Source organism: Chanodichthys erythropterus, chromosome 17, assembly GCF_024489055.1.
Source record: "Chanodichthys erythropterus isolate Z2021 chromosome 17, ASM2448905v1, whole genome shotgun sequence".
Classification (NCBI taxonomy): Eukaryota; Metazoa; Chordata; class Actinopteri; order Cypriniformes; family Xenocyprididae; genus Chanodichthys; species Chanodichthys erythropterus.
The window spans coordinates 1,602,366-1,674,454 of record NC_090237.1 but is presented as its reverse complement, the minus strand read 5'-3'; the positions used below and the strand labels follow the sequence as shown (position 1 = coordinate 1,674,454).

Genomic DNA, 72,089 nt, shown 5'->3' with positions numbered 1-72,089 from the left:
CCTGCGATGAAACATTAATGAGATTCCAGCACCTTTAACCCTACAATATTGAATCTCTATGTGGATCTCTGTTTGGGAGTGACTTACTAAAAATAGCCATTCCGATTTATTTCAGTGAGCCAGTTTAAAATCCAATTGAAAAACACAGCCATCCTGTACAGGGAATAAAATGAATCACTGAATATCTTTTTCATTCCCTGTACAGGACGGTACATTTACTTTATTATTCTTCCTCCTCCCCAATGGGAGTCTATGAACCGTAAGTAGGAAAATGATTAAATTTGGCACACTTGTAGTGATGGTGATAAATAGTAATCTGAACAACTTTGGCGTCTTTAGTACCAACTCTATAGCGCCAACATCAGTTCAAAATTCACTGTTGAAATGGTTGTAACTTTTCAACCCTCTGATCTAGAAAAAAGATCAAATTTAGTTCACTCTCTTTATGCTGATCACATTCTATATATTACATTAAGACTCCACCAATTGCAGTAGTTGCCATTTTGAAAAGTCTCCTTCAAATTTTGTCCAATTCTTATGAAAATTAATCTTTGGACCGACATAATTCTGATATTCATCTCTTTTCAAAAGTTACGATGTGGCAAACTAAACGATGTTGACCCAAAATTGGTTCAGAGACTGTATCATGGGAAAAATTTGGTCAATCGAAACAAAACTTGGTATGCTTCATTGGAGCCATGACCTGAATGTCCATGCCAAATTTGGGATCAGCACCACCTACAGTGGCTGGTTGCATAAACCTATTGTATATGTTAAGACTGTGACTTAAGATCTTGTTTGACCAACTAGCAGTTAGTTAGGGTTAATCAGTCTCCCTTTTCTTATTCAAATTAGACCAATCTACCTTTTTATGTAACTGACTTTAAGAAAAATTAAGAAAAAAATAGTCTTTAAGAAAAAATGAGTTGACTTTAGTTTTAAGACTAGTCTAAACAGTTTATGCAACTGACCTCAGGTCATGTGATCTAAAAAATTGTAAACTTTTGAGCAGATTGTCAGACAATCGTGATCTGGGTGTCTGTGGATTCCTCGTGCCAGTTTTGCCAGGATAGGATGAATCATTGGCCTGCCATTATCTTTTAAGCAATTGGACATGTTGGCACGAATCATTGAGCATGTCCTGAAGGTGCCTGAGAAGTTTAAACACTGTACCAACTTGTGTTCCAGAGAAAATAGGCTTTTTGCAAAAACACTGATAACTTTTGAAAACGTCAGAATTTTGATATCTCCATGTTTTGATTTCTCTATGTTTTGACTAATTTTTCATTTTCTATGATTTTGCTTGTCCGCCATTTTGAAGTAAAAGGCAGCTCCTTCTGCAAATTTGGTCCAATTTTGTCCTAAAATCATAATGCAAATAATATATTTGGTAACACTTTAGTATAGGGAACATGTATTCACTATTACCTATGACTTGTTCCTCAATAAACCCCTAATTTACTGCTTATTAATAGTTAGTAAGTAAGCTAGTTTTTAGGTTTATGTATTGGGTAGGATTAAGAACATAAATTAAGGTTATGCAGAATAAGGAATTAATATGTGCTTAATAATTACTAATAAACAGCCAATGTCCTAGTAATATGCATGCTAATAAGCAACTAGTTAAAAGAACCTAAAATTGTCATGATTGCAAGTTGGAGTGCCCTAGTTAGCCACTAGAGGGCACTCCAACTCGGACTATTGCTTCACCACTTTTGGACTTAATTTCCCATAAACCACTTCCCGGACTCATTATCCCGTCATTGCATTCAGCTGTTTTGTGTTTGATCATTTGTGTCTGTCTATTTATACCCTGTTTGTTTCTGCTTTTGTTATTGAGGTTTAATTTACGGTAACTGGCTTCTCTGTTTGTTTTTCCCTTGTTTTTGTATGGATTTTTTTGTGGATTTTGACCCTTGCATGTTGGATTACGTTTCTGGATTACCCCATTAAAGCTGCACATGGATCTTACCTTCTTGTCTCTGTGCAATCCGTGACAAAAATAAAGTGTTACCATATATTTATATATTGATATTTCATGTAAATGACATTGTTAATGTGCCAGATAAGTTTTCACGTAATTTCACAGGCTCTTTAAATGGGTGATTCACCAGCTGCAAAATTTCCAACTTTACTCTTTCGAATTTGACATCTGTCGGTCAAGGGTCAGACCACTAGATGGTCAGGTCTAGATGTCCTAGATATGTAAGTGAATGAATTAATGAATCAGGCATTTATATTGCGCATTACTTTTGTACTAATGTACACCCAAAGTGCTTTACAATAATATCAAGGGGTCTCTCCTCAACTACCACCAGTGTGCAGCATCCACAGAACAACGTCACCAGTGAGCTCACCGCACACCGGCTATAGGTGAAGAGGAGAGGGAGTGATAGAGCCAATTCAATGGATGGGGATTATTAGGAGGCCATGATTGATAAGGGCCAATGGAGGGAATTTGGCCAGGGTTACACCCCTACTCTATTACGAGAAGTGACATGGGGTTTTTAATGACCACAGAGAGTCAGGATCTCTGTTTAACATCTCATCCGAAGGATGTGCTTGTTACAGTATAGTGTCCCTGTCACTATATAGGGGCGTTAGAACCCACACAGACCACAGGGTGAGCGCCCCCTGCTGGCCTCACTAACATCTCTTCCAGCAGCTACCTTGTTTTTGCAGGAGGTCTCCCATCCAGGTACTGTTCAGGCTCAACTCTGCTTAGCTTTAGTGGGAAACTAGTCTTGGTCTACTGGGAGAAATGGCTGTGGCGCAAAGTCAGTTTGTTTTAATATCGCCATTCAGCATGAAGGAAAAGAGAGAGATGGCGTTGATGCTGAAATATTCCGACACAGATGTGAAAATAACAGCCGGTCACCTTCGTACAAATTGGCATCTGCCTAGATAATAAACTTTCATTTGAACGACACCCTGGCAGATCAGTGACCGATTATTCTGGCATTAATGTTACACGCTTTAGATCTGCTCCCTGCAAAATAAAACATTCATATGGGTCGTACTGTGGCGATCGGCCAGGAATATTAAAACCTGACTGATGCAGAGACGAGAGAAGAACAAAGAGCCGTTACGACATAAAGTCAGGCGTTGGAGGCGGACGTGTACCAACACTAATGAACCTGTTGTCCGTGGATGGAGTGTTTCTGTGTGAAGTGGCACTCAATGAATTATGAGGAATATGTATGTGAGCTCACGTCCGTGAGCTGTGATCTGCCTGCCAACTTCTAGAGCCATTACATCAACACAGAGACGATAAAACACACGTTAGACACGCTAGAGCTGCACATATGAGTGAGTGTATGTATGCGTCTCTAGTTCAGTACTCCAGGCACTGTGGTGGATAGTGGTGGATAAACTGTAAAAAATGATTTAGGCTTTTATTCACATATAAACATTGATCACCGAACATGTTTACAGCATCCAGTTTTGGTCACGGAAGCTCAAGCATGAGAACCAATGAGGTTCGTTCCCGCGTGTCAAGCAAATACAGTTGACTTTCTGTTTTTGTTCACTGATCAATGTAAATAAAAGCATTTGCATAATAAAAAATAATGTCAGATAGATATCAGTTTTTTTTTGTGTTCATAAATACCAGTAGTGACGACGTACAAAGATGTTGTCAGAATGTTCCAATGTGCGGTGATCCAGCGTCCCGAATTCATGTACGATAAACTGATTCACGACCTATGGTTCTGATTGAGACACACCCCATGTTCAATGCGCTGAGTGTGAAGAAAATAATTGTAGCTCTTTTTTGATGCCAGCTAAAGTGTTCATGGTGGGCGGAGCTTCTGAGTAATACACTGGCTATGCAGTATGAATACTGTGCATAGTGTGTGTACTTTCTGTATGCATAGAATGTGCGACATTTGATGTAACGTGTAGTATGCAGGAGAGATCGCTGCACTGGGTACTGTACACATTATGTTATCGGATGGCCAAAAGTTCAGACAAATTTGAATTAAAAAGATCCATGCATGCAATGTAAATGAGGTCATGCGACAACAATAGCATACACCGTTTGAAGCAAGTAATATCAAAATCCCTTTCAAGAAAAGTCTGTTCACTCGGCATATTTGCAAAGCCTCCCGGCAGCTATTTCGGGCATCCAAGACCCTATTTGCTTGAATGGGGCAATCCTGAAATTTCAAAAACTCTGTGCCATACTCACATTTAAATAACATATTTCAAATCAGCAAACAAATCTGACATTAACTGCCCCATAAAAGTTGTTTCTCATGCTGAAATAGCGTTTTAAAAAGCATACATTTCAGATTGGACCATCAGATGCACATGGACAGTCATAAGAACACTGATGATGCATACCAATTTGCATAATATCCACCCTAAATAGTATTCAAAATTAGAACGAGTGTGTCCCAAATCATAGTATGTTGAAATGAGAGTTCCAAAAATATCCAGATGGTCTACTGTTTCTGAAAAGGTATTTATTCAATGTTATCCACATTATATTTCATCTGCAACAGCACTGGGAATGTTTGGACATTAATTTTTAAATCCATCATCATGCAAACACACGAGGAAGGTCTCAGCATGAAAGACCCACGACTGGCAGATTACTACATTTCTTTCTGATGCAGTAGGAAAATAAATTAAACTGAATGTGGAGGATTTTAACTGTGACAAGATGATTGACAGGGCAGGATGCACATAACTTAAGTGACAGAGCAGTCCGTTAAAGATGCAATTATGACGATAATTATATTCAAATAAATGCATCCTTGGTGAGCAGAAGAGACATCTTATTGAAAGTCTTGCTGAAATTCAGGCTTCAATGAAAAGTACAGCAGCATCTAGTGGTGGATAAACTGTAAAAAATGATTTAATGTCATGCTTCTGCTCCATTTAGATCCATTTGTTCATTGTGAGTGCAGAGAAACCCATTGTTATAAGGTCAGTCATATTGCCCCGGACACACAAAGATGGCAAACAGGTCATCTCCATTTTGTCAGTGTTTTTTGGCTTTGCTTTGAAGCCGACCCTGAGGGTCCCGATGAGCTGTGCTGGTCAAAAGTTAAATCTGCTCCTAACCTTTGAAGCGATTATCCTAAAATCATATTTCTGCTGCCGTCTGGAAGCTTGCGATTGTGCCGGAGTTGCAGTGGGTCCTCCGATGGCCCCGTAATTGCTGCTCGCAGCTGTATCTTCACATTTCTGTATGGAAGGTCACGTTTTCCATTTTTACTTTCCAAATCACAGGGATCCTCACCCTAATCCTGCAGAAGGGGATTTGAAAGCGTCCTGACTGTAAAGTGCAGCTCTGGGGAGATTTTTAAACTGCAAACACAAGGGGAGATTTGGCCCTCATTATGAGAGCTGGATAAGAGAGAATAATGTGGTGGCTTGAAGTGATGAAGAGAGGAATAGAGAGCGACGTATTTGAGGAGGAGACGAGCACAAACAGCACAGGAGAGCGTGAAGAGCTCACTTTGATCATCACAGCAACAGCGTTTAGAGATAGAAAACGGCGTGTCCTGTTTGACTGCATGTTATCTTAGTGTCCCAGAGGAATGTGCGTGTGCGTGCGTGCGTTTCTGACACTAGACAGATTGATCATACAGTCAGTAAGAAAGAGTGATGTTAGCATTGACATTTATCATGATGGAAGCCTCGCAAGTTCTGAGCAAAGAAGTTTTTGAGTCAGTCACAGAGTAATTAGACTCTAAAAAGAAATTCAGGTGACTGCAAGTAATCAAATTAAAAATGTGTGATCATGCAACAAAACAAGTTCCTCTAACTCAATGTAGTTTGTTGGTTGAACATAATTTCATTAGAAGTTGTTATAACTCAAAACGAAACTTTTTTTTTTAAGCCAAAACATTTTTAGAGAGTATAGTTGACAGAGAAAACTTGGCATATAAGATGTATATAGCTCCCCTTGTGGAAATAATGAAAATGCACATGTAATTGCATCGCTTTATGAATTTCTATCTGCCATTTCAGAATGCAATGATGCATGAAATTTAATTGTTTGACTACTAGGGGTGCCACGAGATCTTACGAGGTGAAAAGCTGTCTCGTGATATTGCCATGACGGAGTATGAAGGTGAAATTAGGATAGAATATGCCACCGCTACATTTATATTATGCCTCCACTGTCGTTTTGCTTTTTATAGAAATAAAAATTTAATTTCTTCAATTTCATCCAGCTCATCTAACACGAGCAGCAGAGTCATATGTAGTGCAGCAGGAATCAGAGTTCACTGATCACGTGACGAGATGACTGACAAGACAATGGCGGAGGATTCGTTGCACAACATGCATGCACGCTCAACACCGCCACTCCCTATTCACACGATTGCGAATTAGAAAGCGAAAGTAAAACGCGAGTGCACATTCAAACATGATTCCCATCCGAATATCTCCCAATATGAAAGCTATCTTAAGATGGACTGTGTAGTTGTAAACATCTCTCAGCTCTGTATCATGTTTGAAAGAAAATTTGGTCTCTATTTGCACTTTGAATATTGAGAGAGTACTTTGATTATGGTTGCACTTAATATTTGCAGAAAATCAGAAATCGGTTGTTCATTTTTATTTATACTGTTTTTTGTGGAAAGGAGTTCAATTAGGAGGTCAAAAGTTGTAGAAGCTCATAAATCATGTACATTTCAAAGGTCTGAAAAGAGAAATGAAATCATACAGGAGAGAAGCCAGTCAGTTGAGTTTGTGGCGAAACCTTTTACAGTGTTTGAGTGTTGTTGCCTTTTACTGCACATGATAATTCATACTCTGAAAGTAGAACGGAAATGACATTCATTATAAGATGATTAGTTAAACATTTCGTATGCATCTGCAGATTATTTTTCTAGTCATGCATTTCATCATCAAGGATTTCTTAAAAATGCTGTGTAAAAATTCTCATGAACTCAGTCTCGTATCTCGGCTCATCTAATGAGCTTACTGTCTCATCAGTCCCCTAATGAATACATTCACGTGTTCTCACACAGATTCTTAAATAACGATATAATGAAGTGACTCGTTGTAAAGTACATACTGTGTTTGTGATGTATATATGCGTAGAGCATAAATTGTTTCGTTGGGAGAAATTATGCTTATTGTCGTAAAGTTGAATTTTCAGCATCATTACTCCAGTCTTCAGTGTCACATGATCCTTCAGAAATCAATCTAATATGATGATTTGCTGCTCATTGATTATTATTATCAAAGTTGAAAACAGTTCATATGTGTGTATATATATTATATATATATATATATATATATATATATATATATATATATATATATATATATATTGTGGAAACCTTGATACATTTACATGAAATAGAAATATTTTGCAACATTAAGCTTTTGGAACAGCATTTTTTCATGTTCATTTGAAAATTATTTTTAACATTATAAATGTCATTTTTTAAAATCAATTTTATCAAAAGTAAAACTATTGATTTAAAAAAAAATCGTACTTACCCCAAACTTTTGAACAGTAGTGTGTGTGTGTTTATCACTAACATTCTGTTCTACTTTCATGCTGACTTTAAGTGTCCTTCAGAAATGGCAGATGCTTTTCTGTCATTATTCCGTAAAGATACTTTATAGTCTATATAGTACTTGCATGTGAAATTTTATATTGCAGACGTGATGCTCAAGATTCTGAACTTTTGCTCTCAGAACAGACTCAGAAAAGATCCTCCCATCAAAAGACACATTCAGCACTCGGCTTGTGTAGAATCAAATCTCCTTCTCTTTCTCTGAGCATCTCATTCTTCTGCAGGGTCTGTTATTAAGGATTGAGATGAGTGATTCTAACACATTCAGGGTCGAGGGTAAATACACTAAACATATCACTTCAGAAGAACCACACTTATGCATTTTGCATGGGGTGGATGAATGGATGCTTTCAGCATATGTTCTGAATTACAAATGAGTGTCAGAGGAGAAAATAGAGAATGAGAGAAGCTGTTTGGATAAAACAGGGTCATTGCAAAGTGTCACGCGAGACACAGGCAGCTAAAGGACCATTGGATGGAACACTATACATTATTAGTGAAGCTCATGAGATACTTTCTACTTTAGTCCCTGTAGAGTTGACACACACACACACACACACCAGACTTTTTAAATGGTAGTATATCATATTTTCCACAAAAAATATAAAGCAGCACAACTGTTTTCAACATTGATATTGATCAGAAATGTTTCTTGAGCAGCAAATCATCATATCAGAATGATTTCTGAAGAATCATGTGACACTGAAGACTGGAGTAATGATGCTGAAAATTCAGCTTTGATCATAGGAATAAATTACATTTTACTATATATTCACATAGAAAACAGCTGATTTACACTGTAATTTGATAGCACTAATATACGTGTGTGTGTGTGTGTATAGAGTATACACATTTATGTGTGTCTACTGTATAAATGTATACTGTATAAATAGTGCATACTAAGCATGCAAAGAAAATGGGCCAAAACAAAGTATCCTAGAAGACGATAAAATTACTACCCACCTTTCAAATGCGCGTGAACTAGTATCAGAAAAAAACGTTATTGATTCTTACTGTGCTGTTGAGAGAAATCAGTCACGATTTGAATAATAACTAGATCTTTCTGAAGAAAATGTGAGAGTTTAGTGTGCTGTACGGGAGTGAAGTGGGTGTTTATTTACTTGACCGAGTCAAAATTGTTGCTAATTGCAACTAGTAGTAAAGTCGACTTAATAAACACAACTCATAATAATCCATGAAGATGTGTTCTCAACACAAGCAGTTCAAACCCACTGTCATAATGTTGTTCATTTTCCATGATATTCTCTTTGGTCTCTTCTGTGCTGATGAAATATGAATAGCATTGAGATGCCTGTTTCTCTGGAGCTCCAGTTGTTGCACATAGCATTATTTTTAGTTGTTATATAAACACTTCACAATGATGAATGTGTGTAAAAGCTCATAGTATAGTCATAACATGACTGCTTAATCATTACTGCTGATGTCTGCTGCTCTTCCAGTTCTCACTTATGTTTCAGCGAAGTATATGATATCTGTATTAAAATACCTTGGCAAAAATAAAAATAGACACGAATGAGACAATAGTACAATAATAGTATAGAGCTATACAGTTCTCTTCTCTCATGTTGATGATGAAATCTGCATTTCTATGTGTTATACATTTCCCTATGGATCATTAAGCAAGCATCATCTCTCTCTCTCTCTCTCTCTCTCTCGCTCTGTTGTCATGGCTACAGGTGGCATCACTGCAGTTTCCCAGAAGCCCTTGAAAAGACAAGCAATGCCCTTTTGAGATGACTGACACTGGAACAAACTTCATATCTGGTGAGTGTGTCAGTTCACAATCACACATTTCCTCTCTCGCTGCGTTTCTCAAAGCGCTGCAGATCATGGTGAACGGTAACATCTGCTGGCAGGTCCCCTGTCATTGGATTTCTGGGAAATAATGGATTGATACACGCAGACAGAAGGAACAACACTGTATGCTTTCTCACACACAGTTAGTGAAGACGGTCTCGTCCCCTGACAATCAAAACAGCAGAAAAACATAAAATAACATGGTCAAAACATTCACTTCCAGCCATCCTTTACTCTTCCTTATGTTGTTTTTAAACCTGTTTGTCCTCCATGCAACACAAATCAGACTGATTAGCAGAAGGTTCATGCTGCTCTTTCTGTGCAAGTGAATGAAGTCAGTCAAACATTAATATGCAAGAGACTGAAATCTAAGAAATTGAAGACATTCGCAGATCTTATCACATTCACTAATAGCTAATATTAGCAAAAGGGGGAAAACAACTAAACCCATCAGTCCATTCATCATACAAAGCTTTTGAATGCATACTGAATAATTTTTAACATAGTGCACAAGTCCTATGCACATTTTATTATACTTTTATGGTGATTATTGTCAATTATTGTATTGCTAATACAAGACATCCCAGCTTAATGGGTAAAAAAAATATGTAATAGACATCAGCATATTTCCCCAGTTGATTGATTACATTAAGAAGTGCAAACATTTTTTGCATTGTAAGTTTTCTGAAATGTTATGTTTAAATATGCAAATGAGGAATTATCGAATTAAATATGCATTAATTTGCATATAATTCTAGAACATAAATCTGAACATTAGATAAAGCCAGGTTCAGAATTCTTGCTTAATTTTGTTGACATATTAGATTTAAAGGTTTTTACAGAGGCGATTTAGAATTTCTCTTTTTATCACTCCATAAATCAGAAAACACTGTCAGCAGCCTGGAAAAGGGCGTTTTCACCATGTTTTTAGGAATAAAATGTTGAATAAATATCAGGCGAATGATATATGAACAAACCCCTCAGTAAAAACCTTCAGAATATAGATAGGAATAAAACTGTAAGTTTTAGTGTATGTAAGTGCTGCTGAAGTGGAGAAAAAAACTCACAGCCTTTAAATAAATGTACTGTAATTTAAATCTACAGATGCAAATTGAGAATAAAATAAACACTTAAAAGTGTATTTTGGATGTTTTCCATGCACTAGTATGAAGCAACATATTATGAAAGCCAAGTAGCCACATACCTCAAAATTAACCAGTGCATGAAAAAGCTGAAAAAATGTTTCTGCCTGTAGTGCTTTGCCTTAAAAGCCATTTTTTGAAGTAATCACTTTCATTGCATGCAAAAGTGCAGCATGGGCGTCTTGTTTTGTGTTCCATGGAAGAAAAGAAACATCAGGGTGAGTAAACGATGACCGATTGTTCATTTTTGGCTGCACTGAACCTGACAGCATGTACTATATGTACTACAACCGATCCTTCATCCACACTAATCACATTCCAGCAGTTGAGTGTGTCCGTGCAGAGAGGAGCGGCGGGCAGACGGCAGTCTGATGTTTTCCTGTAAGCTCTGAGCTGTGGTTTCTGTGGTCTGCAGAGGAGAGCAGTAGAGGCGGACAGATGGAGGTTGAGAGCTATGACATCATTTCTGACCACTGTATCATCTCTAATGTATTACACGCCTTAACTGCAGGACTAATCGCCCAACCGCAGGGTTGCTGCTATGAGTTCATGGGTCTGTAGTAAATATGAACAACAGGGTGCAGCTTGGTTATGTCACAAGATTGCTGAAAGAAGCAAGCGATGGCATGAAGCACCAGGTTTGCAGGTGAATTGTGCTTCTGTAACCCCTCTGGTTCTACTTGCCCCCGGATTCTAAACGGCATGGCAGGCATCTCTTGAGGCCAGGGGAGTGAGATTTACTCGCACTAGCTGGCCTCCATTACACTCATTGCCATCCGGGTCACGGCACCAACGTAGCCTCTCTGGTTCCACTACTTTGGGTAAAAGCATCTAACTTAGTCTACATTACTCATTCCTGGTATCAGCATGCAGGTTGCATGTCCTTTTTCAAGGCCTGCTGCATAGTCAACATGACATCAACATTTACTTGCTTAAAACATGTTCCTGGTTTTGATTGTGCACAATTCATTAATGCACATTTTATACAATTGTTAGTTTCATCAATATGTAAAAACAAATTTTCTTTTGTGCAAATTTTACGTTTACATCACCTAGGCTGAGTGGACTGTTGTTTAATTTTAATGCAAAGTCCCACACTCTGTTTTTCCCTGATTGAATATCCTGTTAAATTCTGAGATACACATGGCCATAAAATGGGCTGTGAATGTGGTTTTATGTAGGCTATAAAGGTCAGGCTGCTAATACAGTTCAACAGTGGATGCCCACTTTTTCAGCGATATTGGTTCTGGAAGTATTTTTCCTATTTAATTTTCTCATAGGGATTTTTCCCACAAGGATAAGCTAAAAAAAAAAAAAAAAATCCTATATGGAGAAAATGAATGGGATAGCCGCCTGCTCGCATTATTTCAGTTTATTTTTAAAATAATCATGTTTAACAGTGGAATTCCTGGTGAGAAACTACATTACCCATGATGCTGTAGAGAATATTACACCAATCAGAGAGTCACAAGTAAAACTCACTTTAGCTCCGCCCACTCCCATGAAGCACTGCGAATGACGTAACAGAGTCGATCTCACTACACTTTCAAAATATTTAAGTATTTGTGTCTGTGTAAATATATATTTACACAATTCTTCATGGGATTGTAGTTCTTTCGCCAATAAAGTCTTTAGATACACAAACTTGAATTTTTGTCTGATTTTTAAACACTTTTTGCTTCAAATCGAAGTTTGTAATGTTATGATTCACCTTGTAGAGGGTTGGCTTGGTTCACGGCTTACAGCGCTTTGACAAAGACTTATGTTAAACATGGAACCTCTGTGACTGGTTGATTGGTTGCTAAGAAACAACTCAGGTCGTTGATTAGTTTATCCAGCCACTGTGTTTGACCAATCAGAATTCCACTGAGGTCACTTCATCAGGATCCAATTAAAGCATATTTACAGCAGACGTGACGAAACTTGTCAAGTCCAGGCTGTTTCCCTGAGGATTTGTGATTCACTTTAAGGTGATGATTCATCCTCCTCCTCCAGCAGATATTACACTTCATCAAATAATCTTCATCAATAAAAATCTAGAGTTGCTTTTACTTTGGCAAAACAAGTTGCATTAGCTTTTTATAGATCGGCAGGGTGTCTTTAGCCTGTGATATCAGCGATCACTGCTAATGCCTTCAAAGCAACAGCAGCATAAAGCACTGCTGCCGGAGGATGATGTTTAAGCAGACAGACGTTTGTAACTTCCTGCACCAATCATGAAGTATTCATTACCTGCTTCAAGGCATAACAGCTTATTGTATTATTCATAGCAAAAGCTCATGGGTTCATTCTCTAGAATATTGCGGTTTACTCCCTCATCAAGGTGATGGAGACAATCGTGTATGTGCATTCATAATGAAATTCATTAATAGATGTCAGAGACATGCAAACTTCACAAACCAGAAGTCATTGTGACAAAAAAAAGAAAGAGGTTTTGGCACTGAAGTTTACTTCACAGGTCTAAAAATTTGCACAATTCACATTTTCAGTTCAAGGTGTACTGCTCTGGAATAGCCTGCCAGTTGAACTGAAAATGCAAACAGAGTTAAACATTTTTCAAAGAAATTTAAAAAAGTGGTTCAAACAACAGCAGGTTTGTGAACACTGATGGTCATGCACAGTCTCAGCTTTTTTATTATTGTTATATTTTTTATCTTTTGTTTAGTTTTTTTGTGTGATTTTTGTTTAACTGTTGTTAAAAAAAAAAGCCTAACCAGGGACTGGGGCTGCAAATTAGCCTTTGGCTAGAAGCCTGTATGTGGAGCATCGGCTGCTTGAAATTGTAGCAATGTTATACTGCATTGTCCCTGTTAAATAAACTAATAAAATAAAAATAAAATAAAAAGTAAAGATTACTGGTATGACATCTTTAAAGCTTACTTCTAGTTTAGCATGGGTAGTTCTCTGCAGCTTACTAGTAGTCTTTATTAGTAGTCTACTATAGTGTAGTATGTGTGAAGTTAACTGGAACAGTATCTGTCATTTGTTTAAATTTTTTGTTACGTTTAGTGGTATTTTTAAGGTTTACTGATAGCATTGGTTTACTATATAACAATACTAGTCAAATTTACTGGTATGATGCATCTTTTGAGTTCACTAATAGTCCTACTTTTGTACTAAGTTTACCGTTAGAGCATCTTCACTAGTTGGTCTATAACAGTATGTGTGACATTTACTAGTCAAGTGTCTGTCATATTCCTTCAACAACACTTTATGTGTTGAGTTTTTTTCTTTTAAGTTTACTATTAGTTTTCTCAAAATGTCTCAAGTTTACTATAATAGTATTGGCCAAATTTACTGGTACAATAGTATGATGTTTACTGGTCAATTATCTGTTAAGTTTAGTACAACATTATCTATCAGTTGTTTGATTAACGTGTCAGACGTGTGCATTAGTGAAGTTTTAGTAACGTGTGTTGCTTTGCTCTCGTGTATGCTGAGAGATGAGGTCATATCCAGAGACATGTGACTCTCTCAGAGTGAAGTGCTCAAATCCTCATAAATATGAGCGATCTGGGACTTGATTGATATTGTGGCTAAAAGCTTTCCTGCTGCGCTGCCAAGACTCGAAATCTGAGGGGCCATTTTCTTTGTGTCGGGTTTTGCTTGTTGTGTTCAGTCCTTTCACTGTGACACTGTGGACATTCAGCTCCATTTATATACTGTATACAGGATTATGCTGGACACAAGATTTTTTTATGCCTAAATTCAATATTTATGTATTTGAATTGCATATGTAATTTCCATTCACAGTTTTAACAAACATACTAATAAACTTAATATGATGCATATTTGCCCATCATACATAAATGAAATGGCTAAAATGTCTGTAATAGTACTAATAAATTGAATGTGTTAATATAAGTCTCTGGTGTCTCCAGAATGTGTGTGATACAAAATACCCCACAGATCATTTATTATAGCTTGTCAAATTTGCCCCTTTTTGGGTGTGAGAAAAAAACATGCCGTTTTTGTGTGTGTCCCTTTAAATGCAAATGAGCTGCTGCTCCCGCCCCCCTTTCCAGAAGTGGGCGGAGCCTTTGCAGCTCACACTTTGGATACTCCAGCAACAACAAAACTGGAGAATCTCATGTAGCCAAAATGTCAGAAATTGTAAGCAGTGGTATGAATGTAATTGTTTTCACATTGAACATGAGCAGAATAAATGTAATTATTGTCACAATTAACATATTTATGCTGATTCTAAGCAGTTTTAATAAATGCATTTTGAAAAATGATTATTTAAATAAAATCAAATAGACTATATAATAATAAACTATGCAACATTTTTTTTTTTTTTTTGAGTGCATCTTACCCTTTTTTTACCTCTTACCTGTTTCATTATGTAGGATGAACAAATATGCATCAAGTTTATTAGTTTATGTTGAAACTATAATCCAAATACATAAATCGTAAATGTATGCATCACATGTAGGAGCATTACTGCTTGTTGCTGGACGTATCTGACAGGATTATACAGCTAATCTTGTAAACACTGTTCTCTTGAATGCATTAAATAATTGCCATGAAAGTATACAGTCATGTGGTGTTTATCACTAAATAAATCCCCTCAGTATGAGAAAAAAAACTTCCACTTCCATATTATCCCTTAAATAGCAGGATATTAAAAAAATAATAATAAGAAAAAGAAAAAAAAAACACTAAAGAAAACTCAACAGACCTTTGAACAAAAATAAAGTCACTTAAAGTCACTTGATTGTAGATTTATGTCTCTCCTTGCACACTTTGTGTTGGTGACAGGGCAGCTGGGTGTTTTTATTCCTGCGTGCGGTGCTGTAGTTTATCTGTGGCTGCGTGTGTGTCCACACTCCTTATCTCTGAACCTGAACTGTTCCTATCAAATCTCAAGCGGCCCAGATCCGCTGCTGTATCCATAATCGACCCTTCACATCCTCACATCACCCCGAGAGCTCGAGCAGATAAAAGCTCAAGTCTCTCACAGCCATTCTGTGTGAGTATGAAGAGACCTCGAGGAGTAACAGATTATTTGGAACGGATCAGGGGTGTGCGAAACTGACAAAAATATCTCAGTATTTTCTGGGGTTTTATTGATTTTGATTCAGTTCGAATTGCACCATGACGAGTGGGATTCGAACCGGCATGGGAAGTGGGCACGCTAAAAAGGATGGAGCCTCTAGCGTCTGTCGCTAGCTCGCTTCTTGAGGTCAGGGGAGTGGGGTTTACCCACAGAGCTCTTACTAACTGGCCTCCGTTACACTCACCCTAACCCTAACCCTAAACCTCACTCCCATCCGGGTCACGGCACCACTGTAACCCCTCCGGTTCTACTCACATTGCTCCAATTCAGTCTTAAAAAGACTAAAACAGTATTAGCAAATAGTTGTAAAGAAAACTGCCCCTTCACATTGGTTAGTGAACATCACTCAACATGTTGTATGTTATATTTTGATGGACATTTTTTTACGCATTCTAAAGCATACACATACAACAGATTCTGACATTCCTGATTTTAATATTTTCAATCATTTTCTATTCTTGACTGCTCTTATATTATATACAGCTATGGAAAAAATTAAGAGACCACTCCAAGTTCAGAAATCAATATTAAGTTAATTTTTTCTTAATTTTTTCCATAGCTGTGCATGTATATATATATATATATATATATATATATATATATATATATATATATATATATATATATATATATATATATATATATATATATATAATTTTGGCATTATATAGGAACTGTTAAATAAATTAATGATCTTGAGATGAATCCCTGAAGTCCAATTTGACTTTCATTTGCTGATGTAATATATATTATAAACTTGACAGGTGATTTTTATAAAATGTAGTTTGATCACTATCTTCTTGGTTGTTTAAAAGATTAAGTCAATTTTATCATCAAAATTATTATCAAATGTTAATAAACCAATATCTCATTTGCAATAGTGCTGATAATGAGGGGAAATTGCACTCTTGCTCGTGTGATGTACATAAAGGGTTACTTCAGGATTTAGCATTAAGCTTTGTATTAGTAGAATACCACTATTATTTTCGAATTACTGTGCTTTCCCCCTTCATATAAGCCCGAGATGAGAGATTTATGCAGTTTTATTCAGTAAAAAGCCTCCGATGACGCAAAAATCGTCATTTTTCGTCATCGGAGGCTTTTTTGGCCAGAGGCTTAAAACTACAGCCAGTAATAGCAGGTAGTTCCGCATTTTTTCACCACGCCCATACATATGCGCGTTTGAGGTTACTCACGGACATACATCAAAGATTTTATCAAAAGTGGGTGTCAGTTATATTTTTAAGCTTACAGTAATTAACTTTATTTTGTCTGCACTACATCAGTGGTTCATCTTGCAAATTTATCGGTCTCTGCAGTCATCTCAACCAATACAGCAACAGGCTTTTGTGGTAACGTTAGCATAAATAGATAAATAAACTCAGTTTTACAGAACAAAGGCTTTACTTTGATAACAGTCAACTTATATGCAACTTATATGTAATTGCCTATCTAACGGTACTTTGCTAAGTTTGCGGTTTTACTGCTACCTACAGCACTACATATAGGCTACTGTGTTATCAGTCTAGTATCAGCGAGTCTTACCTCTCGGCAAATACGCTTAGTACCAGATGCCCAGGCTGTTCGTCCTCTGGGAAAGTGAAAATTGATGGTATTGCGGTGTCCTTCAGGATAGCGTTTCCCAAAAGCATCGTAAGCTTAAGTTGATCATAGCTCCATAGATCATAAACCAATGGAGCTACGATCAACTTAGGCTTACGATGCTTTTGGGAAACGCAGCCCAGAATGGTTCTCTTCATTGCAAAGATATTTGGTTCGTAGTTCTCGTGCTTGAAATGGAGACTACATATTCTGCGTTTTTTTAGGTTTTCTATAACGGTGTCATCTCTAAACTTCAGGTGTTTGATGGTCCGCAGCCACTGTTTACATCGCTCCAAATCTTTAACTTAATCGGAAAATGATGGAAACTTACTTGTCCTTTCCTGGTTTTGGGTGTACATCCAGGTACAAAGCAGTTTAGCACCATTTCGCTGTAAATGTATGAACTAACTCATGATTTATAGAATTAATATGTAACAAAGCAAGCCTAGTTGTTTGAATTTTCCTGGTAATGCCGCCTGTAACCGATAGGCGTGGTTTGTGCGTGGCCTCGCAAGGGAAGCAAAACAAGTGCATTCTGGGAGTTGTTGTCCTTCATCCACATCAGTCAAAAATACATGTTCTGCCTTTTCTCAGTCTAGAAAGCTCCAAATTCAAAAATAATTTCACAATTCTACTACATAAATGATCAATTTTAAATACACATTCATCTTCCCAGTGGTGAAGTACCCCTTTAATTGCATCATATAGAAAAATAAGAAAAAAAAACTCATACGGCGTAATTTTGCCCTCATATATTTCGTCTTATTCTAACTGCATTCATCTACATCACACAGTGAGAGCGAACGCTATTGAGCTTGTAATTTGCTCTGTGAGTGACATAATCAATAATGTCAGCTTCCAAATCATCAAAACAACAAATACAATATTATCATAGACAATACTGTACATATTACACACCCGTAGAACAAATACTAAAAACCTCTATTCCAAGATATTTTTGGTAAAAATGGGGATTTTTAGCAGGATAACAATTGTGTGCATGGCTGAAAGTGTGTGTTTCAAGAAGATCCTGGTTTAATTTAATGTATTTTATAATAATAACTGTAGTAATTATAGTATTTGGCAGAAACTGTGTTTGCTGTGGTGAATTTCTAAGGTTTAAACAACGGTTAGATGTTTTAAAACAAATGGCTGTAAGCTGCTGTCAATCAAGCCGTCTATCAAATGCACCGACTTTTGTTTGTCAATGTTAATTATATCAATCAGATCACATCAAATGTTAAAAATACAGTTTCCAGCAGTAATAAAAGACAGAAATCATCAGTATCTGATGAACTCCAGTGTCCTGATTAGGCATATAACAGAGCTCTTTCTGTCTGGCCCTGTAGGGGTCACAGTTTCAAATCCTTCATCTTCATTAGTCAATCAGAATTAACTGTGCATGAGAAAAATGACTAATTATCACCTACTGATTTGCTCATTAAAGCTAGGGTAGGCAAAGTTTTTCATAAGCACTTTGTTAGAGTGGTTGAAACTCTCTTCACATCCTGCTAGCAATCAATAATAGCAGTGATCTAAATATTGAAAAATTACATATTCTGTGAAAGTCTCAGGATCAAAAAATGTTGCATTCGGTTCATTGACTACTATTAATATGCCATGCATGGGTTTATCTCTCCCAAAAGTGTAAACATTGAGCCTCCCAGACACCATTAAAACACTGCAGATCTGTCAATCGCCTTCCAGCTCAACCAAATTCAGTGCATTTACACCGTCAAAGATTAAACGGGTCATGAACACGTCAAAGCTAACGGGGCATTGAGAAGCTACACGCTACAATGATCGCTTCAATACAGCATCATCATACACCCATTCAGAAAGACAAATGTTCCAGTTTATATTGTTTTCTTTGACTTGTCCTGTGTAGACAAACTCAAAGAATGCTCCTGCTGCAGATACGCTGGACGGGTTTATTATAAGTGAGACGCTCGCAGTCGCTCTACACAGCGTTGGCCGAACTCATGACACATAGCTTCACAGATAAAAGTGTTTGCTAATATGTTGGACCTTTTACTGAAAGAAGCTACTTTTACCCGTTGAGACATGCCTTCACAAGCACCGTAAGAGCAGTGATTGTGATGTTTGATTTGAGGGAGGCGGGGCATTTGTCATTCTGCTAGATGCCACTATTGCCACAGAAAGTGCATACTTCACCTTTAACTTAATGATAAGTCAAGTCTCTCATTTGCTATTTGAGTTGCCGTTATTATGTGCTGCCAGCGTCCCAAATCATACCAGACTTCTTTTCTTGAAGGTATCTGCTTTGGGTTTGGAGCAGAGCTGTTGTGTCCCTAACCTGTCAATAGACTGGCCTTGAAAAGCTCTCATTTTAAACATTGATTTTGATAGTTATAAATATTTCACAAGGGCTTCTGGTGATACAATCCACAGCATGTCCCTACAAAATAAAGCATGAGTAGAGATGTCAATCTGTCACAGGTGACGGAGGGGTTTCCTGTGCGGTTCACGCAGGGGCACAGGTGACTGAAGCACATGTCATGTCTTGTGGGCAGGTGGGCTGGCAGACGGTCATGTAAACACACAGATGGCCAAAAAAACCCAGAGCTGGATCAATAACACCACATGGGAAATCTTAGCACAAAAAGAAGCTTTTCTATTTTTTCAAAGCACTGTCACATGATCCTTCATAAATCATTCTAATATGCTGATTTGGTGTTTTTGTTTTTTTTTGCTCTCATCCAACATCATGCCATATAGAGACACTTTTCACCATCTTATCAGGTCCCAGTGGATAAAATTAAGTATCGGCCTTCAATTTTCTCTTGTTGAATAGTCTGTTTCACTCTGAAATATGTCAGATTGCAGAGGTCAAACGGGTTACGAATGCCATTTCATATTGATTTAAGTCATTTAGCTTCTTTTCAAATCCTGCGATCAGTGTTCACAGTCCAGATGAAGTGCGTTTGCTTGTCACACGGCCGAATGTTCCCTCAGAAGCGCTCAAGTGCTTCAGAAACCCAAACCCAACATCATTAGAGATGTCTCACTTCTTGGTGTCATTTAACGGGTTTTATTTCACACTATTGCTGAGTCTTGCTGCGGTATTTCATCATGCTGGCGTTAATGCTGACTCTGTATGTTTAGGTGGTGGTCCGGCTCACTTTCCAAATGTCATGTGCTAACTAACCCAAAACAAATGTGTTAAATGTGCAGTGAGTCCATGTTCACCGACTCATGGATGATTACAGTCTCCTTCACCAGCTGTCGACTCCTCCTAATTACAGCTCTGACATCAATGACAGCAAATCTCAGAAAATGTAGCGGAGGAAATTGCACAAATACAGAAAGGAGGCGGAGCTGCTTTTCTAGATGGATGAGCGTCTGGTTATGTGTTAGTGATGTAATTCCTGTGGGCTGGAGTGAGCGCCGTGTAAACAGTACTTTATGAGTAGTTACATCACATCTCGTCCTTGTGGCTTTCTGATAATGAAGTAAAAGTAACTGGTTTTAGTTATTTTTGTGTGTGTGTGTGTGTGTGTGTGTGTGTGTGTTAATTTTTTCAGACTTTAATGATAGTTGTTAGGTTTTAAGGGACAAACTTAAAGGGATAGTTCACCCAAAAATGTAATTTCTTATGTTGTTCGTTTTACAGAAGTACGGCTAAATTGTTCAAACGATTTACTAATTCATTCCCTCGATTTGCTAAATCATGTGTATGATTTACAAATTAGTAAATCATGTACACAATTTAGAAAATCGAGGGAACGAATCAGTAATTCGTGCACATGATTAAGTAAATCGAGGGAGCCAATCAGTAAATTGTGTGCATGATTTAGCAAAGCGAGGGAACGAATAAGTAATTTGTGTACACGATTTAGCAAAATCGAGGGAATGAATCAGTAAATTATGTGCACAATTGAGCAAATCCAGGGAACAAAATAGTAAATTGTGTGTACAAATTAGCAAATCGAGGGAACAAAATAGTAAATCGTGCGCATTAGGGGTGTAACGGTACACAAAACTCACGTTTTGGTACATGCCTCGGTTTTGAAGTCACGGTTTCTGTAAGGTTTTCGGTACAGCAGGTGGGGAGAAAACTAAACATAAAATAGCGTTTTTTATTAAACAGTGGTATTCTGAACAAATTGTGTTTTTGTCTTTAAATATATTACATTATATTATAACAGTTAAAGTATAAAAGTTTCTTAAGGACACAAAAATTATCTCTGCTAATGTTATAAACTATGTAGGGAGCCCTTTCTTGAACATTATGCTACTATAATATAAAAGGTTGACAACTGAGCCCACAAAAATCGCTTTTTATTTTTAGACTAAACACTCAAATAACAAATTGTATGCAAACATGTAAGCTGCACCTATAGGGCAGTTTTGCATTAACTTCTAAATGTTTTTACTCCAATTCGTTGTTAAAATATAATCATTTCTACACAGTGGCTGTCATTTTCACAACAGATTTATTTAAACATACATTAAATAGCCTAATCAGGACATCACTAAAAGGTTAAATAAAATAAAATGATTATAGGCTAATACAGTGCATATATTAAGCGAAAAAGTTCATTTCTCTAGCAAACTTTGGACACTGAATGGCTTTTCTGAGGTAAATGCTACATGACATATTGTTTACAAGCTTTCATTGAAGCCTTTCCGCCGTTGAAACACTGAGCAATTCACTGAGAGATATGACTGTTTCAGTAAGTTGTACTGTATCTTTCAACATACCTCCAGATGTTCATTCATTTTTATTCAGTAGCTAGTATTAAAGAGGAAGAGATGATCGCGTTCACTCCTGTACAGTGATCTGTCACGCCGCATCAAAGCTCGTCATTTTCTGTTGTGATTTCATTGACAGAATTTGAAGGATGACACTTTGTTTCTTATTGAAAGTAACAAAACGCAGAGCTTATTGCGATTAGTGGTGGTTAATGGTGGTTAGGCTACAATATTGCAATGTAAAGCTTTGGTACACACGTGCACCGAACCGACAACCCTGTACCGAAACGGTTCGAATACGTGTACCGTTACACCCCTAGTGCACACAAATTAACAAATTTAGGGAATGAATCAGTAAATTGTGCACACAAATTCCTTTTTTCCCCTGCATGTCTCCATACAAAAGAAAAAAGGTCATGAAGGTTTTGAATGACAGAATGTTCATTTTTGAACGAAAAAAAAAAAAAAAAATTGTTTTATTTACAGCTTCAAAAATAAAAAAACATTTTTATACAGTGTACCCCTTTAAAATGTTTTCCTGCAGTGCTGCGCTCAGTATTGAAGTTTCCTTCAAATGTCTTTGGCTGTCAGTAATTGACCTGAAACTGACTGTAGAAGAAGACAGTATATGCTAATTCCCACCATAACTCCCTTGCGGCACATTATGAATCACATTCTGACATATTTTGAAATGCAAAACGTGAAATTGAGCTTGTAGCTAGGAGCGTTTGCATTCAGGACTTGTTTTTTCAGGCTTCATGATTATACATTCAAAACCATGGGAATCTACCTTTCCAGGCTTCCATTTTTTAGCGTATTGTTTTAAACTGATGCATGAGTTGAAATGATTTACAGCTCATGTTGCGTTTAAACCTGAACTTCTTATAATCACAGAACCGGCTGCAGAAATTAACATTCTGAGTCTCCCGGTTGTTGTGAGGTCGCAGGCCCCCCTCTAGTCACCCTGGGGTCATCCGTCATGGTCGTTCTCGGGCTTTAATCGGGATAGACTGGTGTGAGGGCATTCTGGGTCCTGGCCTGACTCACTAAACACCAACCACATAATCCTGTGTGCCGCTGATTATAGTTGAAGCATCCTTGTTGCTCTCAATGACTCGCATGAGTCACAGTCCAGGACAGCTGCTCCTCCTGAGGATGTGCTGTTTGAGTTTTCTAGCTTGGCAGCAGTTTAAGACATCATACATGTGCTCCAAGGCAGCTCCCAAAGTTTAGTCTAGTCACCTTTAGTGTTTGGACTTTGGGAGAAACAGGTTGGTTGCATTAAGATTCCTTCATTTGGCTGAAACGGAGCTGCATGTATCCCGTTGAGAGATGTCAATCCCAGAAGTGAGGAGCACGATTTGTGTGGCTTGTGGAGGTGTTTCAAATCAGTTCCATTTAAGTTGTCTTAGAAAGCAGCTGCCTATGTAGTCCAGCTCATCATGGTTTGGTGTTCAGTTCAGTGCGGTCCAGCAGCTCTCCACACCTTCATGACAATATGAAACACACAATTTGGACTTGAACAAATGAAGTTACCTGAAGCTCTAGGAAGAGAGGAGCTGTTAATTGGAATGGGAGCAACTGTGTTCTTTCACTTCCTGTTTTCCAGTTTATTCATTAGAGATTTATTTTATTTTTCATTAGAGTTTATCTATCTATCTATCTATCTATCTATCTATCTATCTATCTATCTATCTATCTATCTATCTATCTATCTATCTATCTATCTATCTATCTATCTATCTATCTGCCTGTTATTCTGTCTGTCTGTCGTTCTATCTATCTATCTATCTATCTATCTATCTATCTATCTATCTATCTATCTATCTATCTATCTATCTATCTATCTATCTATCTATCTATCTATCTATCTATCTGCCTGTTATTCTGTCTGTCTGTCGTTCTATCTATCTATCTATCTATCTATCTATCTATCTATCTATCTATCTATCTATCTATCTATCTATCTATCTATCTGACTGTTATTCTGTCTGTCTGTCGTTCTATCTATCTATCTATCTATCATCTATCTATCTATCTATCTATCTATCTATCTATCTATCTATCTATCTATCTATCTGCCTGTTATTCTGTCTGTCTGTCGTTCTATCTATCTATCTATCTATCTATCTATCTATCTATCTATCTATCTATCTATCTATCTATCTATCTATCTATCTATCTATCTATCTATCGTTCTATCGTTCTATCGTTCTATCTATCTATCTATCTATCTATCTATCTATCTATCGTTCTATCGTTCTATCGTTCTATCGTTCTATCTATCTATCTATCGTTCTATCTATCGTTCTATCTATCTATCATTCTATCGTTCTATCGTTCTATCGCTCTATTGTTCTATCATTCTGTATCTATCTATCTATCTATCGTTCTATCGTTCTATCGTTCTGTCTATCGTTCTATCACTCTATTGTTCTATCATTCTGTATCTATCGTTCTATCTATCTATCTATCTATATCTATTGTTCTATCATTCTATCGTTCTATCGTTCTGTATCTATCTATCTATCTATCTATCTATCTATCTATCTATCTATCTATCTATCTATCTATCTATATCTATTGTTCTATCTATCTATCTATCGTTCTATCTATCATTCTATCGTTCTATCGCTCTGTCTGTCTATCTATCGCTCTATTGTTCTATCGTTCTGTATCTATCTATCTCTGTCTATCTATCATCTATCTATCTATCTATCTATCTATCTATCTATCTATCTATCTATCTATCTATCTATCTATCTATCTATCTATCTATCTATCTATCTATCTATCTATCTATCATTCTATCTAATGTTATTGTTCTTTATCTTTATCTGTCATTCCATCCATCCATCTTTCTATATGAACTATATATGTATCTATATGTCTTAATTACTGTTAATTTCAATAAATGTTTTTTTTCTACTTTGTTACACTGAAATTTGAATTGCAATTCTCAATTCAAACTCAATTCATATTCAGTAACTCTGTTCTGTTGACCACATTATGAAATCTGGTGGTTTGTATGTAACTGTAGGTCCAGTTCAACATCCACAGCAGAGCTTTTTTTAGCCAACATTGTGTGAATATAAAAGGCATTGAAATGTGTTACAGAAACAGTATTGTATTGTTTAGATTGTAGTTGAGACTAATAATTGGGGGAAAGCAGAGGTGGAAAAGCAGCATTATACAGGAAATATTGTGCTTGCCATAGCAAACACCACTAACAAACAAGTATGTTCATCCCTGTATACACACACACACACACACACACACACACACACACACACACACACACACACACACCGCAGTCCAGTCCTATTAGTCGCCACATTCTCCCACCTTGCAGGAGCGGCAGCAGAGAATCAGTGCGCAGTGGAAGTGTGTGTGGGTGTGTGTGGCAGCACATCTCGTCTGCTGTGAGAGCGCCCGTATAAATGAGACAGAGGGACGGCTCGCTGTCACCACCAGACCGAACGAATTAAATTCACTGCGATAAGACGGAGAAACTGGCAGGCCTGAGCGCCTCCTTCTTCGAAAGTATCTCGTTAGTTTTACAACACGTTGATGGAAAGGCTTCAAGGAGAGCCGTGGTGAACATGTCCTCAGAGGAGTAAAAATAGCATTGATAATTTGTCCAGAACCAGTGTGTCCTTTGATGTTTGCATCTGTCTCTGTGCTTCACTGTATGTCAAGCTGAAGTCAGCAGCAGTTCTGTACATTGCAAAATCAGCACAGCGTATGAAAAGGTTTATATCACCTCTAGAAGTAGTCTGCTAGTAGATGAGGTAATGAGCTGCCAGCCAAACTGGTGTAGGTTCATCACAAACAATCCAGCCTAAACCAGCAACTCTTTTAATCGCAAGTGTTCATGTAAGACTGTTTTCAGCCACTATATACTGTACATTGTAATCATTGATCACTTGAGGTGTTAATATCTGGGATTAACTGGTTTCTAACTGGTTAAGGTTGGTCATTAAATGGTCAGATCTGGTTTTGGTGATCGATAAGCTTGTTCTAAAATACTGAGTTAAAAACAACCCAGTTTGGGTTGTTGGGTTGTTTTATTGAACTCAAATTTTGTTTAATAATTAAGTTTAAGTTTAAGTTTATTTATTTTTGAAGCACCTTTAAAACAGCCACAGGACTGACCAAAGTGCTGCACATGAATGAGATAAAATGAGATAAAACAACAATAGTAATAATAAAATTAATAATAGAAACATAAAAAAGCAATTATTAACAAGTATTAAAGGCTAAATAAAACAAGTGAGTTTCAAGAAGAGATTTACTATATTGCTGGCTTAACATATACCCAAAATACGTTGAAAATTAAAATCACACACATAATTACTTATGAGTAACATCACAGGCAATGGTAATAATCAAAAGGTGAACATTTATTAATACGCAAGAAAACCCAGGAATGCACAAAAATATAGGCAGGAGTTAAAACAATGTGTATGTGAGTGAAAAACTGCAGAAAAGAATGACAGCTCAACAATTATACAGCTTTAACAGTTAAAATAAAAAATAAATAAACATATTTAATAATTTGCATTAAAAAAACTAATTTGACTATATTTTGCTTATTTTTTCTCATGCCAATGAACAGACTAAAACAGAACAGACTTTATAAGAACATATTTCAACACCCAAATTAATAATATTCAGTATCATAATGAAAAAAAAATCAGTTTATTCAAGGAAAAAGACATCATGCGAGATGACTGAAGCTGACCGACACATTCAGCTGACTGACATCTCATCCCTATATTGCATTGCATTAAAGGGTTATTTCACCCAAAAATTACATTTCTGTCATTAATTACTCACCCTCATGTCATTACAAACCCACAAGACCTTTGTTCATCTTCGGAACACAAATTAAGATATTTTGATGAAATCCGAGAGTTTTTTTTTTTTTAATCCTCCATTGAAAGCAACGAAATTACCACATTTAAGTTCCAGAAAAGTAGTACAAACATTGTTAGAAATAGTCAACGTGACTGCAGAGGTTCAACCTTAATGTGATGAAACGACAATTAAACAATTAAAAACGACTGTTTTGGAGCTTGTTGAGCATACTTCAAAATGACAACTTAATGTGGTTGACCAGCTTATTTAACAGTGAAGGTTATTTCAGGATTTATCATTATGTTGTATGGCATAATGTTTTGTTGTCATACCATGAAACCTTAATGAAACCATCTGTAGCTGCAGGATACAAACACTAATATATTTATGGTGGATTCTTTTAGTCACACAGAGGTTATGTGTTTTGCTGTGCTATTTTAAGCTGTTGTTGAGGTTTTAAGTGCAGTGTGTTCAAATCGAGTCTGATTGCATCTGGAGCACCAGTTATCACTGCAGGATGCTGTGGGGTTTTTTTCTCTTTCTCTTCACTGCAGGCACTTTTAAATGGATGTGTTGTTATTTTCATTTTGTTTCCAGAAGCCTCCATTCCGTTGCTGTGACGTTCAGCTAACTCTCCTGTACTCTGTTGCTATCATTAGCATTGGGCTAACGCCGCGGGCGTCCTGAGTCAGTTCAATCTGCTGTTCAGGGCCCAGAGCCAGTCAGATTCCTCATCAAAACACTGCAGGATGCCAACTAAAGACAGATCACAACAGACGGGGGGCGCCTCCTTTCTGCTCTGTGTAAGATTAACTCCAAGCGTCCTGGTTAACTGTAGGTAGTTTGGCAGAAAGTAGAGGATCATCTCTGGGAAAATGCATCACTGTATGCATAATATGCCTAGTTTGGTTGCACTTGCACTGGCAAAGACTGCAGACAGGCAAAACTAAACTGGCAAAAGCATATAGTAATATGTGAGTTATGTAGTCAATCCATTTTGCACTTCTTGACAATATTGTTTTCGCCTGCAAATCGTAGCTAAAACCTGCAAATCTTTATTTCATACACTTGAAAATGGATTCAAACTTTATAAAGCTTATCCTGCACATGCAAATTGAATTTCCTTGCAATCTTATGTACACTTTCACAAGTCTTATCATGTGCATGCCAATCTTTTTGCCTTTTTTTTTTTCTTTCATCATAGTTCAGTTTTAATTTAACTGACCTGCTACAAACAGGCTCACAGATCATCATTTCAAGTTCATGTTTATTCAGCAGTGAACAAAAGATATCTGAGCAGGTGAGAGGTTTCATTTTCAGTTAGTCTGTCCATTTCCAGCAGTTTTACCCCTTCAGACGGTTTGGCAGGCCATGCTGTGTTTGAATTGTCTTATTTTTGTTCTGATGATCGGTTTTCTCTCAGAGCAAACAACCCTGATGTCAATCTCTGATCCAGTGAAAGGCAAGAAACTAAGTCAAATATCACAGGCAAGTCACACACAAGACTGCATCTGAAGGACTAATTAGGCAGAAGTGTTTTTACAAGCAGATAAACACTACATCTCATACAGTGTTAAACACAAGAAGTCACCTGTCACTTGTACAGAATTATGGGTGATGTGTGAGGTGTTCTAAACCAGTGTAAACAGAAACATCCGCAACAGCACCTGATATTTACCGTGTGCTTACAGGATTGGGGTGGATCAAATGTAATAGATTAAAGCCCAGAACACATTTCCCTCATTGACTGAGCTAGTTTGACACGGTTAATCAATGAACATAAGTACTTAAAGGGATCATGGATTTTTAAAATTGTTTCCTTGAGGTTCACTTATAATGTGACTAAAGTTTTTTTGCACACACAAACAAACAAACAAACAAATATATTTAAGAGATTTTTTATCCTCATTCTGAGCCTCTTTCTGAAATGATCCATTTTTAAGGCACGGCTCCTTCACTCTTAGCCCGGATTTTATATTTACTTAAAAATATAATTACAATATACTTAAAATATTTAAGTTTGGTTGCATTACTTATAAAATATAAGTAAATTCTACTAATTTGTGGGTGTATTTGAATGTGTTAATAAATGTAAGTTAAATGCACTTAAATTATGAAGTTTTTCTCCTGACCACGCCTCCTACACACTGGTTTGCGGCAGGTAATGACGCCATTTTGTCGTGGTGTGTGTGAATTCAAGGAGCTGTTGATGAGCAGTTGGAACATTTGTTTTGGCTGTTCTACAGACATTTTTTCCTAACATTTACCTTTTTATAGTTTTTCACTAAAGGAGAAAATCACAATTTTTAAGTTACCATCATCGAGGGTCAGGGTTTGTTTTAGTTGAGCTCTTGACCCTTAACTTTTTAATATTAGATTTTGTTTGGGCAGTTTTAACTGCAATAAAACCAACCAGACAAGCAAAGTTAAAAGATGATCAGGTGGTGTTGGTTATGTTTTCACATAATCATTATTTGATCTGAATCACTGAACTCATTTAGAGTCCAATCTCTGAGTTAGATTTACATTATTGATTACAGCAGCACTGTGATTCTACAGCGGATGATCAACTTCTATAATAATTTTTTTTTTTTAAGTTGTCCTTATCACAAAAAAAAAAATATATATATATATATATATATATATATATTTTAGGCACATACAGACATCTAGAATCAGCCTGTGAATCTCAACGACGGTGACAAGCAACATGTTCTGATAAACAGATCAACTCTGAACATTAGAAAACAAGCTGCTAAAAAGTCACAGAAAAACAGCAAAATTTAAATAGTGAGAATACAGAAAATTACTAAGACAATTCAGCTCATAATTTATTCATGCAGCAATGCATGATGGGAGGCATGGATGAATTTTGATTGGTGGCAAGTTAACTTACTTAGTACATTGAACTTAAATATACTAGTTGTAATAACTACAAAGTAATTAATATTACAAAACATTTTAAGTTAAATGAACTTGAATTATTAAGTTCACATTACTTAATCATTACTTAAAAAATTTGAGGAAACTGGTTGCCCTAAAAAAATTAAGTAAATTCAACTTATCCGGGCTAACAGTGTTTAAGGGCTCAACAGTTATCCGGTTAGTGAGGTCTGAACACGCTCTGGCAATGGCAGTGATGTCTAGCACTCATTGAAGCAAAGCGGGAGACATCACTTCCGGCATCAGAATGTGTTTTCTGACCTCACTAACCGGATGCACAGGGCATTTAGACATAGTGGTGTATTAGAGGTAAAAAATTATATAAATAATTAAGCAAATAAATTAAGCAATAAAGCATCATGTGTGAGTATCATGACAGTTGTCCATGACTCTTTCACAATACTCCAGGTCTTCTGAAGTCATATGATGTTTTTTTTTTTTTTGTGATCAACAGACTGCTCTTAAATCAGTTATGCCACTGTTAGATGTGCTACTTTGGTTTGGACATAAAGATTTCATCACGAGACACGCAAGAACCAACTAAATCTATAGTTTAGATTGTGAAACTAAGCAGGCAGCATCTGCTACTAATGAACTCCGAACACATTTGCTTTATAAACAGTGAGAGGGAATAAAACAAGCCAAACAAACTGCCAACATCACTGGAATGATTTAGAGGCTCGTCACAACACACCATAATTAGTTAAAACCAGCTTTTAGTGATGTTTGAACTGTTCAAAACACAGATAGATTGATGTCTAAAGTCATTAACTCACAATCTCAAACTTTTTACATTCAGTTGCATCAATGCAAGAAGAAGAATCACTGTAAACATTTTAAGATCAACATGAGAATCTGTTTACTTTGCGAATAGCTTGTGAATGATTCATCAGTGTGCTTTATTCCATAGATGCAAGTGTGATAATAATTTGTTTATGACAGGGAGTGGAAATGAGGATGGAAAATGATCATTTCTACAAATATTTAATGCGAAAAACTTTGCTCTAAACATCTAAAACATAATAAAGATCTGAAAATGCTTTTCATAATGATAATGTTAACTAACATTCAAATATCACAGGGATGATTATTTCTAAATGACCAGTTTTACAGATTAGATTAGTAAATGTTCTAAAGAGAATATTTGAATATTTGTGAATATTTGAAAAGATAATTCAGCATGCTGTTTTGCATGTATGCAGTGCTGATAACAGCTGTTTGACACATATAATCACATGCTCACAGATTCTGACAGTGAACTCAGTGGGTGCCGTTACACGGGTAATCATATGATCACACAGGCATTCAGAGATCTACAAACACATAAACACATTAGAGCAGACATCATTTACAGAAATGAGCAGCACTGCAGGGGATGATTATCAGTGAATAATGCTTTAGATTTCAGTCGCTTCCACACAAAACAAGTGGTCTCCTTTTTAGAGCTTAAAACTTCTATTATTATTTGAAAAAGAGCACCTTGCATAGTTTTTATTTTGTAAGTCAGGTTTGGGATGACATGGGAGTAAGTAAATAGTGTATGAGTAAATAGAGTGAGTAAATTTCTATGAACTTTTCCTTTATTCATAGTGACACACTAGTCGTCTTGCACATGATGTTATCTTTTTTCTCTGGCCTGTGATTGGATGATGGTTTTGGTCTTATCTGACAGAATCAGCAGTTGTTTCTTAGGTTTCTTATTAATCTCTTTGGGAGGAGGACTAAGGTGAAAACAATTAATCAGCTGTCAAAGGTTAGTTTGAGCGATTGATTGGATGGTTGATGGGAAGAGAGCTGACATCCACTAAAAGCACATCATCAGCACAGGCCGTGAGAAATGAGGGACGTTCAGGGCAGCAATTCACTGGGGTTTTCTTGGTTGTGTCTAAATGTGTTGTCACGTTCTTATAGGAACGGTGCAGCTGTGGAACACAAAACAAAATGCCCATGCTGCATGCAATGAAAGTGATTTCTTTAAAAATGACTTCAGGCAAAATAATTTTTTCATACCATGGTCAATTTTGAGCTATTGGGCTATTTATTCTTTTCATTACGTATTGTTTCAGACTAGAGAAAAGAAAACATCCAATATACACTTTTAAGTGATTATTTTTTTGCACTATATCAATTTGCATCTGTGGATTTCAATTACAATACATATTTTAAAAGGCTGTGCGTTTTTTTTCTCCACTTCAGCAGCACTTGCATACACCAAAATTTACAGTTTTATTCCTATCTATATTCTGAAGGTTTTTACTGAGGGGTTTGTGCATATATCATTTGCCTAATATATTTTCAACATTTTATACTTAAAAACGTTGTGAAAATGTATTTTGTTTTCCTTCTGCCTGTTGAGAAATATGAATACAAACTATAATAGTATATAAATAATACTAAAACATCCAAATACAATATACTAGTATACAAATAATACTAAATACATCCAAAATACACTTTTAAGTGTTTATTTTATTGCACTTTATCTATTTGCATCTGTAGATTTAAATCTCAATACACTATTTAAAGAGTTTTTTCTCCACTTCAGCACCACTTACATGAACCAAAACTTACAGTTTTATTTCTATCTATATTCTGAAGGTTTTTACTGAGGGGTTTGTTCATATATAATTCATCAAATTTTATACAACATTTTATTCCTGAAAACATGGTGATTTTATTTGATTTTATTTCCAGCTGCTGACAGTATTTTCTCATTTATGAAGTGATTTCCAAAATTCCGTCAGTAAAAACCTTTAACTCTAATACGTCAACAAAATCAAACAAAAATTTTGAATATGACTTTATCAAATGTTCATATTTATGGAATAAAATATTAAAAATGTAGAAGTTGTTTATTCAGTTTTGCAATGACTGTTGGTGCACGTGTTGTAGTTTGACACATTAATGTGACTTTAAAACAAGTGAGCGTTCACTTAAACACAAAGATAGAGCAAATTCAATCAAGTTTATGTAGTCAGTAATATTACAGTATGTCAATCTGTGTACTGACAAACAATTTAAAACAATATACGTCAGCATGAGAATCACTTTGATCTCTAATCAACAGTGACAGGACGAACTAGTGCAGAAAGATCCTGAAAACACCTCTGAATTTAGTGAAAGCTTCCAGGAAGCGCCTGGGGACAGCAGGCTTCCTTCATGTTTGTTTACATCATGTGTGCTTGTGAACTCTTCCTTTAGGCAAAAGACAGAAGTCATGGAACAGGAGCTTTAACCTTTGTATTTTAGCACAAACAAACAAACATTAGTCAATAGTCAGACGGATCTGAAGCACTCTGTGTCACGGACGCGCGGGTCTAATGTCATAGCAGCTCGCTCTATTAAAGAGCTTCTTACAAATGACACTTTACAAAATAATATCAATACCTGTAAAAATTCATGATTCCTGATACCACAGCAAAAAATATATATAATAATAATTAATAATATAGATATTTATTACATTCAAATGTGATATATATATATATATATAAATTATTTTTTATTTTATATTTAATATTTATTTCTTTTCGAAACATTTAATATTATAGGGTCAAACAGGAACAGCAAGGGAAAGGCAGAATCGTAGTCAGGATACAGGCAATGGTCAGGACAGGCAGATATCACTCACAGAACAGAATACCAGGCAAGGGTCAAAGGCAGGCAGCAACGGGTCGATAACGGAAACAGACAGGAACGGAAACAGACAGGCAGACAGGATATAAACGCTAAGAATTGCAACACAGGTTAAACAAGACTTCACGATGAGGTGATGTGTGTGTAAGTCTTAAATAGTCCAGAGAATGAGCTAGGCTGGATGTGGCAGAGGGTGATTGGTGTGGAGTGTGAGCATGTGACTGGCAGGGAGGATTATGGGAATTGGAGTCCAGGAACTGATGGTGATCGTGACAGTAAGAATGTTCTTGAGATGTTCAGCTCAGTTACAGACTCTTGAGCTCTAATCATCTCTGAGGACTCCTGTAAAAGTCAGTAGATTTTCATGGAAAATAACTGTAAAGGTCATGCTTGACAGGTAAACCCAAAGGTTAACTTTTGAACACAGAAGCAACAGTTTTAGAATAAATATTTAAAGTTGAACCTTCAAGGACTTCAGCTCAAATACTAATGATTTCTCTATAATTGCTAGCATTTCATCATGTTTACAGTCATGTTCATGGAGGTGTGTGTGATGTCTGGAGGGTTGAGCAGAAGAAATGTGCAGCTGTGTATTTGTTAAATCTCATTAATTCTTCAGTATAAATGTGTTAGTTGAGCTGTAAAGTGTCTTATTTGTCCTTGTACTGATGTCTGACTGTGTGTGAGTTTGATCTGTGTGTGCAGTACTTTGTGATTTTAGTGAGAACTTGGTAAAACTAGAGACTTGCAGCCTATCTAGATCCTAGTTCTTGGGTGGTTGTAAGTTGTTGTTTTGTCCACCAGTAGAATCAACTACGGTAGAGATTAGATGTAAAATTCAGCTACTACATCTTCAGCAAAACTGAATTGCTACTTCACTGTTGGCTTTTCTGATTGGGTTAGTATTATTTTCTGTGAACTGATACTTGTTGTTGTGCAGAAAACCTCAGCAGAGAGTGTGTCAAGTTCATGAGGTTTTGACACCGAAGTTAATGGATCTACCATAAACAAAGCTTTTTATATTGACAAAATGAAATCGAAACACTAAGTATGAACAAAAATGGCAAATGGTTCTAAATATCAACCCATTTAAAGAGATAGTTCACCTAAAAATGTCAGCATGTCATCATTTCTTCACCCTAACATTGTTGCAAACCTGTATGACTTTCTTTCTTCTGCGAAGAAAACCGGGGTTCAAACAACATTTACTTTACTTATATGGACCAAAAAGACAACAACACACCTTTTTTGTGTTCCAAAATGGGTAAACAATGACAGATTTTTCGTTTTTGGATGAACTAAACCAGCTGGCATATGGACTGTAAATGATTCTGCCATTCTGTAGAGCGAGGGTTTAAAATGCATAATAGTCCTGCCATGTTTTAATACCCATAATGCAGTGTGAAATGCACTTTTAAAGTCAAAGAGCTTCCGATTGAAATGGCCTACCAAAGCTGTTCTCCTCCATGCGGTTAAACCGGGCGGCGGCCAACACAAGTAAAGAAAACGCTGTGGAGAAACGATTGTTCTGCTCATTAACGGAGCTGTGAAGGAGGTAAGAGCTTGTTCTCTCCTTGGATACCGTCACTTCTGCGGGGGGCTCGTGAATAATCACGTCTGGCCAAAGAAAAAGCATCGGGAGTTCTCCGTTAGGTCATTTGTGATGTTTTGATTGGTGAAAGCGTCTTTGTGTTAAATCTCACAGCAGTGTTGCCTGGATAAGAACCGCAGCTTATTAAAATGCTCATTACAGTTCGGAGAGTGATTCATCTCGTTAAATTTCTCATCATAATAGTCCATGACTGATGAGTTATTAGACCACACTCGGACACAAACAAGCACATTCTCCAGAGAAACAGTCTCTGTTTACAAGAGCATGTGAATTGGAGTAAAAAATTGTTCAGCGACAATATTTCCCATAAATAGGCAAAAGATAGAGTTTTTTGAGAGTCTTTTGAGCTTTAAGCAGACGGTATCAGCCAAAAGTGAAGTCCGACCTATGAGAATTGGAATCTTCAAGCCTTTATTCAAATATGATTCAAATATTTTGAAATCATGTTGCATAGTTGAGTCTACTGATTTATTTGTGATAACACAATGAAACATGACAAGCTGTGAAAACATAATTTGTATCCAGGTTTTCATAAACACATGCTACGAAACCAACAAAAAATATGTTGTAGTCAATGTATGCTTTTTCCTATGATCTCTTTGGTTTTCTATGCATGTTTTTGCATAGTAAATTAAAACCTGTAGCTGTAGTTTGTTTTTTTGCCTAATAATTGTCACATAAATGCCTTAACCAAGTTTAGTGTTTTGTTCTTCGCTCATATCAAAAATATTTAAAAAATACTTTTGACCACTGCTGCATTTACTTTCAAATAAGTGTTATTTTAGATTTATTATATTATATGAATTAGTATATTTAATAATTTAATATTTAAACATACTTTAGTAATTTAACATTTACATTATTATTAATATCCATTATTTAAAATAATATTTAAATATTCAATTATATTAATTTGTATATTTTCTTTATATTAATAGTTTATTATATTATTCATTATACTAATATTTTGAATAGGCTATTATTTTAATATTTTAAGTTGTCATCTTACTTTAAGTTCAATTTTTAGTAATTTATTTATGTGCTTTTGTCATTTTATTATTTTTTTATATTGATATTTAGTTTTAGTTTATTTCCATTTAATCATTCAGGTGCTTCAACATTTTGTAATTTTTGTTTAGTTTATTTTTTCTGACTAATATTTATATTTTGTTTTATGGCAGATTTATTTTAAATAACAGAAATGTTTGAAAGGGGTCATGACATGAGAAATCACATTTGCCTATATCTTTTGGCATATAAGAGATCTTTGTACCATTAAAACATCCTGCAAGTTTCAGAGCTTAAAACGTCCTCCTCATTATAAACAAAGCTTTTCCGCATAAATATTTGTTTGTTTGTGCACAAAAACTTTATTAAGTATTATAAGTATAATTTAAAAAATCCATGTCATGACCTAGATTTAGTCAATGATAAAAGCCCTGTTTCAAAGACCACACAAACACAACACACATCAATAATTGCGCAAAAGTTTAAAGCTTCATGACACAGAGGGCAAGAAAAGTTCATTCGCTTTTGTCTAATTGTTGTTTTGGAGAAGTGAACACACCGGCTGATGTGCTTCAAGTGTGAAATAAACAGAAATTTACCACTAATCACACATCTGTATGCTATTGCGTCAAGGTGAGATTAAGGAAATGTAAGTTACAAGAACAGATCTGATGAAAGTTTCATGAATTGAGCCATACATGTTCAGCTGAACCATTTGAACTCTGTAACATTTAAAAATGTATGAGTTGTATGTGTTGTAATTGAAGAAAGTATTTCTGTGAACAGTACAGCAGGCTTTCAGAAATCTGCTTTGATCAAACACGGCCAATTTATTACAGTATTTACACAGTGACAAGAAAGAGCTTGTGCAGTTTTGAAGGAATATTCTGGGTTCAGTACAAGTTAAGCTCAGTCAACAGCATGGTTGATTACCATAAAAACACTTTTTTCACTCATTTCTCACTTCTTTTCAAAGAAGAAATTGAGGCTTTTGTTGTCTTATTGATAGTTAAGACTTTCTGAACAAGTAAAAGTCATTTTTAGTGTAATTGTACAAACATCCACCTTCAGCTTGTGCTTCATGAGTCTTTTTGTGTGAAATCTTTACTGATTTACATCAAGTAAACATATCTTTTATATTTCATGATGAACTGGAGTGAAACAGCTTCAGTTTACTTGATTATCCATACATTATTAAATATTTTTTTAGGAAAATCATGAATATCAAATATGATCTTCATGCTTTTGAGGAAGGTTTATTTGTTCATCATTGTATTGCATTGCAGATCTTTGATCATAAAACTTAGCATTGAAATAGCATCTTACTAAGACGTATTATTGGCAGATATAGAGCGATGACTTATATTTATATGCACAAGTATCTGCTATACTATTATAAAGATCTCACTGATTTGCATTACAAGCTTAAGAATTTCACATAAATATCAGCATCTGCACCAAATTGCATATTTTTGCTCAGATTGAGCCTCTGAATAAAATTAAGCTGTTTTTTCCTCCATGTCCTCAGTATATCAGACTGTATGAGCCATAAAAACCTGATATATCAAATATGATACTCAACAAAAAACACATATGCAAAACCTTTTTGTTTAAAGGTAAAATGAACTAGATCAAATTTTGAGGTATTATCAGGCATTATATGAAGATGTTCTGCACAGCGGGAATGACTCAGCTTTGGTCAAAGCAAAGAAAATCTATTAACTGATCACAGAGTCCGGAGGTGATGTGACGTATCAGACGATGCTCGTGTAGAGGAACAGAAGCGGATTGTTCTCATCCCTCGACGTGATAATGCACTTCTCTAGAACCTCACCGCCGCACTTTGAAGTTAATGGCTGGTGTTTTACACAAGACAAATGGCTCTGGAATCTGCATGCGACATTGCGTGTGTTCGCCCGCTCTTCACGCTCTTTAAAAGCCTGGTTAAAGTACTTGTAAATATTCAATACCTGTCCTATCTCCATCAAGACCTCGAATTCTCCTGCAGCTTAATGGAATTCAAAGACCTACATTCTTCCGCAGAGTTGCCTTGGAAACAAAGTTCTCGGGCTGTTTTTTTTTTGTTCTCTCTGTTACCGGAGATACGGCAGATCAATCGAGCGAATCCTCCAAGGCAGAGACAGGAAATGCTCCGCCACACAATCTCCACAGAGTAAAGCCGCCAGTGTCCCAGTTAGTACTTGAATACACACACAATTATTCCTCAGTCGCTGGCATATCAGGGCGTTATTGAACTCGGACTCATACGGAGTTAGACTTATTGATTAGCGCCAGCATTTACGAGCACTGCAGAAACTTCAGCACAAGTATCGATACCACTGTTATGCACACATTTGTTTTGTAATTAGATTTGTTAATTTAACCAAATGAAGATGTTCATTAGCAGAAAGAAAAAAACAGCCATATGAATTACCAGAGGTAGCGTGGGTAAACATGAAATACATACTTCATCTTAAACTATTTTAAACAGCATTTTGTCATTTGTATATCATTATTATGCATGCAATTGTGAATATTAATTCAGAGACTATACAAGGAATATTTGTTCTTTAAATGAGTATCTTCTGCTCACCATTTATTTAATCAAAAATACAGTTAAAATTGTGAAATATTTTTGCAATGTAAAATAGCTGTTTTCTATTTGAATATATGTTAAAATGTAATTTATTCCTGTGACCAAAGATGAATTTTCAGCATCATTACTCCAGTCTTCAGTGTCACATGATCCTTCAGAAATCATTCTGATATGATGATTTGCTGCTCAAGAAACATTTCTCAGTATTATCAGTGTTCAAATAATGAGCATTTATTTGAAATATAAATCTTTACATTAACATTATAATGTTTTTAATGTCTTGTCTCTCTTTTGAATAATTTAATGTGTCCTTGCTAAATAAATGTAATTATTTTTTTATGTATTTCTTACTAAAACCAAACTATTAACCAACAATGTAAATGATGTATTTGTTCCTCATCAACATTAAGTTTAGGGTTAGATTATAGATAATTTGACTCAATTTATTTGCTTAAAAGTGCATATTAATCATTAACTGTGTGCCAGCATGTTCGCAAGATGTTTATTATACATATTGGCAAAATCAGAGATCAATATAGATTTCTGTACTGGACTTTATAACTATCTGAGTTGTGTTGTGTTGAGTTGTGTTGTGTTAAGTTGAGTTGTGTTGTGTTGAGTTGAGCTGTGTTGAGATGAGATGAGTTGTGTTGAGTTGAGAGTTGAGTTGTGTTGAGTTGTGTTAATTTGAGCTGACTTGTTGTGTTGAGTTGAGCTGTGTTGAGTTATGTTGAGATGAGTTGTGTTGAGTTGAGAGTTGGGTTGTGAGCTGACTTGAGTTGTGTTGAATTGAGAGTTGAGTTGAGCTGAGTTGCTTTGAGTTGAGATGAGTTGTGTTGAGTTGTGTAGAGTTGAGTTGTGTTGAGTGGTTTTGAGCGTTGAGTTGAGCTGTGTTGAGTTGAGTTGTGTTGCATTGAGAGTGGAGTTGAGCTGTGTTAAGTTTAGTTGCGTTGTGTTGAGTTGTGTTGTGTTGAGAGTTGAGTTGAGTTGTGTTGAGTTGTTGAGTTGTGTTGCGTTGAGAGTGGAGTTGAGCTGTGTTAAGTTTAGTTGTGTTGTGTTGAGCTGTGTTGAGTTGAGTGGCGTTGAGTTGTTGAGTTGTGTTAAGTTAAGTTGAGTTGTGTTGTGTTGTGTTAAGTTGAGTTGTGTTGTGTTAAGTTGTGTTGTGTTAAGTTGAGAGTTGAGTTGAGCTGTGTTATGTTGAGTTGTTAATTTGAGCTGCATTGAGTTGAGATGAGTCGTGTTGAGTTGTGTAGAGTTGTGTAAAGTTGAGTTGTTCTGAGCATTAAGTTGAACTGTTGAGTTGAGCTGTGTTGTGTTGAGTTGAGTTGAGAGTTGAGCTGAGCTGTGTTGAGTTGAGCTGTGTTGTGTTGAGTTGTGTAGAGTTGTGTAAAGTTGAGTTGTTCTGAGCATTAAGTTGAACTGTTGAGTTGAGCTGTGTTGTGTTGAGTTGAGAGTTGAGCTGAGCTGTGTTGAGTTGAGCTGTGTTGTGTTGAGTTGAGCTGAGCTGTGTTGAGTTGAGCTGTGTTGTGTTGAGTTGAGAGTTGAGCTGAGCTGTGTTGAGTTGAGCTGTGTTGTGTTGAGTTGAGTTGAGCTGAGCTGTGTTGAGTTGAGTTGTGTTGAGTTGTTAAGTTGAGCTGCATTGAGTTGAGATGAGTTGTTTTGAGTTGAATTGAGCTGTGTTGAGTTTAGAGTTGTGTTGAGTTGTTAAGTTGAGCTGCATTGAGTTGAGATGAGTCATGTTGAGTTGTGTAGAGTTGTGTAAAGTTGAGTTGTTCTGAGCATTAAGTTGAACTGTTGAGTTGAGCTGTGTTGTGTTGAGTTGAGAGTTGAGCTGAGCTGTGTTGAGTTGAGCTGTGTTGTGTTGAGTTGTGTAGAGTTGTGTAGAGTTGAGCTGAGCTGTGTTGAGTTGAGCTGTGTTGTGTTGAGTTGAGTTGAGCTGAGCTGTGTTGAGTTGAGTTGTGTTGAGTTGTTAAGTTGAGCTGCATTGAGTTGAGATGAGTTGTTTTGAGTTGAATTGAGCTGTGTTGAGTTTAGAGTTGTGTTGAGTTGTTAAGTTGAGCTGCATTGAGTTGAGATGAGTCATGTTGAGTTGTGTAGAGTTGTGTAAAGTTGAGTTGTTCTGAGCATTAAGTTGAACTGTTGAGTTGAGCTGTGTTGTGTTGAGTTGAGAGTTGAGCTGAGCTGTGTTGAGTTGAGCTGTGTTGTGTTGAGTTGTGTAGAGTTGTGTAAAGTTGAGTTGTTCTGAGCATTAAGTTGAACTGTTGAGTTGAGCTGTGTTGTGTTGAGTTGAGAGTTGAGCTGAGCTGTGTTGAGTTGAGCTGTGTTGTGTTGAGTTGAGTTGAGCTGAGCTGTGTTGAGTTGAGAGTTGAGCTGAGCTGTGTTGAGTTGAGCTGTGTTGAGTTGTTAAGTTGAGCTGCATTGAGTTGAGATGAGTTGTTTTGAGTTGAATTGAGCTGTGTTGAGTTTAGAGTTGTGTTGAGTTGTTAAGTTGAGCTGCATTGAGTTGAGATGAGTCGTGTTGAGTTGTGTAGAGTTGTGTAAAGTTGAGTTGTTCTGAGCATTAAGTTGAACTGTTGAGTTGAGCTGTGTTGTGTTGAGTTGAGAGTTGAGCTGAGCTGTGTTGAGTTGAGCTGTGTTGTGTTGAGTTGAGTTGAGCTGAGCTGTGTTGAGTTGTTAAGTTGAGCTGCATTGAGTTGAGATGAGTTGTTTTGAGTTGAATTGAGCTGTGTTGAGTTTAGAGTTGTGTTGAGTTGTTAAGTTGAGCTGCATTGAGTTGAGATGAGTCGTGTTGAGTTGTGTAGAGTTGTGTAAAGTTGAGTTGTTTTGAGCACTAAGTTGAACTGTTGAGTTGAGCTGTGTTGTGTTGAGCTGTGTTGAGTTGTGTTGTGTTGTGTTGAGTTTTTAAGTTGAGCTGCATTGAGTTGAGATGAGATGAGATGAGTTGAGATGAGATGAGATGAGATGAGATGAGATGAGATGAGATGAGATGAGATGAGATGAGATGAGATGAGATGAGATGAGTTGAGCTGAGCTGAGCTGTGTTGAGTTTAGAGTTAAGTTGTGCGGTGTTGAGTTGCGTTGAGTCGAGTTAAATGGAACAAAGCATATGAGGTCTGTTTTTTTTCCACTGCATCAAATGTGCATGTCACCCTATTAGTATGAGTTCAGAATCATTTTCATGGCTTAATTTCTCATGGTTGCTGCATACTGTCAGAGCTTTCGGAAGGATGTTGTACTGAAGGTTAGATATTGTCAAGACTTCTGCACGTCAAAACCTATGAAGCTGTTAAATAATGAACTTTCATAGTGACATTTCCACTAATGCATGCCAGAAGATTTTTAAATGTAATTTGCTGATGCTGTGCAGCAAACTTTTTAGTATCAGTTTTTATTGTCTGTCTGTCCGTCTGTCTGTCTATCTGATAAATTAAGCAGATAAATAAGAGCCGCAAACATTGTGTCATTTGTGAGACGTTACTCGGGATGGACAGCTTGGGAAATGTGTTGTTAGGTCCGGTTTAAGTTGATAAACACAGCTAAGATGGAGAGATTGCAGAGAGGAGAGTGGATGTAGTGTCATGGAGAAATGCCAGATGTGCAGGTCCATCGGGGATTTTGCGGTTATTTCCCAGTGAGCATTTTTATGTTTTCTTTTTTATATATTTTCTCCCACCCTTTCAGTGCAGAGCCAAATCTCTGAGCTGAGAAATCAATACGGCTAAATGGGGATCAAAGAGCACGAGTGTCTGCCGCAGCACACGGGAGCCATCAAACCAGATCAAAACCTGATGGATGTAGATCAAAGGCCGTTTTATTTCTCCACATCCCTTCAGGTTTATTGCCACAATTTATAGGACAATTAAGTCACTCCTACAACTGTCTAATTTTCCGGAGTGTTACTTCGGCTGAGAATTGGTCCAGAGCGCACTAAGCTATTACTCTGAAATTTCCACGGACCTTGATTATGAGGTATCGGAGAGAGGATTTTGTCCGTATGAAAAACCGTATTGTGGGGAAAAAATTGTTGTTGATGGTATAACAAGAAATACATGGCAGAGATCAAGGATTTGGTCTTTATTTTCAGGAGCTTGTTTATATTGGATGAGGTTTACTTTTCTTTGGACTCGCACGAAAGGTTAGGAAAACTTTTAATAACCTACTCGGGGTCAGTAACCTCACCGCACATTCCTGCTTTTGTGATGATTCTTGCTTTCTTAATACATGTTCTCTCCAGTGCATGGTTTTCTAAAAGAAAAAATGTTTATCTTCAGATTATTTTCATCAAATGGTAATTGGTATCTTGACTTTCCTTCCCAGCTGATGTCATCAATCCCTCCACTTTCCATATAGAGACAGTTTATAACCATCCAATCCATTCACAATGGATAAAATTAAATACTGCAGTCCTGCCTCACAAGCATGTGTGTGTTAAGTGTGAATCCTGATGTCTCCATTCTGTGTTTCTGCAGGACCAGGAAGCTGATGAATTATGGAGAGGCTGGTGTTTTATGTGCTAGTGTTCGGCGCGCTGGTGAAGGCTCAGCATTGCCCGGGTCGCTGCATCTGTCAGACCATCTCACCCACGCTCACACTCCTCTGCGCCAAGACCGGACTGCTGTTCGTGCCGCCGACCATCGACCGCAAGACCGTGGAGCTCCGGCTGACCGACAACTTCATCACGGCTGTCCGCAGAAAAGACTTTCTGAACATGACGAGCCTGGTGCATCTCACGCTGTCACGCAACACCATCAGCCAGATTGCTCCCCACGCCTTTGTGGGTTTAAAATCCCTCAGAGCGTTGCACATGGATGGAAACCGGCTGACTGTCATTAACAGCGACCAGCTGAAGGGTTTGATCAACCTGAGACACCTTATACTGGGCAATAATCAGATACACCACGTCGAGCTGTCCTCCTTTGACGAGTTTGTGTCCACCATCGAGGACTTGGATTTGTCCTACAACAACCTGAGGACGTTACCATGGGAGGCGATCGCCAGGATGACCAACATCAACACGTTAACGCTGGACCACAATCTCATCGACCACATCGACGTCGGGACCTTCACGCTCCTCACCAAGCTGGTGCGGCTGGATATGACGTCGAACCGTCTGCAGACGCTGCCTCCGGACACGCTGTTCCAGCACGCGCAAGTGCTGTCGGACCCCAAGACGTCCAGCTCCTCCAAGCTGACCGTGAGTTTCGGTGGAAACCCTCTCCACTGTAACTGCGAGTTGCTCTGGCTTCGTCGCTTGACGAGGGAGGATGATCTGGAGACCTGCGCTTCACCAGAGCACCTGATGGACAAGTATTTCTGGTCCATCCAGGAGGAAGAGTTCATCTGTGAGCCGCCGCTCATCACCAAGCACCAGGTCACCAAACCCTACGTCATGGAGGGTCAGGGTGTCACCCTGAAGTGCAAGGCAATGGGGGATCCCGATCCTGCCATACACTGGCGCTTTCCCGACGGCAAGTTAGTGCACAACAATTCCCGCACCATCCTGTACGACAACGGCACTCTGGACATCCTGATCACCACGCTGAAGGACAGCGGCGCCTTCAACTGCGTTGCCTCCAATGCGGCCGGAATCGCCACAGCTGCCGTCGAGGTTAACATGATCCCGCTGCCGCTGTTTGTCAACAACACGGGTCACATGAGGGAGGCGGATCCGGGGCTCTCTGACATCACCACATCCACCAAATCTGGCAGCAACGACACCAAGCCGCAGAACAAGAGGGTGGTGGTCGAAAACCTGACCGCCAACTCCGCCGTGATCCACTGGCCCTCAGAACGCCATATTCCCGGGATTCGAATGTATCAGATCCAGTACAACAGCACCGTAGACGACACCCTGGTGTACAGGTAAAAAAGCTCATCTTTTATGATACATAAAAACAGACGTGACTAATGAAATGGACAGCTGCTGAGATCCCCTATTGTGCCTTTAACTGAAGCACTTAACCTCAGGATACTCCAGACGGCAATTAGTGAGCTGTCTAATCTATCAAGTCATTTTGGATTAAAAGCCACTGCTGAATCCTATGCAACCAGCTTTCCAGACAAAACCAAATAGAGCTAGAGAGATAGAATGACAGACAGAACAGATCTCAGATAACAGACATCATGATTCCTATTCTTCATAAAAATGGAAAGATCTTTATTTTTATAATAATAAACCTTATTATTAAAAATTATTGAAGATCTTAATAATAATTATAATAATAATAATAATTAAGATCTTTATAATTAAATTTAATATAACCTAATTATTAATTTATAAATTAAATTTAAAAATCTTAAATATATTAATTATATTTTAATATATATTTATATGAATGTAATATAATTATTATAATATAAATATATTGTAAAATATATTCTATGATAATTACAATAATTTAAATAATTATTAATTTAGTAATTTTATCACAATTAAAATATTAAAATTATTATTTTTGATATGTGTATATGTCTGCTTTATTTAAAAATATATAATGCACACACACACACACACACACACATATATACATATATATATATATATATATATATATATATATATATATATATATATATATATATATACATATATATATATATATATATATATATATATATATATATATATATATATATATATATATATATATATAAATATATATACATATATATATATGTATATATCTATATATATATATATAATTTAGTCATCATTATTACTATAAGATAATTTTATTACAATTATAACAAATAAATATTATAATTATATATGTATAACTTATTTACTTTTTTTTTTCTTTAGAATTTTTTTTTTTTTTTAAAGATAAAAAATATTATTGTGTTCACAGATCTCCATCGGTGAATTGAATCAGCCAATAGTTGACACTAAACTGGAGCAAATTTGCATAATAACAGATTGTTTGAAGATCAGCTGAATTACTGAAAGACTCTCGAAGGTTTACAGTTCAGATGTGATAACTGTTAAAAGCCGAGATTATGTTGATATTGACCAGGTGCATGGATGGATGGATGACGATGGATGATGAATATAGATGGATGGATGGATGAATATGGATGATGAATATAGATGGATGGATGATGAATATGGATGGATGGATGGATGGATGGATGGATGGATGGATGGATGGATGGATGAAGATGGATGAATGAATATAGATGGATGGATGGATGAATATGGATGGATGGATGAAGATGGATGATGAATATAGATGGATGGATGATGAATATGGATGGATGGATGGATGGATGGATGGATGGATGGATGGATGGATGGATGGATGAAGATGGATGAATGAATATAGATGGATGGATGGATGATGAATGAATGAATATATATGGATGGATGGATGGATGAAAACATCTTAATTATTCCAAACTTGTGTCCAGTAGGTCGGTAGGTGGCTCAGCCCGTCTCTGTGATTCAGTGATGTGTACAGTATTCACCCTCTTCCCTCCGACAGCAGACCTGCGGTTGGCGCATGAGACGACATAATGGAATTTAATGTCTGCGACGGCCGCACAGCTAGCGAGCGGTAAAACACTTCTGACATTTATTGCTGCTCGCAGAGCCTCACTGCAGGCAACAAGCGCATTATGCTAGAATGATCTGGAAGAATATGCATCTGCTGAGAGCCGTCGCGCTTTTAAACACAACACCTTTATCTTACTAAGTACCGAAACACACAACAAAGCCGCATTAGGCCATCATTAGACACTGACAAAGCTTCAAATTAAAATGGCTTTTCCCTTTTCGATAAAAATGGGAAAACAATCAGAATGTGAATAAGGCGGAAACAAGCAACTACTGATGACTGCTTTCAAGGGCAAACAGTAATTTACAGAGGAAGCCGTGAAATTGCCTCTGGTTTATTGCGACACGTTTAGCGTTAAACAGCTTTTGTGTTTCTGAGCCGAGGTTGGAGTGGGCGATTCGTCGGAGGTCACGACAGACCATGGCGCTTCTGTGAATGAAATCAACCACAGGGATCTGAAGTTTGACACAGACACTCGTATCGTGCAATCGGAGCGAATTTACATAATAACAGGTGGTTTAAAGATCAGCTGAATTATTGATAACCCCAAAGACGCTCAATAAAGAACCAAACTTTAACCAACAATGAGGCGGATATCTCACGATGAGGTTTAAAGGTCAGACGCAGTCCATGTTGAAAGCCCAGATTAATCTGATATTGAACCGGTCAGACGCATCTGTGTTGGAAAATGGCAGTAAGTTAGATTAGACTGACACTCCTGGGTAAATCTCTCAAAGAAATGTCCAGCTACATTTATATATCTAACTTACGTATCTTATTATTGACTTTATTTCCAAGACAATTAAAGGATTAATTCACTTTTAAATAAAATTTCCTGATAATTTACTCACCTCCATGTCATCCAAGATGTTCATGTCTTTTTTTCTTCAGTCGAAAAGAAATGAAGGTTTTTGATGAAAACATTCCAGGATTTTTCTCCATATAGTGGACTTCAGCGGAGCTCAAACGGTTGAAGGTCCAAATGTCAGTTTCAGTGCAGCTTCAAAGAGCTCTACATGATCCCAGACGAGGAATAATAGTCTGATCTAGTGAAACCATTGCTCATTTTCGAAAAAAACTGTATATGCTTTATAAACACAAATGATCGCCTTGCACGTACTTTCCTATTCTACTTACAGAATGAACGCAGTGCAAGTTTCGCTTTTTTCCGTAAGTAGAATAGGGAAGACGTAGGACATACAGCGTAAGCTTTTTGAAGAATGCGGAAGGCGAAAGCACGTGCAAGGCGATCATTTGTGTTTATAAAGCATATACAGTTGTATTTTTTTCGAAGATGACCGATGGTTTCACTAGATCAGACTCTTATTCCTCGTCTGGTATCATTTAAAGCCCTTTGAAGCTGCACTGAAACATTTTGACCTTCACCCCAAGGTTATTTTCGTAAACGAAAACTGAAACTAAGAATCAGTTAAAAAACATTTTCGTTAACTGAAATAAAATGTAAAATTCATAATAAATGAAAAACTAAAACTAAATGAAACTAGCAACAGTTATTGAAAAACTAACTGAAATAAAATAATAATTATCAAAAATAAGTATTAGTTTTCGTAATTAATAAGCTCTCATCCCGTGGCGGAAAATCTGACGTGGTTTAAAACCAAACAGGCTGTATAATACATTTACCTGTAGATGGCGCTTTATGCATGTGAGGTTAGCTGAGGCTGGTAGCAACATCAGTTAACTGATAAATACGACAGACATGAACGATGGCAGGGGGTAGGAAACGACAGAGCCCTGTTTGGGACAATTTCGAATTTAATTCCGAAACAGGAAAAAGCAAATGCATTGTCATGCTGAATAATACACTTTTTGGTGTTGAAATTAAGGGGAAAAATCCCACAAACCTTAAAGTACATTTGCAAACCAACCATCGTGAAGAATACAAATCCTTCATGGCGAAAGATTCGGAAAAGAAGACTACCATCGGTAATGATGAAGTCAACGAGGGTCACATACACACAAACTCAAAAAGATTTAATCTTTAATATGTATGTTTGTTCATATGCATGTTGATCATGTATTATGTAAATTTAAGGTGCATTTGTTTGGTTCTTTTTTGCATCTCAAACCCTTGTTATTTTTATCAAGAGTTAACTGTAAACTGTGCAAACATTACATTTTGCTGAAAATAAATGTCTTGCTTTGCTTTCTTTGGTCGACACTGGAATTATTCTGTTCGCTGCTAAACTACAATTACTAAAACTATAACTGAAACTAAATAAAATAAAAACTAAATAGAAATGTGTTTGCAAAATAAAAACTAACAAAACCATTCATGAAACTCACTAAAACTAAACTTAAATTTAAAGCAAAATTGAAAACGATATTAAAATAAAAACTAATTTAAAAAAGCAAAACTATAATAACCTTGTTTCACCTGTCTGGAGTCCAGTGAAGTCCACTATAAGGAGAAAAATCCTGGAATGTTTTCATCAAAAACCTTCATTTCTTTTCAACTGAAGAAAGAAAGACATGAACATCTTGGATGACATGGAGATGAGTAAATTATCAGGAACATTTTATTTAAAAGTGGACTAATCCTTTAAGAACAAAATGCTGGGTTATTTTTTTTTAACCCATACACTGGTTTCAGCCTGTTGGGTCATTATATTGGGTTATTTTTTTTAATATTTGTACCCAGGTGCTGGGTATTTTTTCTGTAACTCGGCTGCTGGGTCATTTTTAATGTCAATACAAATAATGAACCCCCTCACATACCGACCCAATGTTGGGTATCTGTGCCAAACCGGTTAATACTGGTCATTTTGTGTTCTGTTCTGAGAGGAAACCTCCTGAATGAAATTAAGGTTTGTATTACTGTACATTGCATTTCTATCAAATTATTACTGTACAAACAGGAAAATGTCTGTAGACTCACATTTGACCTTTTTTGTTTACATGTACATCGCAGCTAACGTCTGCTTGGAGCGCTAACCTTCCACAAACACTCACAAAGTGAGTGACGCGCCAGCGCCAGCCAGGCATCACTGTCTTGCGTAACAAAGTTGCCATGCGCTTCACTGACTAGCGGTAGCATCGCTGCTGTGGTCGTGCTCTGCGTTTGACGGGTTGAAACGTAAATGTCTGAGACGAAATGGCACAAGGTAAAGCTGTTTTTGATGTATCTTTTCAAACATGAATATAAGACTGTCATTTACTGAACTGGAACAGCCTACTGATAGCAGTTTTCTTCCCACAGATTCCATTGGCTGCTCCTGTCAAGTCCTAAAATGTTTGCTAAATGTTTTTGAGTATTTTATGAATGTAAAAAAAAAAGACTTGCCATTGAATAAAAAATATTGTATATGAACTATTCCTGTCCTATATATACAACTGCATTTATGATTTAAAATGAAAACCCTTTGAAATCAGGTTGACTGACCCAGCACTATGTCAGAAAACAACCCAACAAGTGGGTTAATGTATAAAAAGCTGGGTCAAAATAACCCAGCATGTGTTTTGCCAGATATTTACCCGGCGCTGTGTTGCCAAATAACCCAGAAATGGTTGTTATTAACCCAGCATTTTATGTGCACAGATTTTCATTACTGTAATGCAGTGGCCTTCACTATTTTTTTTTTTTTTTCATCAAAAGTTACATCCACTACATTACTATTTATATAGTAAATGCTATAGTGTTTTTGAACCATACTATAGTAAATTGTAGTATACTGTAAATTATAATATTTACAACACTTTGTTAATGAATGCTCAAGCATACTGTAGTATTAACTATAGTAAACTGAAAAACTGTTATACATACTGTAGTATACTTTAGTTTTTACTACAGTAAACTGTAGTGTATTGTTGTTTAATATACCCTAGAAAACTGAAAAATACAGTATTGTGTGAAGTAATTTGTTTATATTACTATAGTTGTTATATTACCACAGAAACTATAGAATTGCCACAACAAATTAATTCAAGTAGGCCTACTTTACAATAGTATGGTTAAAAAACACTATAGTATTTACTATAAATTACTATAGTATTTTGACATGTTCATAAATAGCATATCTGCTTATCTGTCATCCCTGAACATACAATATGCAATGCAATAAATACAAAATTCATTCTTTATCATTTAACAGTCAAATTTGTATTTGAGACAAGATGATTTCCCTTAAAGGATTAGTTCACTTTGAAATGAAAATTAGCTCAAGCCATCCTATGTCTATATGACTTTCTTCTTTCTGATGAACACAATCAAAAAAATATTAAGAAATATCCCGACGCATCTGAGCTTTATAATGGCAGTGATAGGGTTCAATGAGTATGAGCTGAAGAAAGTGTCGCCATCCACATCCATCCATCATAAACATGTGCTCCATACGGCTCCGGGGGGTTAAGTTTTTGTGTGTTTGTGTAAAAAAAAAAAAAAAATCCATATTTTAACAAGTTATGAAGTAAAATATCTCGCTTCCCCATTGAAGTTACGAAGAAAGTGTAAACTGGAGTTAGTTTACACTTTTTCCGTAAGTTGAATAGGGAAGGCGTAGGACACAGCGTAAGCTTTGTGAACTGCTAGAGTTAAGTTAAATATGAGCAGGACTAATTTTTTGACCATTTTTCATGAGATTCACAGTTCTATTTAAACAATCAGACAATGTGAAGACAGCACCCTGAATCACTACTGTAAAATATGTGCTAATTGAGTCTCTAATTGCTCGTCAATGTCTGATGAGAAGCAGGCCTGGGGACTGATGTAATTTCCTCAGCATCTGTGTCAGAAGGACATTAGGATATCGTCCAGACGCGGTCGAGGCGGCCAACGAGAGCAAACATGGGCCGACTGCAGTTCATTCTGATTCAGGAGACCTATACACCTCTAAAGCGGACGTCAGTTTCTTAGCTGAAAAAAACATGCAAGCAAACAGCGCAGTGAGTTGATATTTGAACTGAGAATTGATTTCCATCTCGTAAACTGCTCAGACCCACTCTAAATGGCACTCGCAGGCGTCAAAGTCCAATTCCTCTGATGATATCTTTATCTCCACATTTTGGAGAAATCAAACCGAAGATGTTAACCGTGTGTCGCTGCCTGGGTTGTTTTCAAATTGAACATTAATGATAAAAACTTCTGCAACTAATCAGACTGAGCTAAATGTACATGCAGGGCTTTTTTGTATTGTGGCATAATTTTCAAGATAATTAAGCTCATTTTACCCTCTAAATTATCAGTACTGTAATGCAAAAAAAAAGTTATTAAAATTTGTTCAATAATTAACGATACCAATCAATATGAAATATTATATTGTGATAATTTCATATATAGATAAAGTCATATACACCTAGGATGGCTTGAGGGTGAGCAAAGCTTGGGCTCATTTTCATTTGAAAGTGAACTAATCCTTTAATGTCAAGCATTGTATACATAAACTCTTTCCACACACACACATGTATATATATATATATAATTACTGAATATATCCCTAAAAGCAGTGGTTAGCTGTCACTACAGGATCATGGGAGCTGTAGTCCATAAAAATGAAGAAATATCCACTGTAATATCTTGAATTTTTTACTTACTTTTTATGGAGAAAGATGTTTTTGCCAGCAAAATGATCTGAGAATGGTTGGCTAATTTCAGTGGTTAGCCGGAGTGGACATGCTAAGTAAATGTCAGCAGGACGAGGAGACACCTGTTGGAGCAGATATTTATCAGGAGAATCTCAATATTAGCAGGGTATCAGGCAGCAGAGACATCTGTTTACTGAGGCTCTATGTAGGAGAACATTAATACAGTCTGTAAACCTTGAGCAAAACACAAGCGGATGTTTGAACAGAACGAGAGATAACAGGTAAAAGTGTCTGCTAAATCAGTGGTTATCAAGGGGCGGCTGGTGAAAAAAAGGAGTTTCTGGTGTGTTCTGATTCAATCAGCAGGGAAAAAGCTGTGGAAATGCAAAAAATAACAATAGGAAAGGTTGTGTCCAATCAAACTCTAAAGTATTATGGTACAAATGTAAACATGAATAACATGGATTATTATGCTTGACCAATTCTTCTTCTTCTCCGAAATGAATTGCTTTTTTGAGGGCATAAACATGCTCAAAAACTCATGAAACTTTACACATGTATCAGAGGAGGTGAACATTTATGTCTGATATGAGTTTCAGAATTACATGTGGCAAAATGGCTCGATAGCGGCACCTACAAAATTTCAATTAAGCGCCCTTCACGCTACGATTCACATACAAGTATGAAATTCAGTAGACAGATGTAACAGCTCAATACCTACAAAAAAGCCCTGCTGCAAAATCTGAAAACCCAACAGGAAGGGAGATATTTTCAGTTTTCTCTGCAAATTTTTTGCAGTTTATGCCATTTCCAGACGTTGTACTTTAACAAACTCCTCCTAGAGCTTTAATCAGATCAATGTCATATTTGGTCAATCTAATCTAAAGGCCTTTGAGACGTTAAATTGTGAAGATCTAAAGTTTTCACTGAAGGGCGTGTCTGTGGCGGTCTGATGTTTCGCCATGAAACAGGAAGTTGTTGTAACTCAGACAAACAATGTCCGATCTGCCCCAAATTTCACATGTTTTATTAGAGTCCTAACCTGAAGACATCTACATGACAATATTCAGTTACAGTCAATGTGCACAGTTAATAATTTTGGGACTGTACTGGTTTTAAATATATATATATATATATGGTTCCAAAACGCAATAACTCCATTTTGATTAATTTGAGTAAAAAGGTGTTTTCTTTACAAAGAAAGTGGCAAGATGAAAACCACTATTTTCTGTTTCAAACTTTCACAAACTTTCACATAGCATCTTTTGGATAAATTTTGATTTTAAAAAGTTTATTATAAAAACTTATTATTATTTTTTCCCCAAAATGCAATAAATCCATGACACTTTTTTTTTTTTTTCAAAATGCAATTAATCCATCAATATAAAAGTCAAATTGAAAATACACAACAAAGTAAATTGATTCACATATATATGACAGAGTCTAAGCTTTGCCAATATTTATTTTATATACAGGCATTTTACTAAAAATACATTCAGCCGTCGCTCCCCAAAATTAATTCAACGGATCATCTTGTTAATTAGTTGTGTGACGAGACAGGAGGCTCACGAGACGAGACAAGATTTTTACATGCTATTTTTAAGAAATCCTCAATGGCGAAATACATGACTAGAAAAAAATGTTCTGCAGGTGTATTTGAAATGTTTTAACTAATCATCTTGTAATGAATGTCATTTCAGTTCTACTTTCTGAGTATGAGTTATCATATGCAGTAAAAGACAACAACACTCAAGCACTGTAAAAGGTTTTGACACAAACTCAACTGACTGACTTCTCTTCTGTATGATTTCAGTCTCTTCAGATCTTACTGTACATGATTTATGAGCTTCTACAACTTTTGACCTCCTAACTGAACTCCTTTCCTCAAACTGATCATAGAAATAAAACAGTATAAATGAAAATGTTAACACTTTACAATAAGGTTTCATTTATTAATATTAATGTATTAACCAACATCAACTAACAATGAGCAATATATTTGCTACAGCATTTATTAATCTTTGTTAATATTATTTAATAAAAATAGTCATTCATTGTTCACAGTGCATTAACTAATGTTAACAAATGAAACCTTATTGTTTGTGCTTAATAAGATTAAGAGAAAACTGTTATTCGTTTTTATGGTAACACTTTACAATAAGTGCAACCATAATCACACTCTCTCAATATTCAAAGTGCAAATAAGACCAAATGTTTCTTTGATACAGAGCTGAGAGATGGTTACAACTGCACTGCCCAGCCTAAAACAGCTTTCATATTGAGAGATATTTGTATTCATCAGGGAGCCGCTTTCCAAAATGCGGGGTATTGAAATCGCCCTCGTGTTTACTTTCACTTTCAGCGATCGTGCGTAACTCCGTAAATATGGAGCGGTGGCGACTGTTATCCAACTGAATTAAATGTTTTTTATTTAAATACAAAGCAAAACAAAACAACAATAGAGGTGTAATGTAAACATAGCGGTGGCATATTCTTTCCTAATCATCCTAACACTCTGTCATGGCAACATCACGAGACTATTTTTCGCCTCAACGAGAAATCTCGTCACATTTTAGTCTCACGAGATCTCGTAACACGAGATCTCATCACACCCCTATTGTTAATGTTATGAATTATTTGTCATTACTGATTAAAGTGTATATGGTGCCACCGCATGGTGAAATAAACACATTTGCCAAGTGCATTGGTATTAAAAACGTCTTTAAAAAAGCCTTCAATGTTTACAGTGGGTGGAATGGTGCGCTGTGATTGGTTGAGCGGATATATCGCGTCCTGCAGAAAAAGGAGACTGACGTTTGTTGTGTTTTGGAAAGAAAGGGAGAAAACATGACAGAATAACACGACGGATATCGCATTTTGCACAAAATTAATAAATGACTTTTCAATACCGACCAGATACAATACTGATTTTGGCAGAAACTCAATTTTTTGAAAATGGCACTAATCGCGTTTTGGAACCAAACTCTTCATATATATATATATATATATATATATATATATATATATATATATATATATATATATATATATATATCATATGTAACCCACTTTAATTTTACAAATACTTTTATTTTGTCACAGATTGTAATTTTAAGAGTTTTTTAGTAGTTGTTTAGACCTTTTGAAGAACAACTGAACTAAATGCTAATTTAATTATTGTTAAATTCATACCAGCATCCATAAAAACCTTCTAAACAGAAATATAAAAGTAATTTTTTCTGAATCTAACCGTGAGGTGAGCAATAGTCAGGTCACTGTTTCCTTCTCATACCCATAATTCTTCTGTCCTTCTCGCTCTGTCACGCAGTGAGGTCTCTATCAATGAATGTCCATCTCATCTTCCCCACATCTTAGCCTCTGACCTGTGACTGAAAGTACATCACCAGTGATGACAGAGCGGTTTGTCACGGTGACCCATGACCCCCGAGACAGTCTCATGCATCATCAGCCACTGAAAATATCCCATTTCAGAGCAACCAATCAGACAGCAGAACAGTGCTGGGATCTGAGGTGGAGAGAGGCGTAAATCCAACAAGACGTTTCATTTAGAGCTTGTTGTTTAAGTCTCACCCTGGCTCTGATCCCAAACTGAGGACTGAGGAAATACTACCACACAGCTCCCAAACGGGAGAACAACAGAACCACTCGAAATGATGAAAGACGAAGAGCTCATAACAAGCGAATGTGAGCCGGTTCATTTTCACAATCAAATGTGACACGTCAAAATTGATCTGGAAAACATTTTGAAATATAAACAAATACAAAAGCCTGACGCATGCATACACACGTTCACTGATAGACAGCATTGGGTTGTAACTAACTATATTTGTCAGCAGTTGTGACAATATCGCAGCTCGTTTCATAACAACGGGCTACTTGTTCCAGCGATTAGAGGTGTAGCATCACAAAACGCTACACGGCTGATTTTGTAAGATTGGGTGATATTCATGAACACATTTCTGTGTAAATCATTTGTAAACCTATTATGTAAATCATTACAGTGAAATGAATGCAACAATTTACAAAATAATGGTTTTATGAATGATTCATTCTGCTCATGTTTGATGAATGAGACTTTTGTTTTGCACACATAAAAATGCCTTTCTCTTTCTCTCAAATGAAGCATGAGGAAGGCTGAATCACTTCATTTGGGTGGTTTATTCAAATGAACAGCTTCAGAACAATTCACTGATTCAGTTGATTCCCTGTGCTGCATTTTAGGAGTTCCTTTTTGTAGAAATGCAGAAAATTATATAAAATTTATTTTAATTTATTTAATCATTTATTTTAAATGTTGCTGTTCATCAATAGGTTTTTGATTCATTTTTAGTTTATCATTTTTTAATTAAATTTTACATTTTCAGTTTTTATTTTAATTTTAGTTTTTTTTTATAGTTTAGTTTAATAGTTTTTAAAAGTTTAATTTTTTTTGTCATTTTTACATTTTTTTATATTTTAAAATAGTTTATTTTTTTAATTTCAGTTTAATTATTATTTCAACTTAATCTTCTTTCAGTTAGTGGCAAAGGCAACATTTTATAGTTTTGATTAAGTTTTTCAGCTAATACTTATATATTGTTAATAATTCATATTTTGAATTAGCTTATATTTTCATTTTAATTTTAGTTTAATTTTTAGTAATTGTTTTTGTTACATGTTTATATATGTTATATATGTTTATTAGCATTATCTTATTAAATTTTTATTATTCTCTCTCTCTCAAATGAAGCATTAGGAAGTCTGATTCATTATAGTGAATCAGTTCATTCGGGTGGTTTATTCATATGAACATTTTCAAAACATAAAGAGGTTCAAAACAACGATTCACTCATTCATTTGAATCCCTGTTTATAATTTTATGTTTTTGTTACATATTTATAACTTTTTATTGCCATATATATATATATATATATAATATTATTTGTAGGCGCGCGATTGTCCAATTTTAAAGATCTTAGTTTTTGACACGGTTCTTGAATAGATAAAATGTCAATACCTTAGAAAATTAAAGTTGGATATTCCAATCCGTTTATTGTCACTTTGCTCAATGCAAACAGCAACAAACAGTAAAGAAAAAAAGAAAACAAAAACTCAAGTCCCTTACGATGACGGTCAAAAAGTGACTAGACAACATAAATACATTGTGCGCCATCTAGTGGCGTGAAAGAAAAAAACTACATAAACTGAAACAAATGGTTCCTACATTATTATTGTAGTTCCTATTTGAACTACAAAATTTCAGTTAATTTGTCTGAATGACTCTTTTGTAAAATGTCTTCCTGTGGTGTTTTCTGGTGTTTCTCTGTGCAGGATGATTCCCTCGGCGAGTAAGACGTTTAAGATAAACGATCTGGCGGCGGGTCGAGAGTACGAGCTGTGCGTGTTGGCCGTGTACGACGACGGCATCACGTCTCTGACGGCCACGCGAGTGGTGGGCTGCGTTCAGTTCCACACGGTGGTGGAGGCGGGTCAGTGCCGCTTCATCCCCAGTCAGTTCCTAGGCGGGACCATGATCATCATCATCGGCGGGATCATCGTGGCGTCCGTCCTCGTCTTCATCATCATCCTCATGATCCGATACAAGGCTTACAGCGGGGCCGACGCAGCAAAGACAAAAGCACAAGGAGACTCTTCTGTGCACGTGCATTCACAGACGAACGGAAGCAGACCGGGTCGTTCCGGCTCGAAGCAGCTGGCACAGCAAAGCGAGGAGCGTCCCGAGTCGCCCGCCGGGAAGGACTGCAAGGCACTGGTGCTCCTGAAGATGGACGAGATTCAGGAGGAGCTGAAGGTCGAGCTGCCGCCGCTCTGCTCTGAGAAAGCACCGCCGTCCCGGCGGGCCAGTCTGTGCGGGCCGCCCTCCGACGACACGCAGACGGACAGCAGCCTCACGGGCTCCACCATGTCCCTGTGCCTGATCGGGCCCGGCGCCGGCCCGACCGAATCCCCGCGGAAGGGGCCGCTGGCAAACATGGGACTCCTGCCCAGCGAACTGGCCCGGACTCGGCACCGCTTCTCCTTCGACGGAGACTATGCTCTGTTCCAGAGCCACAGTTACCCGCGACGGGCTCGAACCCGCCGACACAAATCCACCACCCAGCTGAACACGGACGTGTCGCCGCCCTGCAGTCGGAGGGTGACGTTCAGCAGCACAGAGTGGATGTTGGAGAGTACGGTGTGACCGAGTGAACTACACGCATGTGCAGACATTAACGGCACGTCTACACACACGTTTGGACATGTCTACTTATTAACTTTGTTGCAGTAACACACAGTCTGAAACTCGACACGGGAGCTCTGCTCCGAAACCTAGTGAGCCTGAAAGAAATTTAGAGGAAGCGTTAAATTGATCAAAAGTGACAGTAAAGACATTTATAATGTTGCAAAAGATCCCTCTTCCTTTGAACATGCTGTTCATCAAAGAATCCTGAAAAATAAAATATATCACAGTTTCCAAAAAAAATCATTGATAATAATCATAAATGTTTCTTGAGCAGCAAATCAGCATATTATAATGATTTCTGAAGGATCGTGTGACACTGAAGACTGAAAATTCAGCTTTGATCACAGGAATAAATTACATTTTACTATATATTCACAAAGAAAACAGCTGTTTTACATTATAATAATATTTCACAATTTTTACTGTATTTTTGATCAAATAAAATGCAGCCGTGGTGAGCAGAAGAGACTCTTTTAAAAGCATAAAAAAAACCCAAACTTTATTTATATTTATTATTTCAGTGGTTCTCAAGTGGTTTTACATTAAAAGTGGTGACACAAGATTTTATTTTATTTTTTATGCTCATGTACCAATCATACAAAATTGTGTTTTTTAATTCTTTTATGTTCCTGGCACCAATAATTCATTACTATTTTCTTCTCCGTTATGCAGTATTGTTCAGATATGTTAAAATGCAGTTATTAGTTGTGCTTGCAAAGTAAAGCACGCTATTACTGTCTTGCAATCTTATTATTATGATTGAGGAGAGGTGTGCTATGACTTTTATAAGCGATACGATGTTTGCACAGCGTCATATCTCCACGTCAGAATGTTGTAGAGACTTGAGGGTGAGCTCATTTGACTCAGTCGGGAAAGCAGCCAACAAATCGTGTTAACCACCCTAACAACCACCTCATAGACTTCCACAAAAAAAAAAAGGTGCGAGGGATATCTCTGGATCAGAACATCGTAGAGACAAGTGGGCAGCCTCTTTTGACTCAGACTGGCAAGTAGTCTTTAAAGTAGTCTGTCTTAAAGGGTTAGTTCACCCAAAAATGAAATTTCTGTCATTAATTACTCACCCTCATGTCGTTCCACACCCGTGAGATCTTCAGAACACAAATTAAGATATTTTTGATGAAATTCAAGAGGATTTTTTTTTTTTATCCCCAATAGAAAGCAACAAAATTACCACATTCAAGGTCCAGAAAGCGACTAAAGACATGGTTAAAATAGTCAACGTGACTGCAGTGGTTCAACCTTAACATTATGAAGTTTTTTTGTGTGCAAAAACAAAACAAAAATAATGATTTTATTCAACGATTTATTCTCTACCCTATAAGACTCCTCCACAGCTGACGCAGTGAAGGCAGTATTGGCTCAGTATTGGCCGGCTCCTGCATGTATGCGTCGTGGTGCTCACGTGTACAGTGTAATCATGTTAGCATTGCCTAGCTACATGTTAAAACATGCTAAAAACATGCTAGCAACATCCAGTGAAGCTAGCATCATGCTAATGACATGTTAGCCTTGATAACATAATGTTAAACGTATTAGTGTCTTGTTAAAAATGGTAAGAGACATTAGTATCATGTTTGTAACATGTTAAAACATGTTAGCTTTGCCTAGCTACCTGCTAAGAACATGGTAAAACATGTTAACACATGATTGCGACACCTAGAGAAGCATTAAAAAATGCTAATGACATGTTAACAGTGTTACCACAATGTTAAACTTATTAGCATATTGTTAAAAAAAGATTAAAAAAACATGTAAATCATGTTAGCATTATGCTAATTGTGTTAGCATTGACTAACTAAATGCTAAAACATGTTAATGCATGTTATCAACATCTAATGAAGCGTTAAAACATGCTAGCATCATGGTAATGACATGTTAACTGTGTTAACATAATGTTAAACTTACCAGCATCTTGCTGAAAAGGTTAGAAACATGTAAATCGTGTTAGCATCATGCTTACAACATGCTAATTACGTGAACGTGATGCTAGCAACATGCTAAATATGTTAGCATATTGCTAAAAACAAATGAATCATGCTAATCATGTTAGCATCATGATAAAACAACACCCATATCCCTCTCAAAATATTGTAGAGACATGGGGGTGAGCTTTTTTGACTTGAGGCATTGTGTAGTTGTGCAGTTCATCAGAAAATGTACACGTCCAACGCTATCTCACGACCAATTCGTACTTATTTTACGAGGTGGCTATTTCGTATGAATTCATACGACTTCACTCGTACAAATTCGTACGATTTGTCTAAACCCCTGTGACGGTTAGGTTTAGGGGTGGGGTTTGGGGTAGGTCATTCGTATGAATTCATACGAATTTGTAAACTCGTAAAATACGTACGATTTAGCAAAAAACGTGTGAATTCGTACGAGTGAGGTCGTATGAATTTGTACGAATTAGCCACCTTGTAAAATACGTACGAATTGCCGTGAGATCGGGTTGACACGTCTAGTAGTTATTAGAGATATCGTTAATTTTTGCATTAGCTATTATTTTTTATATTTTCATTTTTTTTTTCATTAAAAAAATTAAAATCACATTAAATTTATCTGTTTTGCTTTTGTCATTTTTATCAGCTTTTAAAAAATATATCTGAACATTTTTAACAGCGTTTTATTTGAACTGTAGTTTTATTTCAGTAAATTATGTTTGAACTTATTTTAAGCGACTTTTTTTTTTTTTAAGTTTTCCATCCAATATTTATATTTTATATTATTTCAGCTTTTTTTTAATTAACAAAAATGTTTGAGAACCACTGTGCTGTTAACTTGCAACATACTAATGTCGAAATTAGTTTGCAATCTGTTTGATGAGTCTGTGATCAGTGTTATACGTGTGCCACGAATTCGAGTGTTCCCTATGTAGACGGCTCACTAGGGTTTGGAACGGAGCTCGTGTCCAGTGTCATATTTGAGAGCACAGTCTGACCTTGTCCTGCCTCCTCCTGCGGTCCTAAAGAGAGTCGGTTACCATGCCCTTTTCTGTAACGCAGCGGTGCCTTATCTAACAGACCGACCATCGGAGGATGCTGCTAGCTGTGTCACAAACACACATCCCGTCCTGCTAGGGAAATGTTGCAATCTGTCTCTTTTGTTAGTCTTTTTGTTTACTATGTGATGCCAAGAATGGAGAAGGAGGAAGTGACTGAATTTGTCCAAAAAAAAAAAAAAAAGCGGTGATGATACACTCGTGAACATCCAGGTGAGCGCTGTGTGTGAATGTGTATGTCCAATACTTTTCAAAGACTTTTGCACAGAAGACACGAGATATATACGGATACGTATCGCACCAGTCTATACAACAATAACAAATAAAAAAAATAGATCTATACAAATAACGTTTGCTCTTTCAGGAAGAACGGACCGGATTTTCTATGAGGACGATTCGCAGCAGGATGGACTGTTTCTAAACCGGTCTTGTGCTGATGTGACTGTATCCTAAAAATCGGTTTTGTATCTGGCTGGTCTAGATAAAAAATAATAACAATTACAAAAAAAAAGGAAACTAAGAAAAAGACATGACCAATAACGACAAATACATATATAAGTATATTAAAATCTCTCGGTGTATGTGTTCTAAATATGTAAGTCATAAGTGACATGGCTTTTTACGAAACATTTGGCGTGTTGGCGTACGGTTTTTACATTAAAAACCACTGTCATCACGGATCCCCACGTTTAGCATATTAAAGTTTGGAGCATTTATGCCTCACGAAAGGGGATTAAATTTTTTGTGTGGGTTGACTGTACGAGGTGTTTGTGTCTTTTGTTCTTGCCGTTTTCAGTCATTGCACATTTTATTCACACGTTTCTCGCATGCTGAATGTGTTTGTAATGATGGGATGCAGCAAGCAACGAAGCAACCAAAAATACCACGTCTAATTATGGTATTGTGATCATTTCTGTTGAAGGATTAATCCACTTTTAAATAAAATTTTCCTCACACCTTGTCATCCAAGATGTTCATGTCTTTCTTTCTTCAGTTGAAAAGAAATTAAGGTTTTTGATGAAAACCTTCCAGGATTATTCTCCTTATAGTGGACTTCACTGGAGTCCAAAAGGTTGAAGGTCAAAATGTCAGTTTCAGTGCAGCTTCAAAGGGCTTTAAATGATACCAGACGAGGAATAAGAGTCTTATCTAGTGAAACGATCGGTCATTTTTTTTAAAACAAATACAACTGTATATGCTTTATAAACACAAAATATCGCCTTGCACGTACTTCTGCTTTCCGCATTCTTCAAAAAGCTTGCGCTGTATGTCCTACACCTTCCTTATTCTACTTACGGAAAAAAACAAAACTGCCGCCGCGTTCTTTCCGTAAGTAGAGTAGGGAAGGTGTAGGACATACAGCGTAAGCGTTTTGAAGAATACGGAAAGCGGAAGCACGTGCACGGTGATATTTTGTGTTTATAAAGCATATACATTTGTATTTTTTTCGGTTTCTCTAGATAAGACTCTTATTCCTCGTCTGGTATCGTTTAAAGCCCTTTTTGCACTGAAACTGTCATTTTGACCTTCAACCGTTTCAAGTCTATTGAAGTCCACTATAAGGAGAAAAATCCTGGAATGTTTTCATCAAAAACCTTCATTTCTTTTCGACTGATGAAAGAAAGACATGAACATCTTGGATGAAATGGAGGTGAGTAAATTATAAGGAAAATTTTATTTGAAAGTGAACTAATCCTTTAATGCTTCGGTAAACCAATCCAGCCCTGATCCTACACTATAATTTCTGCCAGAGTTATTTTATTAGGGGGCAAGCATTGAATGTGCAAAAGTTATGAAATTTGGCACACTGATAGAGGACAGTCCCAGCATTAACTTCAGCAAATTTGGTGTCTCTAGATCAAACTCTTTAGCGCCACCACTCAGTCACGTTTACGCTAATAACTTTTGAACCATACATGTTGGAAACAAAATTCTTTTCAACTTTTTCAAAATTTTCCCCTTGCCAAATTTTCCTACCAAAAAAAAAAAAAAAAAAAAAAAAAACTTTTTTGAACTTCTAGATGGTTGCTCCAACTTTTCAAATCAGATCATCTTCAGAATATACTGGCAAAAAGTTATCAAAAGCATTTTGATAAACCCAACCATTCTCGAGTAACACACAAACAAATTTGAAGAAGAGCATGACAAATTATCTCCGCAATGCTATATCGTATTCTAAACAAACTTGTCATTACAAGCATGACCTGAGCCTACATGCTGCGTTTCGGCATAGTGCCACCTACTGGTCCGGAAATAGCAAAAATGGCTATTGTGCTTGTAACGTCTGAACGGTTTGGCCAAAATTGGTCTTGTTAGATACAGGACAGCATGCCAAGTTAAATGATGACCAATTTTACCATATCGGCCATTTTGGGCGTCTGCCATTTTGCATTTTGTAGTAAAATGCTGTTTTTTTTTTTTTTTTACACATTAGCGTATCATTATGAAACTCGGTATGGGTCATCAGCACGATGCCCTGAAGGAGCCTGAGACATTTGAAATCAAATATTCATATGTTCATAACTTTTGATGTGGTTGACTTATTTTCATTGGGCCAATTTTCATGTATTCATACATGTCTATAACTCCTAAATGAGATATTATCACCAAATTAGAATCTTACTTATGGGTACATTGAAGACACAAAAAATAGTGGTGGGATTGCGCCTGATGGTGGCGCTATAACTGAAAAAAATTGCCACTAACTACAGTAAAGCATATGAAATACTACATTTTACTTTATTGCAGCTATATTTATTATTATTATTATTCAGTATAAGTGGCCATTCACGTCGCATCTTTTGCACGCTGAAGTTTGTTATTTTAAATGTAAACAATAGAGCATCAGTTTTTTTCAGACGCTTCTACACCGAAAAAAATCCCAACTTTTCAGAATGCCGCAAGTGCACCGCAGGTCATGTGACAAGAACCAACCAATCAGTTTCACCCTTTCTATAACACCAAGCCAAGATGGAGCTGATCTTATCTATACAGGGATACCAAAAGCTGTACAATTTGTCAAATAAATCTAGTAGTAGAGCTACTGAAATCGATTTTCGGTGCTGGAAATCTATTTATCCTTTGTTGAAACTTCCTCGTCATCATGGAGAGCACAGCTAGTCTTGTTTTCTGGAAAATGCATCAAAATTAACTGATTTTATGCTTACAACAAGAAAAAATATCTGTCAACGGTATCTGTCAATGGGGTACGAAAAAAAACTTGTTTTCCTAAAAAAAAAAAAATGTTTCCCTTTTTTAAGCGTCCCTTTTTTTCTTCTTTTTTTTTTTCAGAAATCTTAATATCTAAAGTCATTTTGCTTCTCCAGTAAACGTATCTTTAGAAATTTGTACTGGAAAACAAGACAAAAATACTGAGGAAGAACTTTTTTTTGCAGTGCATTTGAGACCGTTGTGATGGCTAACATGATATTCAGAACATTATCTGCTGGGAAAATAAGAGCTTATACAAAGAAAATTTAAAACAATGCAATGAAACCTAGTGCAAATGAACAAGTTTGCTCAAGTGTGTGTATATACATGTAGGTTTGTATGTGTGTGTGTGTATCTTTTTTTCCACAGCTAAGATATGTTTTGACTTCATTCTGTGTTCTGCATCCCTGAACGTTTGAAGATTACGGAATCTTCGTGGAATCTTCTGAAACAAGGTTAGAATGTTACCAGAGCATCATTTCTGTTACATTCTGTTTTATATTTCCCCATTGTGCGTCCAGAACTGAACTGAGATGTTTTCTAGGAATCCAGTTGCTAATTGTAGTTTCATTCCCTGCAGCAACAGACCGAATTAGAGTTTCCTCTATTAGAGTTTCCTCCAGCAGACTGTGATGGATCAGTGGGCGCAGATCTACGAGCAAAAGACCCCAACATGCAGTGTGAGACATGAACGCAATTTGCAAATCCATTAACATGTTAATGATTCTTTTGACAGTTACGTCCCTAATTATCCTTTTATTGCACTAAAAAGGCAACTTGAAATTGAACCATTTGTTTATTGAAGAGATTCATTTATCATGCGGAGAGTATTCAATGAGCTCTTCAAATGTGTTCAAATCTGCATCGGCTTTTAATAGTTCAGATGCAGCGAGAACAATTCCATTAGTTGACAGAAACACTTCATTTTTAAAGTGTTTTTACAAATTGTGAATAATTATGATAAGTTATGAACAATGCAAAATGATTGCCACTATTAGAGTAAGAAATATGATAGCAGCTATTTACATTTTCTGTAAAAAAGGTAGATGCTATAAGTGTAAATAGATACAGATAGCTTCTTGTTTACACTAAGTGCAAACAGTTATAGATGCAGTGTGAATCTTTTTTTTTAATCATGCAATTAAACATGCCCTCTGATCAGTGTTATTTTAGTTTTTATTTTAGTCGTATTTTAGTTTTTTTACATATATATTTTGAATTAGCTTTTGTTTTTACATTCTTAGTTTTAATGTTGGAGCAGGAGTTGATTTTGATTAATTTCGAGTTCTGTGTGTGTGGGAAAGTGTTGCTGTGTATTTTTATGAGTGTATATGTGTAAATGTGCTCTATAAATACATCATTTTTGGGGTTTCATTGAAGCCCAGTGAGATGAAGTGAAGGGTGTGATTATCTGCTGTGTGTTAAATCTGTTGTCCGGTGGTGCAATATGACTAACACTTCCTGACACTTTATGCCTCACAGCGGTAAAGGTCAAGTGGGAGGTGTTTTACCATATTTCAGCGTTTCATTCCCCCCCAGACAGAGATGCATCCCGACGCAACAGAGTGCAGGACAGGTTTTGAATCCGGATGCTGGAGGGAAGATACATATATGTGCGCGGGAAGCGGGAGAATGAAATGAGTCGTGGCATTTCGCAAAATATAATTATCTAATAATGGAGATCTGAAGCATCATACGTGGAAAAAAAAGGGAAAAAATTGCCTTTAGACACCGGAATGAGACAGAATCTAACCGGACTGAAAAATAAGCGTAACTTGTCCAGGTCATATTTCAGAAAGAAAAAGGCAAGAATATTAAATATTCTGTTTGAATGTGGAATATAAACAGAGAGTTGCAGCATTGTGAATGCTGCTTGATAATTTCAGACAACTGTGTGTGTGTGTGTGTGTGTGTGTGTGTGTGTGTGTGTGTGTGTGTGTGTGTGTGTGTGTGTGTGTGTGTGTTAGCAGCACAATCATCAGAGAGCTGGAGTGAATGTAAATTTTCCCTACATGCTTGTAGCTCTTTCTTTTCAAGTCTTCGTACGTCGTTGTTTTAATTCTGTTTGTCTTTTGACAGCATAATCTGACAGCACAGTGTCAACAGACGCGCATTTATTTCCTAACAAACCACTAACTAACTCATTTCAGATGGGAGGATGTTGCTGTTCTGTTTGCTAAAATAACATTTAATAGTCAAGTTGTGGAACAAAAGCTCTCTGTGTGTTGAAGAGTCACTGCAGCCCGACTCTGATTATTCTGTTGTTTTCATCAAGAAGACTTCTACTCTACATACTTTGTTGACTGTAGCTATTTTCCATCAACATATTTTAATGCACTTTAAAAAAAAAAAAACACTAGATGGAAAAGCCACGATGCACATAAAATCTTAAATGTGCATAATGTATGTGCTCAATTGAGACTTGTGCAACTATAATGGAAAGACATTTATGGAACAGATTTCTCAATGTGCAACAAAAAAATCATGTGACTTTGCCTCAAAAGATCATGTGATTGATCTTCGCAAATGTCTTATGTGACTTTATAGCTATACAGTTCTATTACTATAATTCATCTTAATGGCAGACAGGAAGTACATGACAATTACTGTCGACTTTATTTGTTGTGGACACTCGTTTAAAGAAACTTTATTTATGTATTTATTTATATAATACTCATAATTATAACTCATAACTCATAATTGATATGGCACTCATTAACATTAAGAGGCCCCTAAAAGACAGTGGTGAAACTTTAAATTTATAACTATAAATAACTATACATTAAAGGTGCCATCGAATTGAAAATTGAATTTATCTTGGCATAGTTGAATAACAAGAGTCCAGTACATGGAAATGACATACAGTGAGTCTCAAACTCCATTGTTTCCTCCTTCTTATATAAATCTCATTTGTTTAAAAGACCTCTGAAGAACAGGCGAATCTCAACATAACACCGACTGTTACGTAACAGTCGGGATCATTAATATGTATGACCCCAATATTTGCATATGCCAGCCCATGTTCAAGGCATTAGACAAACCTGTATTACAGTTTTTTACAATCACTTTGCTACTATTTTCAGAACCTTGATGTCATTTTTCACAACTCTAGACACAAAACTCACAACCAATGATCAAAATGCACATTTTTCAAAACTCTAACTCTTTTCTCAATTGCTTGGATACAATACACATAAAACTTAGATCATTTGTTCATTCAACAAAAATCACCTGTTCAATATGACACAACTTAACATCATAGTACTACTATTTCAAAAGGCAATTCACACATTACATTTCAAATGAGTGTCTGTTCATTTCCTTACAATGATCTAACTATCAGTTGATAGAACTGCTCAAAATGATAAGTAACTGTTGCATTACTCTTAATGCATAGTTGTATGGAAACAGAAAAACAATCTTCCATGTTTACTGTATTAGTATTAGTAGTATTAACCCTTAAATGCATACCTCGGGTCTTTAGTGACCCGGGACGTCATTCACTACCCTCCTCCTCGTTCATTTTTTAAAGTTAGACATCAACCTTCTTGGTATTCCCCAATCAATTCATTATAAAGAATATAACAAGAAAAAAATCATAAAATTATAAAAGAATGCCTATTTTTGTATTCATTTTTTTTTTTAAATTGTATAGGGTCGCAAACGACCCGAGGTGTGTATGAGTGTACGTATATTTTTTTCTGCACAACAATAATTGAATCTTAGATGACCGAATAAGTGCAATTCACCTTTATTCCACAAGGTTGCAGTGTCTGATACACAATGCTTAAGTGACGTCTCATTCAGACAGAAAACAAAATAATAAAACAAACATGAAATGGCTCAGCGATTTACTGCAGAGTAAGTACTGAATGCACTGAAATATGACTGTAACTGTTACTGGATGGATCTGGTGAAGCTGTTAGAGATCGAAATATTGATTTTGAAGATGTTGAAAATGAAATAGTTTTGAGAATACGTTTGAGATCACGATTGGGCTCATATTCGTGACCTCAACCATAAAACTAGCCCATTTTTTGCTGAATTTAGTGGGAAATGAGCTCTGACGAGGACAGTAATGATGGCATAAAACATCTGCTCAGAATGAGCCCTTTCAAGCTCCAAAAGGTAACAAAATATGATTTATTTAATTCTTCTGTAATTGTTACTCTAATATCAGAGGAGTTTTATATTATCGCGACAGGTAGAGATCCTTCCGTGTTAGATATAGATCCGGGTCGATAAAGACCCGAATATGTAAGAATGATTGGTGAAACAGTCATGCATTTAAGGGTTAATATATAAATTTAAATAATATAAAATTAATAATATGTAAAATAGGCTTGTTTATTTTATATTCAATTATGTATATATAAAATAATAATAGATAATAATTAATTTATCAGTAGTAGTATCATAATATATAAAATTAACTTTTTAAAATGTACTTCTGATTGTCACATTTACTGAATAATTCCCTTGATGCACAACAAAGAAAAAAAAAAACTTAGCCTCAAAAGATCATGTGACAGACCTTATGAATGATGGGTTGGAAACTGCTTTATTTACATTTATTTACATTTGACGTTTTCATCAACATTCCAATTTTCAAATAAGTTAAATGCACAGCTTTGGATGAATACTGTATGTAAATGTTTGTGTGTAGATATATGTTAATGAGCTCCAGGTTATGATGTCAGGATTTCTGAAAGGGTTGCTTTTGCAGTTTAGTTTCATCAAACATTCTGCATGATTCCCATCAAACTGTCCAGCCCTAGAAAAGCAAGAAACACCCTTTCTTCTCACATGAGCCTTTGAGGCGGAACTGTTGTTCCACATCCTGCTGTTTCAGACTTGTTAGTTGACAAGTTATTCTAAACCTTTTAATTTCCTGAAATCATCAGTAGTCACCTGCGGCTCAGACTGTTCCCTTTCCCAGCATGCACTTCTCTTGAACCCTCATTATAACAGGATAACGATTTCCTCTGCATTCCACCCTGTGGGGCAGACGGCCAATCAGCTTCAGAATAAACGCCCACATGACACGCAAGGAAGAGTGTCAGGTGCCCCGAGCAACATCCTGCCTTGTTTTATCTTGACGTCCCGCTATAGGTGAACATGTCAACTAAAGCCTTGAGGAACACAGGTCATGTTTGTGTCAGACCCACAGTCACTGTCTGATGCGTAATGAACACGAAAAGGGCAAGAGGTCTCAAAACTCACAAGCTGTAATCTGATTAACAGGCTTTATGCAACTTCTAGACGTCAATTAAAGATTGCTTTCAATGAAGAATTAGTCACTGCAAAAATCTACAAAGTGCTTAACTTTAGAAATTGATCTCAGGTGAAAGAAGCAACTCTTAACAAAGGCACTAATCTGTCTGCTTATTAAAGTTTAAAGATGAGTGCATAATTACCCAAGGCTCCTTGCATGATCTTCTGAATTTAAGGACAAAGGATCTAACTGGGTAGATAGAGATGACGAGGAAGGGCCTATAGTCAGAGCCTCTGTTTTGCTCTCATTTAATTAAAAGACATTATTAGATAGCCAAAGCTTAATGTCATTATAGCACAGACATTATCTAAAGAATATTTGTTATGTAAACTCATTGGAAGATACTGTACTTTTCAAAGGAAGCATATTTAGGGAAAACAACACTGGTCCCAGAATCGAGCCCTGGGGAACACCGCATACTAACTTTACTTTATTGTCCTCAAAAGGCAATTGTTATGTAGACAAAAATGTTATGCAGTTTACATACATGTACAGCAACACACACAATAACACACATTTTATAATAATTTGTTAAAAAAAAAGTGATAGTTACAGGTATAAAGGAATTCTTGTATCTATTTAGGGGGCTAATTTGGAGGAAAATAAATCAGCAAATATCCTATCCAATAGGAGGCAAACCACTGGAGAGCTATCCAGTTAAAGGATTAGTTCACTTTCAAATGAAAATTAGCCCAAGCTTTACTCACCCTCAATCCATCCTAGGTATATATGACTTTCTTCTTTCTGATGAACAGAATCTGAGTTACAGTTGTAAGAAAAAGTATGTGAACCACTTGCAGAATCTGTAAAAATGTGAAAAATTTTAAAATGCATGTTTGTTTGTTTTTTAGTACTGTCCTGAGTAAGATATTTTACATAAAAGATGTTTGCATATAGTCCACAAAAAAAAAAGCTAAATTTATTAAAATAACCCCTTTCATAAGTATGTGAAGCATTGATTCTCAATCTGTGTGTGGTTACCTGATGATCCACGACTGTTTGTGTGTTTTGTGATGGTTGTTCATGAGTCTCTTGTTTGTCCTGAGCAGTTAAACTGAGCTCTGTTCTTCAGAAAAATCCTCCAGATCCTGCAGATTCATCAGTTTTCAAGCATTTTTGCATATTTGAACCCTTTCCATCAGTGATTGTATGATTTTGAGATTCATCTTTTCACACTGAGGACAATTGAGGGACTCAAACACAACTATTAAAAAAGGTTCAAACATTCACTGATGCTCCAGAAGGAAACATGATGCATTAAGAGTCGGGGGTGAAAACTTTTGAACAAGATGAAGATGTCCAAATTTTTCTTATATTATTGAAATATCTTTGCTTTTCATTTAGTACTGCCCTTTGGAAGCAACAGAAGATACTTGCATGTTTCCCAGAAGACAAATTAAGTACAATTTACCTTGATATTCAAATTCAAAAGTTTTTACCACCCGTCTCTTACGGCGAGACACTACAGGTGAATAGGGATTTTTTTTTAATTAAAAGATATCACTGTGAAACTTTTATGCCAGTAAAAAACAGTTTTTTACTGGCATAAACATAAGGAAAAAAATGTATTACAAATTTTGTGTAAATTTATGTTTTAATATGCAAATGAGGCCTTATATACTTAAATATATGCTCATTTGCATACATTTCCAAAAACAAAATCTGAAAATTGGAATGGTCCAGGTTTAAAATTTTTGGTTATATTTGTTGACATATTAGATGAAAGAGCTTTTACAGAAGGGATTCTGGATATCTTATTTTGTGCTTTAGTAAATTAGAGAATACTGACAATAGCCTTAAAAAACCTATTTTCGCCATGTTTTTTGAGTAAAATGACCTGTAACTCAATGATATATCAACAAATCCCTCTGTAAAAAGCCTTCAGAATATAGTTAAGTATAAGTCTGGGAAAGTTGGTGCTTGTAGGTGCTACTGAAGTGGATATATGTGACTCTGAGTGTGAGAAAAAACTACCTTAACAAACACACATAACAGCAGTCACAAAAACTGCAAACTTCTGCAGTACCTATCTCTCTCACACAGACTATACACTGCAGCAACACACTGATTCTGTGGATCGATGTTAATTTTAGCCCTGATCCAGCACAGTTAGGACAACATAAACCACTGACTAATTCATACAATCGTGTGACGTGAATTATGAGCCATTCCTGTGTGGCGCCGCTGTCATTCCCAATACCTCCAACACACTCTTTCCCTTTCCAAACAACAAGTTACGCGATGAGACACTCGCTGATGGGGTTTCGTCGTCTAATCTGTTGTTTACTTTCATTTTACTATCTTTTGCAAGTGACAGCTGTTGCCGTATTTTGATTTCGGTGTTGTCGGCATTTTCTCTCAGGCGCAGAATAAACAAGGAAGCGTGACACCTGAGAACCAATCACGTAGTCGGAAATTCACATCGATCAATCAGATGTGGTTTTCGGCTGTAGATTCCCCGGCAAACTTTCGCGGTTGGTTATTTCTACAAAGGGAATGTCCATATTTTGATTAGACAGCGCTGTTAATGAGACTGAGAGCTTTACAATGATACGAGGCATGACATGTTTCTGTGAATGGAGACGGCACGGGAGCTCGCCTTAGAATGCTAACTTTTGGTGATTTCCGATAGAAATCTAAAGACGCAAGTTGACAAAATATAATGAAATAACCACCTTAATGTGTAATGTTGACATATTTTTTAT

The 72,089-nt window shown here is 36.5% G+C and overlaps 2 protein-coding genes across 2 annotated transcripts; one reads left to right on the top strand and one right to left on the bottom strand.

Moving 5' to 3' along the window:
* Positions 1-39,100: 39,100 nt before the first annotated feature.
* Positions 39,101-42,725, bottom strand: LOC137005165 (uncharacterized). The gene is made up of 4 exons (XM_067365974.1): positions 42,719-42,725; positions 40,690-40,929; positions 40,332-40,480; positions 39,101-40,213 (listed from the first exon to the last, which is right to left on the bottom strand). The coding sequence occupies exons 1-4, from the start codon at positions 42,723-42,725 to the stop codon at positions 39,101-39,103; spliced, it is 1,509 nt and encodes a 502-aa protein (XP_067222075.1).
* Positions 42,726-43,028: 303 nt separating this feature from the next.
* Positions 43,029-57,835, top strand: lrfn1 (leucine rich repeat and fibronectin type III domain containing 1). The gene is made up of 2 exons (XM_067366297.1): positions 43,029-44,401; positions 56,965-57,835. The coding sequence occupies exons 1-2, from the start codon at positions 43,029-43,031 to the stop codon at positions 57,833-57,835; spliced, it is 2,244 nt and encodes a 747-aa protein (XP_067222398.1).
* Positions 57,836-72,089: the final 14,254 nt, after the last annotated feature.

What these genes read in the sequence shown, in the direction of transcription:
- LOC137005165 (XM_067365974.1), bottom strand. An exon ending in TCTCAACTCAACACAACACA is followed by an intron (nt 40,481 to 40,689) that starts GCTCAACTCAAC and finishes AACTCAACACAG; the next exon opens with CTCAGCTCAACTCAACTCAA. An exon ending in CAACACAGCTCAACTCAACA is followed by an intron (nt 40,214 to 40,331) that starts GTTCAACTTAAT and finishes AACTCAACACAG; the next exon opens with CTCAATTCAACTCAAAACAA.
- lrfn1 (XM_067366297.1), top strand. Translation starts at nt 43,029, where the DNA reads ATGGAGAGGCTGGTGTTTTATGTGCTAGTGTTCGGCGCGCTGGTGAAG. An exon ending in GACGACACCCTGGTGTACAG is followed by an intron (nt 44,402 to 56,964) that starts GTAAAAAAGCTC and finishes TTCTCTGTGCAG; the next exon opens with GATGATTCCCTCGGCGAGTA.